This window comes from Mercenaria mercenaria, chromosome 17, assembly GCF_021730395.1.
Source record: "Mercenaria mercenaria strain notata chromosome 17, MADL_Memer_1, whole genome shotgun sequence".
In the NCBI taxonomy this organism is placed as follows: domain Eukaryota; kingdom Metazoa; phylum Mollusca; class Bivalvia; order Venerida; family Veneridae; genus Mercenaria; species Mercenaria mercenaria.
Genome location: NC_069377.1, coordinates 31,801,004 through 31,873,092, shown reverse-complemented (window position 1 = coordinate 31,873,092; position 72,089 = coordinate 31,801,004). Strand labels below are relative to the sequence as shown.

Below are 72,089 nucleotides of genomic sequence, written 5' to 3'. Positions count from 1 at the left end.
TTTGTCTGGCATCTCGCTCAGTCGGGCTCTTAAAAGTTAGGTTCCTCAGACTAGTACTTAAGTACATTGTTGCTGGTATATTTATACCTGCTATTGACCCTGTATTATGTCTTTTATTTTATACAATCTGGTGTTTTGTCATTTATGTTAGAGACTTTCTCGGTCGGTAATTATATATAACTCCACTAACCTGGCTTACCTGACAAATGGTATACATCTTAAACCTAAACCTATAAGTCGACTGGTTCAAGTGTCTACTGCACTGTCTTCAGCAAAACCCTCAGTTTGGTATAAAAGCACCTTCAAATTCACCATCGCATCTGAGATTGATGTTCTGATTCTAAAATCTCACGCTTTCCTACCAAGAGAGAAGGGACAAAACTAATGTTGTATAAACGTTGTACTTGGAGGAGTCGCCTTTCTTAGTTTACCGAGGCATACTGTTACTGCCCGCAACCAGACCCTACTTTATTTATGCAAGAGTATTTTATTAGTATTTAACAGTAATGATGCATATCGGTATAAATGCGTTTAAAAACGAGTATAAATATTGATAGGTACCAAATTAGAAATCAGTATAAAGAAGTGAAAGTTGGCATTCATAAATCAGAGAGAAAAGTATTGATATAACCGAACCTTTGACTCAGGGTTATTATATTTTCAAGTCATTTGGGACCATGCAGTCCATTCATGTCTTCATGTATTATATGATCCCCACCCCGCACGCCGCAGAAAAGCTGGAAATTTAGCCTTAAAACGGTGCATTCTGGTTTTGGTCGATATTAGCCAAAATTCCCTCCATTTAAGCGGTGCTTGGGGGCGTTACGCCCTGTCTATTGGATAGTGGTTAATGTTTGGTGAATATCTAAAGCTCCGTCATATTCTTGTCTGCAACGGTTTCCAGTGCAAAAGACAACCTGAAGAATACATTTTAATGGCCATGAGAGCAGTGCTATCGTTAATGTTTGCTAGCTTGACCATTCAAACAAAAGCTAAGTCTGAACCGATCAAACGAATTGATTCACTATATATAACAGCTCTGGCGCCAGCAAGCTTGTTCGACCTTTCAAACAGTTTTGTCCCCGGTGTCTTGTGTCTGTTTGTTAGTTCTGTGTTTGTTTGTGCTATTGAATTCATTTATTTTGTGTTGATGTATATATCAACCAAAGTATTCGTGTATACATATACATGTACAACTGTTCTTATTTGTATCAGCACAACTACAAAAAGGAAGGACAGAAGTCCTACAAGAAAGACAACATTCAAAGAACGTAGCCGGCCATGCAGATAAACTGCGCCCATAAGTAGTTTTTCATACGTCCACGAAAAGTCTTGAACCAGCTTGACTGCGACTACAGTATTTAAATTCTTTGATTTGATTCATAAAGAAAGCAACAATGTGAGTTACAAACTATCAAAATAGAGCCCGACTTCGCCAACGTCTGCTGCCCTGAAACAAAAGGATTTGACATAGATTCATGATGCACAGGATCGCATCGGCCGGGCATTTGCAAGCACTGCTCGGAAACATCTGATGCAGTTTTAGGCCAGAGTTGAGAAAAAACAATGTCTTGGAATATAAGGACAAATATGTGCTTTTGAAAAATCTCGACAGCCGTTTATATTTATGTGCAGCTAGGAAATGTCAGTGTCAGAAGAAACTCTGAGTGCTGCTTGGGAACACCAGGAAATGGGGGTAATATATATGGCTCAAAGAAGTTACCTTAGATAATCATGCCTGTTCAAAGGATTCTAAAAAGCACGAGTGTGATACTAAGCCTCGAAGGCAAAGTGATAGATGAGGAAGAGATGTTTTTTTGGATCCCCACCCCGCACGCCGTAGAAAAGCTGGAAATTTAGCCTTAAAACGGTGCGTTCTGGTTTTGGTCGATATTAGCATGAAATAAAGTCTTTGCCCTCGACACATAGGTCGATCAATGAAATGTCTAAAATAGTGAATTGCGTAGGGATGGGAAAGTTGCCGTCTCCGGGAATAGCGCTCAAGAAAGTTGCATTGCGTGACAATTTATTTCAAGATTAAGTATAATAAATAAAAACAGAGCTTTGAATGTTTAGATTTCTGATTCAAATTTCTCAAAAACAAAACTAAATCACCAAAATATTAATTGAAACTTTGACACAGACTTTCACCTTTAAATGAGATTGAAATACTTTGTAGAGATTCGCATTGGTTAAACTGTAATTATTTCTCTGCCCTTCAAACATAAGGGACGCTTGGTTTATCTTTCTTTGTGGTTACATGTTACAACGTCTAGCGACTTGTTCTTCCTTTCGCCCACATTCGAGCATGACCAAAACTTGGACCCTCTCTTTGACATTTAGCCTCGGCATTATCAAAAATTGATTGTCAGAAAATCTCTGAAAATATAGTCGTATTTCGACCAACACATGCATCTGTGTGAAATTTGCTCAATAAAACCACATGGCTACACGTGGAAATCAGCAGCAAACACATAAATTTAACAATGGGCTGAAAAAATCCTACGAGTTTCGGTAGGTTGTATTTGTCGGTCAGAGTACATGTACATTTCTGACATTGCCCAACAAATTTAAACTCCGTAACTAAAATAACGCCAACGTTCGATAAGACGTTTCTTTATCTTGTCAGCGTAGAAAAAATATTCAGAATTACAGCTGAAATAAATTACACACCTAGGCTACTTTCCAAAAAGAGTAGTCAATCAAATGAAATATTAAGTACGTATTACGGTGTTCCGTTTGGACAATCGTGACTTTTCATTTAATACTAAACTCCAATGCACGATGGTACGATGACGAAAACGCGATGGTGCCATGATGAAACAACGATGGTACGACGGTAAAAATGCGATGGCACGATGATGAAATCGCGATGGTGCGATGGTACGATGGTGAAATGTCGATGTAATATCGCGTTTTCATCATCGTACCATCGCGTTTTCACCATCGTACCATCGTGGCTTTGCGTTTTCGCCATCGTACCATTGCGTTTTCACCATCGTGCCATCGCGTTATCACCATCGTACCATCACGGTTTCACCATCGTGCCATTGCGTTTTCACCATCGTACCATCGCGTTTTCACCATCGCGCCATCGCGTTATCACCATCGTACCATCGCGTTTTCATCATCGTGCCATTGCGTTATCACCATCGTACCATCGCGGTTTTACCATCGTGCCATCGCGTTATCACCACCGTACCATCGCGGTTTCACCATCGTACTATCGCGTTATCACCATTGTACCATCGCTTTCCGGTTAGAAATGCGTAGTTCCGTGCACTTGTATTTTTGTCAACAATAGATAATTGTATCTGAGAAATAGAAAACGATAACGAAAACGTTATCGGAAAAGTCCATTATGTCTTTATTGGTAAATCAGGGTCTTGTGTACATACTATTCCTGCGTTACACGGAGAAACGGTAATGAATGGAATAATGTTCTTGCAAGTTATCTTACTTTCGAAACTTCCAAAATGTATAAATATCAAATCGAAAAACTCGCTTCAGTATAATTTTGTTCCTTGTTTGAAAAATAGTGTTTACTCAATGGCGATAAATCAATGGTTATACAACAAAGATACTCTTGAAGGCTCAGACATTCAAGATAAAAGACGCGTACACACAACTTCTATACCGTACCAAGACTGCAGAAGATTGAAGTATGCAGACAGATGTTACACTGTGCAAGCAACGCCTCACTTATTATATAATAAACATAAAAGGAAGCTTTGAAGATTACTTGATCATGTGACATATACACTGGACGCACTTCCGTTTCATCAAGAATCATACATTTTGTTCTTATACAAAGTTTAATTACATAAAATAACAACTGTTTATGTTCAAAATAAACAACCTCGATTTAGCATACGGAAATGTTTCTGCAATACATTCAAAAATATGTTTAGTAAAAAAAAATAAAGAACTTAATCCAAACAACATTTAATTGGTGACAAAGACACGGCGTTGAAACAGGCTAGTAGGCAGTCTCGAGTGATATCTTATATAAATGCATGAAGACGAACCAACAATAATCGCTTTTATTGCAACTTTCAACATTTCCAAACTGTTACTTTTTACTGTTTGCAGTGAAGCTTTAATTTTGTTGATTTAACATTACCATTTTATATGATCTTAACGGAGTGTATTTATCAAAACTCAAAAGTTTGGTCGTTATGCATAAGAGGCATTATTCCTGCTGAAAACCATATGAGCATCACTACGCGCGGTTGTTTATTTTGAGCGCATTTAGGTATGTGCATTTACCACCACAGGCATTTATATGTCTAAAGTCCAATTTATGTGATAGCAAATCTGAAAATGAAATTAACGTTTTACACTTTTAAGGTAATTGCCAGTTATTCAGACATTGAAATTAACAGTTGTTTTGTATTCAATTTGTTATTTTATACATTTAATCTGAAGTGGTTGCGTTCTTTCAATGTGGCCTTCCCTACTTGCATTTTGTCCTTGTTGTTTAAGATTCACCTGTGTGAAGCCATGTAAGCTAGCTTAACTTTCCTGTCGAGGACAAAGCAAGAATGATGTTATAGTAATTTTTGAAGATAACAATAAGGAACAAAACAATGACAAATATTAATTAGTTGAAGCCACGTACAAAAAACGCACCAACCTTCAAACCGCGGTCCAGTAGCTAAATCTCACTCTCAATTCCGACGGTGATATCCTTGGTAAACACGAAAGCAGGTTTTATATCTAAAATACAAATATGCTTTTAAACAATAATATGAAATCAGATCTTAATAGATTATGTATACATTTTCTTAATACCTTTACAGAAGAGGAGCAAAGGGCCGAACGAAACATGTTATCATGGCTTTTTTTTAAATGCTCAGGAAAAGTGTCACATTTGTAAAACTTCATGGCGGGATATTTTTCTCTTAAAACTCACAAGAATGCAGTATTTAGCGTTTAAATATCAAAATGTTCTCTGGGCCAGGAACACCGTTCTCCCACCTGTACGACTGGGGAGGGGTGTGAAGCGGGATGTCCTCTCTAATACTTTTCTCCAAATTTGAAAACGCTCCTACAGTCATGGTATTCCTATATGTGCATGTATAATACTGCGTAATTCCAGCTGATTCAGCAGCGCACCTAACATGCCCCTCTACAAAAAAGGTGAACAAATATTTTTCATAGCCTTAAATTCAAACCCAATTATTTTGGTAAAAAGGATTCGGCTCGCTTCGCTAGCAAAACATGCCGTCGTGTAATAAGCTGAAGCTCAGGAGAAACTGGAAGACAGACATGCTCTTCTAAAACAGTTTTGCTTCTTCTATCCATGCACATTGATTTTATTTTTATTAGAAAAGATAAATGCATTTTATGAAATTAATTTTACATATTAATAGCAGGTTTTGTTTAAAATAATATAGGTGAACTCATAAAAATCATTTTGCTTGAATTTATGGAACATATTATTAAGAAAGACCCGTGATTTCCATGTGATTTCACATTTTACTACTTCAAACACAAAGTACGAAATCATGAATTTCAAGCTGAAACTCATGAAATATAAAATAATGCACTTCACCATTACACAATTTCTGAAATTTTTCAAAACGTGAAATCGTGAAGTGTGATATTGTCTAGTTCTAATTTCACACTGTAAGATTACACATTCTACGAACTGTTAGAAATCATGAAGTCATAAAGTCTGAAATCGTGCAGTTTATAGTTACAAACGGAATTACGTTTTTCAACTAAAAAAACAATGTGAAGTCGTGACGTGTTAAAGCGCAAAGTTAATGACTTTATACTTTACGATTGCTTAAAATCTTTCACGACATCACGATTTCAAAATATTCAACTAAATTCGTGAAATATGAAAAAACAACAACATTGAAGAATTCACATTTTAAGATCACACATTTCACTACTTATTTCACACATTTCACTACTGTTTTTGAAATCTTAAAATGTGAAATCGGGTAGTTATATATTTCATAATTCACATAGCACTTTTCTGTTAAAACCTGAGAAATAGTGAAGTTTGAAAGCAGAACTTTACTATTTACACTTCATGGTTTCAGTTTTTGGGTAATTTTAGAAATCGTTCACTATGAAATCTTGAAGTTCATAATTTCATACTATCATACTAAACGAGTTCAAGCATCAAGTTGTGAAGTGTGAAGTCATGAAGACACAAAATCTGAACATGACTTTTACAATCATAAGTTCAAAATGTCAAATTTTAAACATAAATAACAATATCAAACACTTTGGCTTTTGGCATTTGATGAAAATGCGCCTCGTGAGATCCAATCAGGCAAATATCCACTCGAGCCGAATACAGCATCCCAGATCGAGCAACTGCTATAATAGCCCTATTATATTGTATCGACTAACGCAGTTTCTCGCAAATTTCCTTGTTCGCTATCAATATCGTAACCACCTGGCTAGTTTCTGGTGTATATTACATGTGGCTTTTCCTGTTGGACTTCCGTTTTGAACAGTAATCTCAGTATATAGACAATGTCCCAAACTGTTTTTTTCGAAACTCACTGGCACCATTTAAGAAGTCAATTTAGAAAGGGTTTGGTAAGTGTTTCACTTCAGTATCTATCCTTTAACATCTCCAACCCCCACCATAAAAAGTTGGCATATCGAAAAATGTATACTTATATCAGCGTGAACTTAAACCCAACTAAAAACAAAGTGATTATTGTTGCAAATTGTACAATTTGAAAATCCCACAGCTTTTGGTCATTGTTTTATTTAGTAAGATCCCAATTTTATTTGCAGATTCAGCTGAAAGTACGCTTGCGATGAGTTGATGGTTATATTCTCTGAAACAATGTTGTCTGAGTAACTTGTTAGTATGGAGACTCACCTCATCCAGAGAGCAAATTACTGCTAAATATGATATACCGTGCTCCTATACTGGTACTATATGCTATGTCCATTTTTCCACCTTGTCCGACTTACATATACTTCCTTTAAGCCCAAATCTATAATGCACATTATTTACACTTTTTTCCTACCATTACAAAACGGAATTGAAATGTTACTTGCAATACTAGTTTTCCTTCACCAGGTAAAACCTAGGCGTTTGTATACGTCCAGTATTTGCGAGCTGTCTAACTTGTTATACATCTTGAACACACAAGTCGACTGGTTTAAGCATTGACTGCACTGCTTTCAGCGAAACGTTCAAATGGTATTAATGTTTATTCACCATCGCATTTCAATTTTTCTACCATAAAAAGAGAAGGGACAAAACCCATGTTGTATTTATAAACGTTGTATGCGGAGGAGTTGTTTGTCATAGTTTACTGAGGCCACAACCACAGCCTAAATCTTATTCATGCAATGAATATTTTATGAGTATTTAACGGTAATGATAAATGACGGTAAAACAAAGTTTTTATTTATATGAGTATAAATATTGATAAATACTAAAGCAGAGTACTGAATTTCAGCATTCATATAAATTGATTTAACCAAACCATTTACTTAATGCAATTATATTTTCTAGTAATTTGGAATTACGCACTCCTAATAGAATTCTGTTTAAGGCGGAGATCAGGGGCATCACTCGAAGGCAAATTGGTAAAAATAGTTTGAAAAGGCATACTACTCTTGCCTGATATTTTTGTTGGATTCCCACACGCTCTAGAAAACGTTTAGCTCCGCACGCTTCGCTGAATAGGGAGAGCACGGATCGAGTTCTTGGGTAAATATTAGCCCTATAATTTACATGTAAGAATTCTGTATGCTTAACTTTGTGTTAATAATTTGCATATATTTCAATACTGTATATATCCCTCTATATGATGTTGTAGGGCCTTGGTTTAATGTGGCTGCGTTGTTGGAATTTTCCTATTGTAACTTAGAAGAAGTAACAGTCGCCCACATAAAGCATGCAATTATTATTGACAGAAGAAAAATTGTTGCGTGTATATTGCAAACAGGTAACCCAGGCTTTCATTTATATATTTTCCTTCACATGTTGAGTTACTAATATTCAGTTACATTGCTTTAAAGGCACTGACATCCAGATTTTGGCTTAAAATAGCCTTTTCTGAAGGTTGAAGTTTGTCATATTATGAACATTAAAGTCAGAGTCTTTGTTTTATGTGTTTCCATAATACATAGTCTGTTAGTGTTTATATTTTGAAGCTTTCTTAAGTATTGTAGCATTAATTTCCAGATATCTGTTTTTCTTCTTCTTGTTTTGTTTTCGAACGATCTGGAGGCCAGTGCCTTTAAAATAGTGCATATGATTTGTCTGCTATTCTATAAAAACAATATGGTATTTGAATACGCCGCATTCAATAAAACATCTGAAACATAACATTTTGTTGACATTAAAGTTTGAAAACGATAGTGTAGCATATATTGAATGATTGCATTTTATTTTTTACATTGCTTATTACCACTTCCTGGTAATAGATAAATTCATCATAAGCAGTGATAAGGGTATTGTTATATATCTATGAAAGTTTTAAAAAGATGTATCGGAGTTGATTCAATACACGTCAGTCTAATGAATTGCGAGACAATTTATTTCAAATTCATTATACAGTATACAGGTTAATGAGGATTCAGAATGATCTTGACTATATTTCCTAAAACAAAGTTGCGAGAAATATATATTATAATCTAAGGTAACATAGTGCTTTCTACTTTATGTTAGAATAATTATGATAGCAATTGTTCATTTAACTAATTTTAAATTAATTAATTAATTATCAATTTTCATAATTACAAGTTTAGAAAATCACTACTTTCAATGTTGCGAATGAATTTGTTCTGTCAAAACAATAAAACGTGGTAATAACGAGAATTAATCTAATAACACTGTTTGGTATGTTAATCAAATATTCACATTATGAAAAACATATGAGTTAACAATATCTGCTGATAAGAAAACATCATTAAGAACATCAACTTAATAAGGTGAAGGCAAACTTAAAACCCTTATCTTATAGCACGCGTACACATTTGTAAGACGTATAAATTAACTGTTATCAAATTACTTTCAAATTGGCGCTCAAACATTCACCTTAAACTAAGATTGATATAAAAGCCTTATCGAGAATCACAGATGTTAAACGATGATTATTTTTCTTTTACGCTTCGTTTCTTCAAACAATAGGGATTTTGTAATTTATAGCAATGCAGGAATCCCTCGATTCAACTTATTTTGTCGTGCAATAATCTGATTTTATAGTATTATTATAAATTTGTATTAGATATATATTTTAATGTTACATTTTCTTTATCTTATTTTAACAAATATATTTGATAAAATATGATTAACACACATATCATTATATATTTACTGTTTTATGTTTATATAAAACGCTTCTTCAAAAGATAATAAGTTCAGGGTGTATGTAACACGTCTTCTTAATTCGTAAAGATGAAATTGTAGAACTGAAGTATTGTATCTTCCGGTGAAATGTGTGCAGTACAATGTCGGTAATAAACACTTGAAATCATCAAGGCAACTTTCATGAAAAACGAAATTCAAATATGGTAAATCAAATTGAATTTTAAGCACTTTTTGACTACACTTGTTGCATCTGGATCGATATCGTTGTGATAGATTATGAGCTTAATGACGATAAACAGCATCTGTAGAAACTAAGTGTTTTCCTTAAGCTGACACTATGTTTTGGGTGCATGTGTTTTCAACGTAGACAGAAGTACAAATAAAATATAAATTTAATTTTAACGAGCTCTTGGGTATATACTGCGTTTGCGTTACGTGGATAACCATCAAAGAGATTTTGTGCTTCTATGTTACTGAGTTAACAAATAAATTTATTTTGGAGTATTACAATGGACAGTTTCGAGTGTTATGTTTCCATTATCGTTGTATTTATGGTTATTTAGTCAACAACACAGTCGTTTTACTTGTATTTATTGTTATTAGATTCACCCAGTATAAAGAATCCCCCTAAGAGAGAAATGATTTGTGACTTGACACTCAGACAACTTGAGTTCAGTCCTTGCTACTTACATTATATCTTCTTATATCAGATTAATTTGGTCGAAAGAATTACTTCCTATAATGGACCGAAAAAGCGCCAGCGGAAATATATGTAGTTCATAGCGATGAAAATGTTTTTTAATTTAATATGAATATTCTGTCTGAAATACAGCCTGAATTTTATTTACGAAACAATTGAATATAAAACTATATTTAACTTCCATCGGATACGGACAAAATATTTAATTTTTAGTTGCAACATTCTATACATCGAAAAGTCTGTAATTCCATTTGAACCAAATATAACTTTGCAAATCGAGGTACGGTTATACATCTAACAAATTGTTCTTATGAAGTATTCTTTCCTACTCCATCATGTCTTTGTAAATTTTGGAAATTCTTGCGATGACGTCATTCCGTCCGTATAATACACATGATATTTGACTGACAAAAGAATTAGGTAAGTTAGTTACCTTATTGCAGTTTTCCTTTGTGTTAATTTATACATATTTCACTGAATCATTATATCATTGCTAATAAACTGTTAGTTAAGAGTGACGTAAAACCCTATGGCTTGATTAACAATGTTTGCCTGTATCTTTAATGTCATGCCTCATTTGAAAAAGGTGATGTGTGCAGAAGATGCTCTAATACATATTTCATTAGGAAAAGAACATTTCAATAATCAAACAATCCAATATGTGCCTTTATATAATTTAACAAGCTATCCTATCCGCCAACCCCACCCCACAAAAATAAAACAGCACCCCCACTCAAAAAACAACAACAACAAAACAATAACAAAAACAAACAAAAAGAAAAACGTTGTGCGTTTACAAAACGTGGCTATTCAAACTGGATCATAGTTTTTTTCTGATAAAGATGCTTTTACTAGATATAAAAATGTTTATTATATGTTTACATCATGAAGATCCCAAACATAAAAAAAAACAATTCAAAACGGAGGGTGTTACATATTGTAAATCATTCTATATCATAAAGTGCTTTGAAGCACATTCCTACAATATATGGAGGCATCTTAAGAACATTACTTGTCATTTACGATCATTCTCCAATAATATCAAAGTGGCCGTAGATACAAAAAATTACCATCAAAGGTTTACTTAAGACTGATGAATTACAGGGAAAGAATATCAAATAAATGGTTATTATTAAGGGCTTGAAATGTCAGTTTTTGATTTCGTGTCTACTGTATATAATAGATATATGTGAGCTTCTGTGCACGATAGTAATATTTTTCACCAAGTCAACAAAAGAAAGAGTTAAGTTAAAGAGGCTTTGATCTTCATTAAAGCAAACACAAATTTTCTGTTATGTCGTGTCTATTAAATGGTATTACCAACATGGACAGAGATTAAATAACATCCATGATCAAAGAACGAACTCCTCCCCCATCCCCAACTACTTCTGAAATATCCTGACAAGATACAGAAAAAATTAAAAGATATAGACAACGAAGACGAAAACAAAATGAACAAAAATAAAAAACAAGATAGGACACCGCCTGGAACGGTCAATGGCTAAAACACCACTAGGTATATGAAACCGGTTAATCGTGCACCAACTATAACAACTGTTACTGTATACTCTAAAAGTTGATCGTGGTCATATTCAATCGGAAGCAGATATTGAGTATTTACGACATTTATTACTCACAAAATGTGCTGGCGTAATTATATCCTAATCTTTTCAGAGTGTTAAATTATCCTGTCTCCATTTCGATGCTTAATAATGAAATAATGCTAAAATAATGAACAAACTGCAACATGAACACAAACAAAACGTTATTGCATTTGTGTTGTCATGCCGTTGCTTTTCAGTTATCACGTAAAATTAAGTTTTAAATCACTTACCAGTTTGATCTCTCTAGTGTTGTTTTGCACCCACCGTTCAAGTGGGAGTAAGGCTAGCATTTTTCGTCGTGCCAAAGTATTTGTTTTTATATGAGAGCCAACTTTATTCAGAACTCGATTGCCAGAAATGTTTTTAGAGTAAACCAAAGACATTGTCTTTTGTTATACTTTATAATTAAAAAAAAAACTAACAAGCAAGATAAAAGTATACATTCTGCTTATGTGGATAAAGTAGTTTTTAAAACGTTTCACTTTATGAATTTTTCATATAGAAGTGTGGAAAACCACAGGCCGCCCAACGGACCATAAACGAAAATGCTGCAGGCTTAGAAGCCATCTAACAAACAGTATAGCTTCAAATTTAAACCACGGTAATATTCAATAGCAAATATGATTCAAATCTGCAATTGCTGTGTGTTTGTGTGCGTGCGAGTGTACGCGTATGTGTCTTTGTGTAGTTAATACCTTAAACGGTATGTGACGGATGTTGGACACATTTAGTCGAGTTCAAGGCACGCTCCCTCAGAAAACTTTAGAAATGTTGAACAGCGCTGGTGCATTTTGACGTATATTCATGATTTAAATCTTATGCAAGACAACTGATTTTATCATTCAGTACAATTAAGAGTTTTATTATTTTGGCTATTGGTGTAAATCTATTCCAGTTTGAATTCTTGTGTAACTAAGACATGCAAATAATTAGACAGCAAGTCTGTTTTTCTAGTTCCCATCGACTTCAACTCATTATAATTACTACTGTTATCATGTTATTCTACTATGTTAATAAATGTATGTTCACCTGGTGTTTGTCATTGAAAGGGCTGTAGCATGTAGGCTTTGCCCATTGAATGAGCTGGCGTATACACACCATTATAATTTGTGTGTACACCATGGGCATAGGAGTATGGGAAGGGGAACCCCATACCACATGTGGGGTACGGGGCCTCAAGGAAAGTATCATATTTTGAACGCTAAATCCTACACTCTCGTAAGGCTTGAGAGAAAGAAATCTATCATAAACTGAAGTTTTACCAGTGTTTTGAGCTGTCTTAACTAAAAGACCGAGGACCCTCCTACGAAAAATTTTGAAATTTGGGAACCCCAAACGCCTGAATTATATATGTCATTTGAAATTTCACTATGAGATAAAGCACAAATCTCCAACTTTCGACAAGGACGTTTTCACTCAATGCATTGATATAATGTCACATTTATCAAAAAAGCAATTTAAGTTACTGTTGATGTTCGTTCATGGCGGCATAACAATTTATAAGGAGATTCACTGATGCACCTCATGTTCAAACAATGTTGCGGACTGCGTTGTGAATTTATAGTACATTTGCAAACACATAAAATCATTTGTAAATCTGAGATATATTATGAGAAATACACAAGTATTTCCTACGTGTTGTCATGCCTTCTGTACAAATGTCTCCTCATACTTTATTGCTGTTTGAAAGAATCTTCGTTTTTTGCCAGTACAATTGTGAACAAAACTCATTGAATAATAATTATTCTAGTGTGCAACAATTCAACAAAACATCTCAGAGATAAAGGTGTGTAGACAGAACACTTCGAAAAGTAAATAATTCGTTTTGTGTTTTAGTGTACTTATAAGCATATCCGTGCAATAAATAAAACCTTCTTTGGTTTTTACAGCATTTTATTGATATAATTACATTTTTTTTTTGCAGTTTTACAAATGTACAAACATAGTGGATAGATAAGAAAGCTATAAGCTTTTGTGGAAACTCTCTCCCTAAAAACCTTCTTTAAAAGAGCACTGCAAGTTATATGTGACCGTTCACAATGATATCTGAGCGACCATAAATAACTAAAACCTTTGTCAATGACACGAGTTTGGTGAATTGTGCGAAACATTTTTTTCACGATTCAAATTTTAAAATAAAAGTATCATAAATGCTTAGACCGCTTATTCAGAATTTTCTTAATAATTCTACGCATCAATAAACCTAAGTCGCTAAAAGATGCATCTTAAGCCTTATCATGCTGAACACGATTGATTCTGCCTTTGCGAACACTGTAGATCATGATCAGCTTGCACATCCGTGCTGATCTACTCTGTTCGCCATTCAGTCAGTGCCTTTTTTGGTAAGCACCCCATTAACAGTTAATGGTACCGTCCAAATTGAAAGACGGAGAAGTTCATTATAGAAATTTAGCAGGGTAAGGTTTTTTTAGCAGTTTTATGAACATTAGCTAACATTATAAGGCGATGGCAAGTCTTAGAGTAAAAGACCCTTAAGTCGAAGGTCATATGTTATTGTATATATGTTGTATGTAAATCTGCCATCGGGACATCTCCACAAATTTTAGTCATGACTAAAATAATATACCTAAATAAGTACATCATATACATATAGACTTCGTCTTAGTCTGTCAAAATTAAGACAGAACAAAGACCGTTATTTAAATGAGCAAATAAACGTATTCATGTCTTCAAGTACAATTCGATGTTATCAGCCAGTCGGCTTATGTCTACCCGTTTTATATAAAACGCCCGAATCTATAGTTTGGATGCATTACAAGGAAGACAGACACAAAAATGGTATTTACTTTTTGTATTTAATTTTCTTATCAGATTGAACAAATTTTGTTTATTGTAGCGTTAAAATATCTTTTTTTTATAATTATATCAATTTAGATACAATTATATAATACATTGATAATGTTCATTAGGTTTTCGATGCTATTATTTTGTTATATGTACATATGTGTCTAAATTAATTACGAGTAATGTGTTCTTAAAATTTGAAAGTTTCCTTAAGAATATTTCATTCATAAACAAATGATATAACTTTGTTTATTTACTTAGTTTAGTTTGTTAACTTCACTTTCGTCAATGAAAGTTTATAAATATAAATTTATTCTTTCATAGTAGAAGTACAGTGGTCAATAGAATAGTAATAGTGATGTAAAGATAAGAGCAGCATCATTGTAAAGTTTTAATTGGTGAGAAAACATAAAAACCAGAAGCAAAGAAATAAGGAAATGTAAATCCACTTACTAGAACATTATTGTGATATTAATTCAATGTGATTGCTATCGACTTCGAAGTGCTTGACGTTTTCTGGCATTATTACTGATTTGATTCAGGATCACTGTAGAACAACCATAATTCACAGATGTTATGATGCACTTCTAAAAGAGTATCCTTCTTTTCTGTGTCTCTAAAGTAACCGCTCCGACTCCCTTAACCGTCGACACTACTTTGATATACATAGCAACCAAATTGCATTCATAATACTCGTTTTAATTCATATCTGCTTTGAATGGTCCCGTTGTAATCAGCAGTGTTATCCGGAAACTGTGCACTGCATGGTTAAAGTCGACAAAACCGATGGATCGTCTTCTCAAAAATGATTTAGATATGCATAAATGTTTCATCTGTGTAAAATGTGGTGTAAAGGTATTACATATGTGGGGTTTATTAGGTCTGTCCCCACACTGAGGGATAACCGCTTTCTGTACCGCTATGACAGAGTTTACTTGAATCTGTAAAAAAGTAAACACATCGAAGTGATATAATTCATTTCACTTGCAGGACTGTTTCTCCATTGGATCTATATGTTTGGCCATTGTGTTTATCACAATACACGGGGCAACGCAGGTAAATTCTTAGCCCATCTTTTTTGAAAATTATTCATTAAACTATATACGTCAACTGTAGGACGTGCTGCAAATTTCTCATTTAAGTAATCGCGCATTTTTATTTGTTTTGTTAAGTTTAACGGCGCACCGTCACAACTATAGGTCATATGACGACTTTCCAGCTTTGATGGTGGAGGAAGACCCAAGATGCTCCTCCGTGCATTACTAGTATTTCATCACGAGAATGTAGCTGGGTAGAACCATTTACTTTCTGTTAGCCAGCTAGATGGCTTCATCACATGAACAATTCAACGCCCCGAGAGAGGCTCGAACCCATATCGATGAGGGGCAAGTGATTTGAAATCAGCCACCTTAACTGCTCGGCCACGGAGGCCCCCAATGGATATAGAGGACATCTTTGAGGTAATGTGCACGACAGTAATATTTTTCACCAAGTCAACACTAAATGCAAAAAAAAAAAAAAAAAAAAAAAGAATAAGAAAATAAAATGTGTTTCAAAATATCAGTAAATACATATGGAAGGTTGATTCTATTACGGGGGCTTGGAACAATAAGTGAACAAATGATCCGACTCAAATATTTCTCAGATATTTAGGTTGATATATATCCTTCCCTCGGTTTCAATGAAAGGAAATAACTATGCCCCAACCATACTTTAATTTATACAGTCGTTTTGCTCGCAATAATTATTTTATTGTTTTTGCTTCTTTGGCTGACAAACATAGCTTTCATTTTTATTTCAAACAGTACGTCCAATTTTCCGACTTTTTGCACAGTTATATGTTTAACCATTTCAGAATATTTACCGGTAGTTACTTTGAATGCCCTATTGATTCATATATGCTTTCATGAATATATAAAATTATCTATTGTTTATAGAAAATGTAAAACTCTTTTAAGACTCAAAGCTCAATTCAAATTGTCTTATTTTCATAATTTAAACTTTGTCCTTATTAGCAGACAGTCTGTCCCAAGTTTAAAAGTATATGAACAATCTTGTCAAAATTTCCTAGTACATAAATGATTATGACCCAAAACTGCAAGACCCTAACACCATGATTTTCTAATTATCACTCCTTAGTGCTTATGTAACAATTTATACACGTTGTGGTTCTTAAGAACTGTTTCATGTTTCTTAAAAGAAAATACTTCTTATTTCAGTAAATGATTCATTCGTAATGTGTATGTGAAATAGTTAGGTCATAAATACTTGTTATTAAAATATATTTGTATACTTTGCAGCCTTGTTTAAAAAATGTGCCGACAATGCAGCATGCACAGCAGCCGGAGGCGATCCTAATGCCGTTTGTTCAATGGACACAAATGCAGGAGGAGATGTTGACAAAAATTGTATCTGTACAGGGGCATTTAAAAACAATGGAAATGATGATGGGTGTGACGCAAAAGGTAACCAGTCTATGGTTTGATGTAACTAATTTACAGTTTTTTGTTAGACTATACGTGAAGTCTCTTTAAAAGTTGATTGTTTCCTTCGGTTTAAACATTTCCCATTCTGAAAAATATGCACAGTATAAGTTTCAAACGAACGAACAAATTTACGTTGTGCAATTTTCACTGTTTTCATTGTTCTCGGTGCTTCCGAGGGATCTACTTCCCAGATTATATTTACTGAATGGGTTTCTTATGGTTTTATTAAAAGATTTTATGACTCAACTGTTTTAGACACGCTGTATGTTCAGTGTTCAACCCTTTTACATATGGACGCTACACTTTCCTCTTTATGTCTGACGGAATAAATCCCACTGGAACTGAACTATTTTAATATGTTTCACCAGGTCCTTAAGGGTGTTTCCCTTGTTGTATTCTGTAAAGGCATTGTGTACTTGCGTTTTTAGTTTTAAGATACATTTACAAGAACATCTTAGAGTTTGCGTTTTATATAAATCGCCTTCTGTTGCCATTGCGTAGGTTAGGAATTCACCTGGCGAGGATAACTTTTATTTACACTGTCCTTTGACTTTGGAACAAGGTGATGGTAAGAATGAGTGGTGTGTGTATCAGTCGTGTGCACGTCCGCGTGCTGTGAGTTGTGACTTTTAGGAGGCTGCGTTTCTCTGTTAGTCTGATTATTTTTTCGTGACTTTTACCCATGTTTACCCGTTGATTTCTCAAAACTGTATCACTATCTCGAACTTATATCACAATTCTTACATTTTAGGAAATTGCATTCGATATATTAATCGTATAATGGTTTCATTTTCTAAATAAGTAACCTTCTGCTCGTCGTTCTTTTTCATTTTCATTTATATATTGTATAAATGGTGAATATGCAAACCTAACTGAAATTAAATAATGATAGTTTCAACTACAGTAACAAAATTCTGAGATACACTTTAAAAACTGTAACATAACACTTTAACATAACGGTTAATTATCCTTTTTATCTATTGATTAATTTCAGCGCTACGTGTGTTCTGACTTAAGTGTAGGAAATCGAAAATATGAATAACTTGAAATTAAATAACCTTCTTCTTGCGAATGCCGAAACAATATATAACGCATTTAATACCTTAATATTTAATATCAAACTCTATGCTGATGAAGCGATTTATTTTTACACTTTCCAAAATCGAGTATCTTTTATTTTTATTTAATTAGCTGTTATTTGAAACTGTCCCTCCTTTCATAAAAAAAAGGATAACGCTGCTGGTCTAAATTATCGTATTGTTTCAATTTTAAATAATATTCTAAAGGTTAAGAAAGATAAGTGGTTTATGACCAAGTTGAATGCTTTCTTAATGAAAATGGATTATATTTTGAATTTCAATTTAATGCAAGAGGTTGTCAACTTCAAGGTCTAGTTTGTTTTAGTTCTGCTCGTTTGTTAGGACTACACTAAGGACCACCTTAACAGGTGACCTTGTGTTGTTTTTCATTGAATTGCACTCCAGTGGATCTTTAAAATGTCCATGTGCACATACGTCTCCAAATTGTATGTTGCTACTTATCACATGTACAGATGTTGGGTAATGCTCAATCCAGGACTAAAGTGCATAGAAAGTAGCATGTATTTCCATTTAGTCCATGAAAAGACTCAATCGAGCCTGCAACATTTTTATTTTGTCGTGTTGGACGTCTGTGGAGTTTACACTTATTCTATTTCACAGTGCGCTAGTAGCTGAAGTAATGTGGACAAACCTTCAAATTTTAAATCGCAACTTGTTTACAAGAACAAACCAACATCACATCATACGAAATCCCCACCGAAGTGTTTACATTTGTTACATTTGTCAATGCATTGGTGTGTATATGTTAATCACGAGCACATCTGTACATACATATTGAATTTTTACTCTGAGTTCTACAACTACGTGAGATGTGAAAAGTCATTCTGGCAGTTGTTATGTCAGTAGTAGACAAACACATTCACGACTCGTAACAAATTTGAACTCAACATTGCTTGAGGATTTCTTAATTACGTTAATTTACCATACTGTTGAAATCTAGTGTTACTGTTCAGATGGTAACCCCTTTTTTCAAATCTCTAAATTTACCTTAAAAAGATATATGCTTTCTCAAAACAAAAATCAGAGGAATGTACAAACTTGAGATATACTATGTTCGTATCTCCATTTTAATTCATTGCTATTAACTAAAGTCAGTGAAAACTTTACATTCGCCCTATTTACTGAACAACGATAGTTATCCTATAAATTATGGTAGAAATTTAATCTGAAGCTATTAATCAATATTTGGTGAGCCTACCTTTGATTGTGATCAATCAATTGATTTGTTCGAAACTGAATTTTAGATTTATTCTTATTCTTATTATTAAACTTCAGTTGCCTCTGAGTAATGTAATTATATTAAGAATAGACTCACCTATCATAAAAGATTAGATGAAGCAAAATTAATTACAGAAATACATGAACGTCACAAAAAATACAGAAATAGTTATATTAAATGACGTATTTACAAGGTTTGAAACCCTCTCTAATAAATGTAAATTTCATTTTCTGTACAAACAGCTACACAGTCTAAATATCACTCTCAATATGATTTGTTTTGCATTTGAACGTTTTAGGACTATCTGATACATGCGACGCAGATTCTGGCTGTGCAGGTGTGACAAACGCCGAATGTACAGCTGGTCAGTGTTCTTGCGCTGCGGGATATAAAGGAGACGGGACAAGCTGTGTTAAAGGTTAGCTGGTCAGATTTTCGGCACATATATGATGATGGCAATACGTCTTATAAGTATGCGAGTTATATATACTCTTTTTAACAGAAAATGAAACATTTACAGGAAATATAGCGACCCTATTTAGTCTTTGTGGCTATTCAGTTATCACATTGTAAGGTGATGACTACAAAGCTATTTTTGAAAATATTCGAAAGTCTAGATGGCACTATTATTTAAGTAATAATTCATATGTCAGAGACTGCAAAAGCAATACATTTGCATTGAAATACACTTTATTATATTAAACAAATTAGCTGCATGGACGAAAATTAATCTCTGAGCAGCATCATGTCTGCTTAAAAAGCTCACCCGTTGACTGCAAACTGTCCAGCATGTGTGATTTTATCAATATAGGTTTCCTGTTATAACATTTGTAGAATCCAGACGGGTTCCAAAGATCTGACACAAAATGAAAATACGCTAACACTATCGTAAAAACTAAACAATGAATATAGTGTCCATCAATGTCATTAAATTTCAATGAAATGCACAGGAGTGTCAGTGTTGTTTAATCGCGTTGACGTCATTTTACTTTTGAAATATCCGTTCTGTAGCCGTAATTCGTTTATGCTTTGCCACGGAACGCACATATATAAAAAGTTGTTGGGAGGCACATGAGCGCGAGCATCTGTTAACACACGTTTACTCTCCAGTAAAAAAACCCCCGAAAAGTGACAAGAACAGCGTTTATGCTAGAATATATATAAGGCATTGAAATATACGTAATTAACTTGGTTGTTACAATGTCGAATGTTTTTTTGCACTTGATGTCGATGCACTGTAAATATTGTAAATATGTATTGTGATACCATAAATATCCAAGTAGATTTCATAGTTTAATGTATGGTTAACAGTTTTAGATGTTGCATGCAACGATGATGCGGACTGCAGTGCACAAGTACCGAATTCCGAATGTTCAAGTTCAACATGTTCCTGTATAACCAATTACAAAGAAGAAAATAATATCTGTGTAAAAGGTTGGATTGATTTCAAAAATATGATTGAAGTAGTTCGAGTAGAGGGTTACAAGCTTTATGCTTTAAATTATAGAATATATGTATAAATGAAAGTATATATGAAACCAAACTTCAGTTCATAGTTTGATTATTTCCTCTGTAGCTACAACATTGCGCATATCAGACAGATTTTGTGAACATTTTGGTGAACTTTTGACTCCATACACTATAATTTTAGAAGAAATAAATCGTTTAAACTAACCAAAATATTAAAAAAATATTTTTCCTGTTGTTATTTCATTTACAGATATGGTACCTCTGTCACACATTCTTAAATTCTCTCCGTATGTAAGCTTAATGTTTACAGCAATATATTTTAGAATTCTTTGCAAGGACTTTAATAACACTGTTACATTATAATATTGTGGTTTTGTTATCTAATGGTTCAGGTTGCACAGTAGCGAATGAATGCACTGGAACTGATGCCAATTCTGACTGCACAGCAACTTCGTGTTCTTGTATCGCAGGCTATAAATTAAAAAGCAGCAGTTGTACAAAGGGTAAGTAAAGTATTTATTTCTTTTGTTGAATAGGTTCTTTAAATTTTAGTTATGTCTACACTAAGTAGAAACGTTTAACAAATGAAAGAACAAAAAGAAAAACAACAACAACAAGAAAACATTAACACAAAAGGACATATTATTTATCGATGTAAAACTAGCAACTTGAATGTATCAACCTGAACAGAAATATTGTTGTTAATGGCTTGCCTTTAAAGAGTGACACATTTTCTTGTGAAAGACAAAAGGCCAATTTAGAGAATTTTGATTATATAATGCTACCTAGAATGCAAGCAGATATGTGAATTGCTTACTTGTTATGCAGTTCAGCAGTTTTTAACCAACCTGAAAGAAAAGGTCACAATAGTCTATCTAGCCCGCCCGCTTAGCTCAGTAGGGAGAGCGTGGGTCTACGGATCGAGGAGTCGCGAGTTCGATTCCCGGGCTGGGCGTATGTTCTCCGTGACGATTTGATAAAAGACGTTCTGTCTGAAATCATTCGTCCTCCACCCCTGATAATTCATGTGGAGAAGTTGGCAGTTACTTGCGGAGAACAGGTCTCTACTGGTACAGAATCCAGGAACACTGGTTAGGTTAACTGCCCGCCCACTACATGACTGAAATACTGTTGAAAAACGGCGTTAAACCCAATACAAAAAAAATGCAATAATCTATCTTTTTTCATTGTTGAATACATGTATATTCAGTATGGAAAAGAGTGAAAATAATTTTTGTCTTAAGGTATTGACCCGTAACAGAGTACCTCCTTTTTGAAGAGTATTTAATTTCTACCATAAACCTACTTTGACTGCAATTTTCAGGGGGGCGTAGGTTCAAGCCCCACTGGGACCAAACTTTTCTTCCATATTTTCCATATTTCTAGTAAGTTTTTACTTCTTTCAAGACTTATTATGGATGTATTGTACAAAAGTGGAAAATTTTCATTTTCTAAGCGATTTCTTGCTGTTAAAAGTAAATTTACCTCTGAATCAGGAGGGGTAGAGTTAGACATCTTTAAAAATACTGAGTAACGTGCGATAAAAGTTCTCTATTTTGCCTTCATTCTTTAGATTACATATTGTGGAAGAAATGCAGGTAGGTTTTACTTCTGCCGCAAGGTAAGTTTTGAATGAAGTGAGCAAAATTCAAAACAGACCCAAAGGATTCGACCTAAATTTTTCAATGTTGGAGTTAGAATTCTGTTCTTTTATCAAAATTAATGCTGTAATGAATTCTCTGCAAACGTTTTTTGAAATTTGTCTGTACGTGAGCTTGAGGAAAAACCATAAATTATACAAAATTTACAAAAAAAAACGGCACTTGTTTAAAATTTGCAACACAGTGCGAAACATGGTCAACTTTAAGAATATACCAAGCAAATGCCATTTTTTTAAACATTACTATTAGGGATCCGATACCTTAATATGCACATTTGCAATCCGTAGTTTTCTATTCAGTGAAAACCCTTAGTAGCTGAGTGAGATGCGTTTTCTATGCGTTATTAATATTTGTTTCAGCAGTGAATAATAATTTTCTATGTTCTCTTATGCATGATTTTGTTTTTCAAAATAAATCATTATAATAAAAATATACAGTCTTATATTTACAATAGATCTTTCCTAAAAACAATTACTTCTAAAAATTGCAGCCATGTACAAGTTAATATCCACAAAGTTTGAGTGGTTCTCTCTATCGTTACAGTTTTAACAGGCTCGTGTACAATTGATCTTGATTGCTCAAAAACAGTTGCACATAGCACTTGTTCTTCTTCAAAATGTGCATGTACAGGAGGTTTCAAAGAAAACAACAATGAATGTTTAAAAGGTATTTTGTCTGATTCTTATTTAATTTTTCGTGACGAACCTTGTTTTATTCCTGATCTGTCTCAGATGCAAAGAGAACATGTTGTATTTGAAGGAATATATTCTCAAAACCTATCGATTAATTTCAAATTTCAAAGCGTTTATCTTGGCACAGATTCATCAATGCTCTGAAGTTAAGACTTGAAATCTCTTACAAAAGTTAATTTTTAAGGTAGCGGACTGGTAATGACAATCCGCCAATTAAGCATTCGCCGTATGCGATTTTGGCATTCACAAGGTTTACGGAACACCATGTGCGCGTTGAGCTATAAACTTAAGCTTAAATTCCAAAGAATGCTTAAATGCCAAAGGAAATACGTTATCGCATGGAAATTGCTTAGTGGCATAACGGATCAAATACCTAGAAGTACTTACAATTTTAAAGTTTTGAACGTTAAAAGAATATTTCTTGCAAATCGTAGTAATGTATACAAATTTTAAAATTCAGCAGCTTGTCAGACTAAGTCGATATTTCAGATTTAAATTGTCGCCTAGGTAAAAACAAAATAAAAATTCGAAAGAAAGCCGGTTTAACCATCATTTGATTTTGTTTCATGATCAGTATATATTGCTTTTTAAAGTCTGAATTTTCTTTAACAGTTCTAACACAATCATGTTCGACAAACGCTGATTGTACAGGGGCAGTTCAAAATTCAGAATGTTCCTCAAAAACATGTTCCTGTGTGGCAGGTTACAAGGCAAAAAACAATCTTTGCGCCAAAAGTAAGTAACCTAATTCTTCAATTGGGTTATTATTAGCGAGCAACAAAGGTTTTGCTTGAGCAAATCAGTCAATCTGAAACACGTTTTTTATTACAAATTTTCAAATTCAACAGTGTCAGACTTTGTCGATATTTCATATTTAAATTGGAGCTTAGGTAAAAACAAATACAAATTCAAAAAGAAAACCGGTTAGTCCATTAATTATTTGTTTTGATAAATGATCAGTAGATTGCCTTTTAAAGTCTGAGTTTTCTTCAACAGTTCTAACAGCATCATGTTCGACAAACACTGATTGCACAGGGACAGTTCCAAATTCAGAATGTTCCTCAAAAACATGTTCCTGTGTGGCAGGTTACAAGAAAGAAAATAATCTTTGCGCCAAAAGTAAGAGACCGGACCTAATTCTTCAATTGTGTTATTATCAACGAGAAACGGAGGCTTTGTTTGAGCAAATCAGTCAATCTGAAACACTTTTTTAATATGTAAATAGATGTTTTAAGAAATTGCCGTCTTGCCGTTGTTTATTTATGTAACATGTAAGATTGAAGATAAAGCATTTTCGGCTACTCCAAATTTGTTATTTTATTTTGTTGTAAAACAGTAATAGAACAGAAATATGATAGCTTTGCTTTACAACATCTAGATCATTAAGCGTACAATACACCTATACTTAATTCATTTTTAAAAGTTATTAATTTTCGTGTGTAGTGTCAGTGCTAGAGACTCCCTGTTCCAGTGGAGGCACGGACTGCACAGCTGACAACTCAGAATGTGATGATGCTAATCCATCACCAAGATGTAAATGTTCAAACGGTTATAAACTGAGTACTGCTGACAACACTGTTTGTAAAGCAGATAAATAGAACGTGCTTTTACATCCTCATTGTTGAACTCTGATAGTTTACAATGAGACGTCAGTCGTAAATATTTCTACGTTTTATATCGTTTGTATGACGTCATTCGTGATGTCACTTTCGAATCTGCTGTCTCGTTATAAAGTTTATATAGGACGATATTTCAGTTTTACTCAGGGTATTTTTTATCTTTTATATAATAATACTAATAAGTGTAGATGCATATGCAATAAAATACTATTATTGCATATGCATCTACACTTATTATTAAATAAATGACAAAATATACCCTGAGTAAAATTGAAATATCGTCGTATATAAACTTTAAAACGAGACAGCAGATTCGAAAGTGACATCACGAATGACGGGAATATATCGGGAATGATGCACTAGTTCTTTCGCGAATTTATCGATACAAAAACAATTAACCTACAATTTTGAACTTCATATTATATATCTTCATCTTTCAATGAAATGATAATATTCCTGTCACCTCTGAAGCCAAGAGTAAGCTGTATTAAGAAATCGTTTATCAGTTTTATCATTGAAAAATATACGTAAAAATATAACTTGATTTGATTTGTTTACCTTGTATTTTCTGTACTGGGAACGAGCTGTACAATTGCTACCGACTGCACGAGTCATGTTCAAAATTCAGAGTGCCCAGCTGTTGGTGTATGTTCCTGTATAAATAATTACATCAAAGATGGCAATGTTTGTGCTAAAGGTCAGTACAAAACTATGTGCTCAAGATTCAAGATTTGTTAGAAAGACGTCGTACATCATCAGATACAAGAATAGCAACAACGATTAATCGAACTTTGTATACGATTATCAAATTAAATGCAAATCATTGAATATTAAAAAATAACTGAAAAATAGTATTTTATGATAGTATTTTACGAACAATACGTTATTAACGACTTACACACAAGCAAGGATATAACATAGTAAATGATATAAATGGGAACATTCTAAGAACACGGTTTCCCCGAAATGAAACCATATTGCAGTACTTGTAGGGAAGTGCAAAAGATTGACATTTTACACAGTCTTGCAAAATATACGCCTTTCACAGAAAAATTATTTAGACTTTTGAAAAAAAAAACAACATACTGGTTGGACACTATTAGCTATCTTTAATGGCCATATCTCTAGAGATACATATCTGAACAAGTTCGTTTTCAAGCTGGGCCTATATATTATATGCTATATAATTCCCGTATAAAAAAGTTGAGATCAAAGAAAATAACTGCAGTAATTGTGCAGACACTCACTCATTTTTTGCAGTTTTGAGCAATTAAAGGGTCAAAACACAACAATAAAAATGGCTGTCCGAGCGGCTGATTATCATATTTGGCCGAAACATCATGTCCATAAACATCCTGACTCAGTTAGTGAATACTGGATACAAGCTGCTCAAGTTATTGAGCGGACACTGTCAGGATTTGCAATGTCAATTAATTAAAGAGCCAGAATTCGAAGCCACTAAGAAGATCTCGCTTGTTGTTGAATTAGATGGACAAATAGGTAGACAAACTTTAAAAGACAAAAATGACCTAAAGAAAAAAACAAAATAAAACACGATAGAAAAACAAAACAAAACAAAACAAAACAAAAAATTGTTCTGCAACGCCTTGGAACGACTATAGACAAACCACCATTTGGGAATTTAAACCCGTTAATGACGCGCAGCAACCTTTACCATGGACAGGTTCTATATTGGAAGGGTAATGAAAAACTTGCTATACGTATATATAATACCTTCTGTACATAGGCAGAACTATTGTTTGGTTTAATATTGTTAGATTAATTATTTATATATTAGAACTAGGTCAAACCTGCTCTTCTGGTGAATGTGTAACTCATGCAGAATGCGACGAGACATGTAAGTGCTCGGATGGATACATTGACACCAACGGACTTTGTGGTAGGTTACTGATTTTAATAGTGAAGAACGTTAATTTTAACTTAAATAGTTATTCATTTACAGCATTGTATTTATGGAATAACTAACTGTCTGAGTCTAAAAAGGCAGCGAAGCCATTAGTATAGGCATATATTTTTGGCATGGAAATGATAAGTTTCAACGATTATCTTTTGTTTTGCATAAGGTTACGCTTAGGTTTTAAGATGTTCAAGATAATTATCTTACTCACCTGAAAAAAAAAAAAAAAAACAAACAAACTAATTTTCTTATTCACATTATGCGAAAAAATACAGATTAAAAGAGGTCGGTCGTACTTACATGTACACTGACGAAACTGATTTAAATGTAATTTTGACCTTTTCTAATGTATCTACATCAAATTATTCCTATTGCAGCTGTTCCGTCTTCTACAATCACAGCCAAGCTGTCAACCAGTGTAACTGTGATGTCAATTCTAAGTATTGCAGTTCTTAATATTTTATGAGAATGCGTACGTGTAATTTTGTTCAATCTTTCATCTATAGTATAGAGTATAATCCTTACACAATCAATTGGTATTATTTAATCCAGTAACATTGAGTATCAGAGAAACAGTTCTGTTAATCTTTTATTCGAGAAATAAATGTAAATACAGATGCCACTAAAAATTAACAAAAGCATGTAAAATCGCTTATAATTATAATTTTGTTTTATATCACATTTCTATTTTCAGATCTTTAGCCAGACGTAATTATTAACCAGAGAAAACTCAGTTGATTCTTCTGACGTTCTATTTTTAAATATACATACATTAACATGAGATTCTTCTTAATTGGATTTTACACACGTGCAAATGTACGTTAATTTGTTTGAAGTCCATATATATTTTCCTAAGAGTTTTGATTTAATGACTGTAGGTATTTGTTCTCTTAATATTGAAATAGATCTACGTTTCCTCCGACTGTATTAAGCGAAACTGTCATACAGAAATATTTAGGATGTATATGTGTTTGTAACTAACAGAACATGGGCACGCCGATTGATTTTAATCAATCAAAAATGTTGAAGAACAGACTTGCAACATTTTAGTACATGAAGAACTCGAATTTCTTGAAACTGATGTATAGCCAGAAATCTGCACTTGAAATTTCTCCTTTACAGTTTGATTTTTTTATTTGGTTTTTGTGGCTCCATAAATCGAGCAATATGTGCAGTAAAAGAACTGGCAGGTAACGGATTTTGCGTTGTACAACTTTGAAAGAATAAAAGCAAAAAACACTACCAATCAAACACAAGCTGATAATAGAGACAGCGAAATTGACGACGATGCTTATCGGAATAAAACTGCTTGGTGATTTCGTGAAGCATTTATTTTTTCGAAACATTGTTATACTACAGGACAAAAAATTCAGACTACAGAACAAATAAATCATATTATGACAGACTGTATCTTTAGTTACATGTACGAGTACATCTTTCTAGTAATCAATAGGTCTGCCGTGATGTAGTTCTTAGTTCGCCCTGGAGCTATTTCTAACCTTTAATGAGAATAACATATTTTCACCAATGCAGAACAAGTCATGTTTAAGTACTATGAAAGTACATGTTCAAATTTTACTCATTGCTGATTCACATAATTCAGATAGCTCAGAACTTTTTAAATGATTATATTTGTAAACTTGACTTTGTCTTGAACTTAAATGCCCCGTTCGGGCAACAGAAAATGACTCATACAAATACTAGTAATAGATTAATATTTGCTTCGATAAAACACATGTCAACTTTTCACGCCTTGTGTGAGTTTTCGTTAGATTTAGAGGAAAATATTAGTGTACTTAAATTGAGAAAAGTTCAGCTGTTTAAGTTCTAGATCAGCAGTTTTATTTAGGATGTGGATATGTTTCAACGAAAGGCGTAAGAGCTTAATCATGTAGCATATTTAGAAATACAATACGATTGGATGACTTGGTGTGATGTATTGGCTGGAACGGGCTTGTAGGCAGTCATGAGTAATGTCTTAAGTGATATGCATACTGTTAAGCATAGAAGAAATATTGGGCAACATATTTCAGAAATGGAATCAACAAAAATATCGGCATAAACATTTCATTAAAAATATACACAATTATTGATTCGATTAATTTTTTCCAGATTTCTGCATAATGGTTTTGGGATGTGTATGTACATGTATTATCATAGTTATCATGCATGTGAGATGTTATTCCTGTCGAAAGCCATATGAGCATGACTAAATGATATTGCTTATTTAGGATTATATATTTTTCCTAACTAACCAATGGATACAATTAACAAAATTTCGTTTTTATTGTGGACATTTGTATTGTTAAGCACATTTGTTTTGGGTTGATAAGTGTACGAATTTTGTTGATACCGGTGTAAGTAGTTCGGAATGACACTAAAGTCTGGGGTTTCTATTAAAAATAAAAGATTCACTATGTAGATTTTTAATTGATTATTAAGAAGCTAATTCTAAAAAGCTTTGTTTATTGTGTATAAAGATGTTACCGAATATTGAGTGGAGTTACGATATTAAAGACTTCGGAAACAAAGACGATAGAATTGGGAAACTAATAAAATAATAATTGTTGAATATTTTTGACTGATTAATGCTGCAAAGGTTTGATTTGCTAGACAAAGTATATTTTATACAATTCTAGAATGTCTTTCCGGTAAAATGTCATGTGTAAGAAATATGTAATAAACTAGAGTGCTTATTCAATGATTCGAATGTTACTTCAATCAGTTCATTCCTGGCATTGTAATATGTTTTGTAACAACTGCATGCATGTAAAGATATTTTAGTAAATACAAAACAGAGTATCAATAAATACTTTTCTAATAAACAGCTGAACTGTATTTAAGTTGTTGTTTTTGTTTTCATTTTTAGAATTTCTTAATAGCCCAATATTTTCATACTAATCAGGCAACATCATTTAAAGGATAAATTTCCTTTATTATTCGGAGTTTAAGGCAACATGCTTTTACGAACATACACCGGCGGAGAAAATACATTACCTCTCGGTAAAGTTCAAAGACTAAATACCCATGAAAGTAACGCCAAGTGCACTGGCAAGCGAAAAATATACAAGTACATTTTATCAAAAGGGAAACATTTTATAGGAAAAACCACGTGTGAGTACGAAGTGAAACCGAACAGTAGTATATGTTAACGGTAATGGGCCCGTAATGACAATCGTAACTTTCTGTGCAATTTCGTATTCTCCGTATCCCATCTCAGTATCCTTTGTTCAGAACAGAAAATTGTTTTTCATAGCAACCGGAGAATGACGTAGCCGCATACGGAGAATACGTAAACTAACGGAAGATACCGATTGTCTATACGGGTCTACTACCTGAATGTATACATGATTATATGTACTTTAAATACACAGAAAGGACAAACAAAAATAATAGAAATAGTGGGCACCGCGTCTGAACTGTCAGTGACAAAACGACCAGTTTAAACCATTTAAATGCGCAGAAAATCTCACTTAGGTCTGTTCAAGCAAGTGGTCCCCACAATTAAACAATGTGTCTTGCGGAGGACCAAGAACGCTATCCCGCTCGCCGATCAGATCACACTTAAATGTTACGATTTTATGTCATTTTTTGTCCGATCAGTACATTTTATATGCATTAAAGTATATTTATTATATAATCAGCAACATTGCACAAGCAGTCGCCATAACAAAACCATCTATCGCGCACAAGACCATGATCACTGGCTCTAAGGTCAAGGTCACACTCGGAGCTGTCTATTTTGGGTCTTTCCATCTATCTAGTGATTTCAATATTATTTGGCATAAAGGTTCCCCATAATGCGGCGACATGTTGCAGAGAAGTCCAGACCTAGTTTAAACGTCAATGACACAATTGGAGTTAAAGAATTTATAGTTCTTTTCTTTTTCCGGTCTTTATCGTTACTTACATCCAAATCACATCTTGTGCAGCTTTGTTAGAACATCTGTTGTCCATGATTGTCCAAGACTAATATTCTGAATCGGGATTGTTATTGCAAATGATAAAATCGTACAATTTTACAGGTTTTGGCCATGTTTAATTAGTCAAATCCATATTTTATTCAAAATTTAGTTGAAATTACGCTCGAAAACGGGTTGGTGGTCATACTCTTTGAAACAATGTTTTTGGAACTTGCCTAATCCAGATTATGAATAACTGCAAAATATAACAAGCTCCTGAACACGTACGTTGTGCTTGGTCATTGATTAGATACTGTATAGCAGGATATACACACAGTGCCAAATGTTCGCGTTTTTGGAGAGTTTGAAATCACGGTGTCTTAATTTCGCGGAAACTATTTCGGCAGCGATTTAATTGGTTGTAAACAGCGAAAAAGGAGATCACTCTTACTAGACATGCTAATAATGATTAACACGCGAAAAAGTATGTCATTGTCGTCTGAATAGAGACGCATATAGCGTATAATAATAATTCAACACTTGTGCAAAATTTTGTCCGGTAATGCATTGAAATAAAATATCACCATTGTTTTTTTAATATCTAATCATGTAACGAAGCACATGGTAAATGGCATCTTATGACGTACTCATCAAAATCCTCGTGTTTATATTTAATTGAGCAATCACAATGAAAACGAGTAAGAATACAAGTATCTCCCCACGTCTGCTAAGCATAATTTGACTGATTTATAATCATGTATCAATACACTGACAAGTTGTACTCGTACAATTTCCATGTTTCCACATTTGGTTCTTGTGTTCTTGGCGTTAGGCCCTACTTGTATTCTAGATTACGAAAATGTTGGATATTATGAGATAATGTTTGTCAGGTGAAGTAACAATGTAAGTGTAGTAGTGGTAGTTTCGGTGTAATGGTGAACACAACCATTTCAATGTTTCATCTATTTATTTGTAGGACAGTTCCAGTATAGTACACGAAGAAAAACCTAAAACATAAATCAATAAAATCAGGAACATAAAAACAATACGAATTGCAATGCAACAATAGCACACGTGAAAAATACTGATTTCACAAAATACATCTCTCGCGGTCATTAAGTTGTCACTAAATTCCAAAAGAACAAAGCTTACTAGAAACGTCTAGCAAATGTACACTGAGATACTCAAGAGCAATATGTCCAAAGGTAAGGAAGTTTTGACAAAGTACAAAGGTAGCAAGGTGTCCAAAGGTAAGGACGTTTTGCCAAAGTACAAAAGTAGTTCTTAAGGAACATGCGTTATTTAGCAAATGATTCTAAAGAATGATGTATAGAGGGCTGTACAAATGTAAGTTCGCGCCAAAAGTTGTTATTCATGCAAAAGCATAACTGACCAATGAAAACGTCTCCTATCTTACAAAACAAGTTCATATGCACGAGTGGACACATGACTTGACATGATAATACAAACACGGGGTACAATACAACGTAACAAAGAGTACATACATGATACAACGGACTACGGAGTACTAATACTACTCCTTTAAGAATATATAAGAAAAAAATGAGTAAAGTTTGTAAGAGTGGTCTCCCTCTGTGAAATGTATTATATTCGCGTAACAAAAAATCACCGTGTTTAGATTTCGCGCTGTCAATGTTGACTGCGAATATAGAGAAAATTAAACCTCCGCGAATATAACCACTATAGGGTAGCTTCTTTTCTATCTTGTCTGACTTAAAGTTTCATGTACTGTATATTTAACTGTTTTAATGTATTAACGCACTCTTGTTCATACAACTACGAAACGGAGCAGAAATGTTACAGGCAAGACGCGTTTTTTTAAACATGACATAACCCAGGATTTATGTAAGTCCAATATTTGTGAACTAGCTGACTTGTTACAGGTTATACATCTTAAACCGACAAGTTTACTTGTTCAGACATTGCAACTCAGAAACATTTTCTGTCTCTCCGTTGATTTGATAAAACAAGTCTTGACTTAAGGGACAAAACTCATATTGTATAAACGTTATATGTAGTAGAGTTGCCTACCTTTTACTTATAAATGAGTAGAGAACTGACAAGTACAATATACTGCTACTTCCTACAATACATAGCCTATTTTAAGTTATGGATGCCAGATTATTTTTTATGTTAGTTTAATATTTAATGATACAGAAATGAAAAAGTTTTTAAGCAAATGTAGATAATTGACATAATTTAAAATTGAAGTTATTTTCGTTACAAATCGAAAAGTACTTTAAATATCTGGATTCATATGAACTGATTTAACCAAATCGTAGACTCATAGTTGCTATATTTTCAGATCATTTGCGATAAAGCAGTTCAATCCATCTACATGTATAAAAGAATTCCACTATTTTAAAATGAATCATAAGGCATGGATTTGCGTTCTTTGATATTACTTAATCCTTTCCATTTTACAGCCTTACAAATACATTTCATGACCATAACAATAGTGGCAGCGTTAGAGTTTTTTATAGTTCGACCATTCCAAAAAAGATATTCGGCTAAAGTGAATCAGAATCTATCCAGTGAATTGATCCGCTCAGAAAGATTTTGGCGCAAGTAAACTTTAGTTCAAACTTCCAATCGTTGGTTTTGTCAATGACCGTTTGAAGGCGGTGTCCCTGTGTTCCTTTTTCATTTACGTTTATGTCTGTTTGTTAGTTTTATGTGTGTGTATTGATGTATACATGTGTTTAAGCAAAGTTTACGTATATACATTTACATGTACTCCTATTCCCATGTGCGGTACAGTCCCGGCGACAAATCATTTGAGTGTGACATTCCCTGTATGACACGAGTTCTTGTTTTTATCAGAACAATGGCAAAAACAAGGGAAAAAATCCAACAGGGAAAGCCACATTCACAGAACGCAGCCATCCATACAGATAAACGGTACAATCGCTCTATAAGTCCACTAAGGACAAGTCTTGAACCAGCTTCACCTATTATTTGCTCGTGTTATGAAATTGTACTGAAAGAGGCTGCAGTATTTAAATCCGTTACAAACTGTGGAAATAGAGTCCTACGTCCATAAGAACTGACCGGAAACGCAAGGATTTGACATAGAGGCATGGGGCACTGGGTCGTCGGAGTCGGGCATAGGCATGTGATGCTTGAAAACATCTAATGCAGGATTACGCATTGTTGAAAGAAAATATCCTCTTGAAGTTGCTTTAGAAAAAAAACGCCAGAGTCGTTTATAAATATCTGTGTGCTGCATGGCAAAGTCAGGGCCGATCGTAGGTCTCGGAAACCAGACTGTAGTATGTATTACTCAGAAACAACACCGTAGATAAACAGACCTGTACGCAAGTTTCTGAAAGGCGTGAGTGCGTTAGCAAAGAGTAGAAGGGCATAACAATGCCGCCAGGGATGTTTGTGGGATCCAATCCCTATCCGCACGCGCGCCTTAGAAAACATTGAAATTGAGATTTGAAATCTTGCACTTTGGTAATTTTCCGGGTAGATATTAGTCCAATATATATATATCAGTCTTCTGTTCCCTCGACTCATTCTCCATAATAATGAATAACACTGTATTTATTATTGTCTTATATTTAGATAAAAAATATATACCTTATATTTTAACATAGCAGACCAAACTAGACCTTTTGCCAGCTGACCATTATATACTGAAAACACTCAAAAACTCAAGTGTAATAGGATTACACACGAGTTGGTTATGCACAGTCTCAAATTTCCCCTGGTGAATGTCCGAATACATGTATTAAAATCGCATCCAGGTTTTAGGGTTTTCGTTCACAGGTTTAATGTGGCTTTTAGTTTAATGGATTAATGTGGGATTCTTTGAATCTTCCTACTAGATCTTGCGATAACAACCGTCTATACAATTTAATTAAGCAATAAGCATAAATAAAACAGTCTTTTGAATGCTTGAATTTCTGATTCAGAAGTATCCGTATCAAAAAACAATACTAAGTCACCAAAAATGTTAATGAAGCACTTGGTCATAAACTCTGATAACAATAATACGGCGAAGACAAGATTAGGACTATTATCTCAAAGGTCAGGGTAATATTCAGAGGACAAAGATACGTTATTTTTAAAAAAGATATAAGATTATCAAACTTTTGCACAGACGATCACCTTGAAATGAAATTAAAGCACGGACTTAATAAAGATTCGCACCTGTCAATCATGTCCCCCTTTCCGTTCCGTTGCCTTACAAACATAAGGTTCTTTGTAATTTCTTGCAAAACAAGGATTCCTTAGTTTATCTTATATAATGCAGTAACACGCCTTTTCAATTTGTAAAGATAACTCCAAATCAAAAACTTACAGAATTGCAAGCATTTTATAAACTCATGGTACATTGTAATATTATTGTGCAACAGCTTAAATAAATTACACTACCCTGCCACTTTTTAAATACGAGACTCAGTATAATTAAGCACGTATTGACTAAAACTCTTACAGTTGGATCAATATCTCCATAATGGTTGAGCATTCTCATAAACCCGAAAGTTTAATCTGGTTAAACACGGGTTTCCTACAGTACTTTTGTGTGCCTGTATTTTCTGCGTAGACGAAAGTGCAAAATTAATAAACGTGAAGTACTTTGATACATACTGTTTGCGTTACACGGACACTAAAGAGATCGCGTGCTTCGATACAACTGTTTCAACAAATAAATTTATTTTTGAGTATTACAACTGACAGTTTCGAAAGCCTAATTTCCATTGTCGTTTTGATTAATCGTTAATCCACCAATATCTCTGTCATCTAAATGTATTGTTATTTCATTCGCCCAATATATCGACCCTCCGGAGAGAAATGATTATTGGATTGACAACTGATAAAACAGTGTAACTGCACTCCTTGTGCTATCACACGAAAACTGTAAAAAAACTGTAAGAAGATCCTTTTGAAGAAAAGAATGAAACAAAGCAAAACAATGGAAGACCCAGAGTCTAATAAAAAACACAATACCCCAACGCCCATAAGAATCAGCTAATTCTATCACAAAGATATTCTGTCTTCTGCAAAGACATTGAACACATGCGTTTTTTTTATTTCTTAAAGATTGCTTTTTATATAATTGCAGGATTATTTTTGTGTTTTACATATATACATTCCTTATGTTGTCATTGCATGTGCTAGGTATTCACCTGGCGAGTTTTAAGCTCCCCGTTGGTGTTTTGCCACTGACTTGTCCAAGGCGATGCCACTATGTTCCTTCATTTGTTCGTGTTGTCCTCGTGTGTCTGCTTTGAGTGTTTATGTGTCGGTTGCGTGCACATCCGCGCGCTGAATTATGGTTTAGGGAGGTTGCATGTTTTTGCACGTGGCTTTCCCTGTTGGATATTTATGTACTCCATGATCCCAAAAGGACCAGAATATATAACAACAGATAACATCCAGCTAAAATGCTTGTAGCTCGAAGAAATGTATACAAATATGTGCTTATAAGTAATTATACTTTAAGATCCCTATAAAAAAGCGTTCCCTGGCGGACATTTGACCCCATATATATTTTCTTTTTCTGCTATGACGTGTATATGGCACGCTAATTGTCCAATAGTTACCTGAACCCAGGTTCGCGATCGTAAAACTAGGATTAACGGTCGATAAACTAGGTTTTTCGAACGTAAAACCAGGTTTTGCGGTAACCAACCTATATTTTCGAGCGAAAACATAACATAACGGGCGTAAACCATAGTTTACGCTCGTGAACCCAGGTTTACGTTCGATAAACTAGGTTTCTCGATTGAACCGAGGTGGGCCGATAGTCTAGTGGTAACACGCTTGGCTGTCAATCCAGAGGTCCGGGGTTCGAATCCCGGTCCAGGTACTGGAAATTTCTGAGATGCTCTTGAGTGTCTCCCACCTAACTAGAGGCCTGTACTGGTTCTTCCCAGGAAAGACGGCTTCGCGTGTATCGGTGCTATACACCGGGCACGTTAAAGAACCAGACTGACTATTCGAAAAGAGCTAGGCTAAGTTAGCCGGACACGTCTGTATCTGAAAAGTTCTCCCTGTCTTTTCTGGGGGCTTTATCTCACTCTGTCCCTCTGGTCAGATCGCTCTGTGTCTGTACTAGTAGAGGATGATTTCGCGCCCTGTGTGGCTGCAGTTGCTGTAAAGCGCCTTTGAACGTGTTTATCATGAAAAGGGTGCTATATAAATCTGGTATAATAATAATAATAATAATAATAATAACTATGAATTTCGGTCGTTATCCTAAGTTCACGAGCGTGAACCTATATTAACGGGCGTAAACGTGGGTCATGCGTAAACCATAGTTTACGAACGTGAACCTATGTTATCGGCCGTAAACTTGGGTTTACATGGGTTTGCGACCGTAAACATAGGTTCACACTCTGAACCTAGGATAATGACCGAAAATCATAGTTTTGTTCGAGAAACCTAGTTTATCGAACGTAAACCTAGGTTCACGATTGTTAACTGTGGTTCATGCGCGTAAACCCAAGTTCACGGTCGTAAACATAAGTTCTCGCTCGTAAACATAGGTTTACGTCCGTAAGCTATGGTTCACGGCAGGTCAATTATCCAATAATTACGTTCTTAGTAAAAGAAATAGTATTATCGAATACTAACCTATATTTTAGAGCAAAAACAAAGGATAAACCCATGAACCCATGTTAACATCCGATAAACAAGGTTTTTCGATTGAGCAAGAACCTATGTTTAAGGGCGGGCGTAAAGTTCAACCATAGTTTACGAACATGAACCCATGTTCTCGCTCGTATACCCAAGTTCACGGTCGTAAACACAGGTTCACATCCGTAAACATAGGTTCACGTTCGTAAACCTAAGCTCAAGGCCGTAAACTATGGTTCACGGTCGTAAACATAGGTTCACGGCCGTAAATCCATGTTCACGTCCGAAATTCATAGTTGATTTTATAATCTTAATATCTCGACTGGAAACCATGGTTTATGTTTGATATACTAGGTTTCTCAACTGAATACGAATTTCGGTCGTTATCCTATGTTTACGGCTGTTATCCTATGTTTACGCTTGCGAACCCCGTTTCACGCTCGTAAACCATAGTTAACGAACGTGAACCTATGTTTACGACAGTGAACATGGGTTTATAAGCGTGAACCTATGTTTACGAGCGCAAACTATGGTTTACGGCCTTATCCTATGATTTCGCTCGAAAATATAGGTTAGTGTTCAAAAAACGTGGTTTTACTTTCGAAAAACCTGGTTTATCGATCGATAATCTTATTTTTTTTTACCATGAACCTGAGTTCACTTAATTATTGGACAATTAGCGTGCCATTCGTGTATCCATATAAAACATGACTTGTTTAATTGACCAAAGACAAAGGTTGCTTGCTAATCATATTACAGTTTTCCTCCATGTTAATTTATATATTTCTTTCTTATGCGCAATATGTATCATCGTTTTTTAATAAATATGACCCTATGGCTTGACCTTTCATGCCCTGTCTAATTGCAATTACTGCTATCTTGATTTTTAAAGTAACTTTCTTGGTGCACATTTCATTAAAACAGAATATTTCAATATTAAAAAACTCAATACGTGCATTTTTAACAGTTTTCTATCAAAAAAGCAAAAACCGTCTATTCTGTGCATAAACATCAAATAAGCGCATTCACATTATGTAACATTTATCTATAAAAAATAGGTCAAACATTCTTTTTCAGGGTTTCCTTCATGACTGCATAGCAAGTTACAAATGTGTACAATTTATAAAGATATCCTAGGAACATAACTTGTTTTTTATGTCCATCCTCTAAAATAATGAAGTGGCTTTAAATACCAAAACTACGATCAGAAGTACAATTAAACTTGATAAATTGCATGAAAAAGAAAAACAAAATAAACAAACAACCGCCCCCCCACCAAAAAAAAAAAAAAAAAAAAAAACAGCAACAACATTTATCATGATAGTGTACTTAAAATGTACGCTTTCGATTCCTTAAGTATTCTACTTGTGTTTGCCGTGTAAAAGGTAAAGGTGTAGTTTCTTGTTTAACGTGGGTAGTTGTGGAAAGTCCCGGCCTGGAATGGATGGAACAACTTATATCCAGCCGGGCAAACGGCAGGTGTCATATTTGCATCGCAGCGTCTAGTCCAGGACAATATTGCTGAAAACCTTACCAATTTAAGTAAATCACCCAATACTGAACACTACTCGGGATATCAGCCGCGACCGGAAATCAAACCCGGACCGCTGGTTTTATAGTCCAACCTGCGAACCACTGCGCTTTTGACTCCCTATACAGAGGATATGTGTTTGCTTCAGTGCATGTCTGAAATATCTTTCACCGAGTCGACACCAGATGCAGAAAAATGTTCACAATGGAAAGAGCCTTTGATCTTTTATGAGCCAATAAAAGTTCTTTCATGTCGTGTCTTTTGTTTTCACAAGGACATTAATTCAATAAGAGCAGTCATGATCAAAGAACGAACTTCGCACCTCGACCCACACTGAAACTATCTTGATAAAGTGTCACAAAATAGAAACATATAGACTAGGAAGGCAAAATAGAGACAATAGAGCACCGTCAAGGAAGGGTCAGTGACGAAAAAAGGTAATATATATGTATCCGGTTTATGGCTCGCAAACGTTCAAGGTTACGTTTAGATTGAACGTGCCCATGACCTAACGGAAGTCAATTTTGAGAATTTACGACAATATTTATTACGCACCAAATGTACAGGTATATTAATATTCTAACCTTTTCAGACAGTTGAATTAATTTGTGTCCATAACGATGCTAAATGTTGAAATAATGCTAAATTCTTAGCAATTTGCAACATAAACACTACAAAACGTCATTGCATTTGTGTTGTCCTGCCGTTCCGTGTCGGTAACCATGCAAAATTAATAGTTTTTATCTGAAAGTACCAGACTTTTGGCAATCCTTCTTAACTAAATTAACATAAAACATCCTTTATTTTTTTGTTTTTTTTTGTATTTTTAATAGTTTTTATCTGAAAGTACCAGACTTTTGGCAATCCTTCTTAACTAAATTAACATAAAACATCCTTTATTTTTATTGGTTTTCTTGAATCTTTCCCTATGGCAAATAACAAGCACGTAATAACATTTACTGCAGATTTGCCACCCACCGTTCCAGTGGGAGGCGGGACTGGCAATTTTCTTCGCGCTAAAGTTTTTTTGTTTGTTTGAAAGCCAGATTTTTTTCAGAACTGATTGCCAGAAATGTTTTCACAGTAAACCGAAGACAATACGTTTTGTTCAACCTTTATCAAAAAGAATTAAGCACGGTAAAGATATATATTCTGCTTAAGTACATGAACTAGCTTTTCAAGTGTTTACATTAAATGATAAGAAGCCATCTGACAAAATTTACAGCTTTCAATTTAAACTACTGTAATCTACGATATCAAAAAGGTATAAAATGTAATGACAGTGTGTTTGTGTGTTTTTGAGCGTGCATACGTGCGTGCGTGTGTGCACGTGTGTGTCTCTGTGTGGTTCATAACTTACACCACTGAGCAACCTCGAATGTTCATGGACACATTAAGTAGGGTTCGTCTGGAAAACTTTTGAAAAGTAGAACAGCTCTGGTGCATTTTGACTTATATAAGGAAATATAATTTTCCATTTTGAAATTGATAATATGATGCTTGTGAAAATCATGGACAGGCCAACGCATAAGCTTTACTAATAACTGTCATATACACAATTGTATGGCTAAACTGACGTAAATTCATACAATTATATTTGATATAAGAGTAAGTCCACCTATTATAAGTTGATTTTAATGGAAATTGGTTTAGGCAAAACAAACAAATCTATCTAGACCTAATGCAAGTGTACAGTCTTTTTTTTTAAAGATATTTGGCTATTGGTATTAAAATTTCAACTATTAGACAGCAGGTCTGTCCTCCGGTTTCTCCTTGACTTCAGCTTATTATAATTATTACTCTTACCGTGCTGTGCGAACAAAGCGAGCAGGAAATTTCTACCAAAATGACATAAGGTCTGAATTCTAGGTAATATAAATGGATGTTCACCTGATTTTTATTGGTGAAACGGTAGTAGAGCGTTTGTTAAGTCACAGGGCTTTATCAAGTAATATTCGCTTGCATCTTTGAAGGTCAGTCATTTAAAAAAAAGTGTGTCTATATGTTTTGCTTAAAATGATTTCAATGTACATTTTTCATTTAAAAAGAAAATTTCAATAATTAAAAATAACGCATAAGTGCCTTTAATTTAATACAGTTTGACAGTTCTATATTAGAAAAAGACCGAATAGTACACTCCTTTGAAATACAAAAACGACAATGCATTCTTATAATTCGTGCATTCATATGATTTAACATTTTTCTATCAGCAAAAGCAAATCCAGTTACTTTTTAGTTTGCATAACAATTTAAAAGGAGTTTTGCTGGTAAAATTTACATGATAATATACGTCATGTGCAAACAATGTTGTGAACTGCGCTGTAAATGTATTTTACATTTACAAACAAAGAAATCATCTGTAGAATTATCTGAAAAAAACTCCATTGATTATGATAAAAGAACATCTAAATAATTTTTTCTGACGCTATGTTTACTGAAAGCCCGTTTCTCCCATATACCATTGTTGTTTATAAAACTTAGTAGTTGTGTGAACTATAGAGTTGTGAACAAGACGTTATAAGCAGAGAGACATTGTAAATTGTTTCACTTCTGTCAACGAAATCTCACACACAAGACAGTATGTTGATAGAACATTGGAGGAAAACATGAACCCAGTAATAAAGCATTTTGTTTTCTTACATCTTTGCAATAAGTTAAAGCCTTTTAAATATTGCATGTTATATGCAACCGTTTTTGTAATATATTAGTTGTCATAGAGTACCAACAAAAGAGAAAAAACGCTGAGATAGGACAGCTGAGCTTGATAAAAATTTAAAACATTTAGCTGAATTATATAAAACATTTTGAATGCTTGGATTTCTTATGCGGAATGTTTTTAACTTTTTTTCTCAAATCAAAAGTAATCCACTGTATATTAGTTTGTTATAAATATTAACAGTAATTATGCGAAAACAAAGTTAAGACTTTTATGTCAAAGGTCACTTTTAGAGGTTAAGGATACAAGCGTCAACTTGTATCATCGACAACTTCTCATGAAATAAACTTTGCGAAGACAGCCTTTATATGGGATTCGTATACCAATATACATAGCGATTCACATAAGTTATATGATGATAGTTTCCCTTTTCATATCATAAAGAGTTTTTGTATTGCCGAATTTGTCATCCTCTCCACATTTCTTCTTCTTCTGAGTTGCAACTTTTCTTCAAAAGGTGATTTTCTTCTAATGACGGGACGACATTTCTATCACCTGGCAGAGCTAACTTTACTTGGTGGGGGCTATGAGTGAGGTATGGTGCCTACCGTAAACATGTTTAAGCTTCCCAGTGAAGTTCTTGCCACTGACCGTTCCAGTGCGGAACCACACCTTTAAATTATTTTCATATCCATAACCACACGTGTTCTTGGTGAGAGGCGACTTCTATTGAATTTTTTTGCATGGTTTTTAAAGGGACAAACCCATACAATTTAAGCAGAAAATAGATTCTCTCAAAAGTCCATGAAAAGTGAGTACGCGTTAAGTGACCAGTGTTACAAACTTATTTAGATATTCTTATAAATTACTAAAACTAATGTGCAGATGGTAATAAACCGTTGCATTGCTTTTGAAATACTGTAGAACATTTCTTCTTGCACTTTTCCAATATCTAACCTTTGTTTTCATGTCCTTTTTTGTTTTTCAGTGTCATATTTACAGTCTATGCCAACATGGTGGAAAATTTTATACCAAACTCTGGGCGAGTAGCTTTAAATTTGCATTTAACTGAAGATCTTAGAAGAGTAATCAATGTGTTAAATGTATGTAAATTATCTTTGATGTTTATTGTGGAGTACAGGTAAAGTGTTTCTCTGCTTCTATGCTACTGAGTAAACAAAATAAAGGTATTTTGGAGTATCTTAGTAGACAGATTCAAGAGCTTAGTTTCTGTTCTTGTAATGTCGACAATATTTGTCATGTTAACATTTTTATTGGAAGAACATCCATCCAATATAAAAGACCCTCAGAAGAGAAATGTTTTTTTTTTTAATTTGTACTGCGTAGATATTTTCTTTTTAAAAAGGAAAAGTGAATATACATTGTTAGACTTTTCCTGAGCCCGCTTGTTATGCACTCAATATAGTCGTCAAATGGTTCTGCGGTGAATCGGCGTTAACGTCCCTATCCCGAAGGTCAATGTCACTCTTGATGGTCAACGATCATGTCTCGGATACTTACGCGCAAACCTCTCCCAATATCCTAGCATGAGAAAAATATGTCTACCGAATAAAACAAATGCTTCGCCAAGCGGGGCAATATACGCCAGAAGGGTTATACAAGAGGAAGACGAAAGCAAAATTTAACGAAAAATCATAATTTTAAGACTTATTTTGGTGGGAGGTTTGTGAAAGAATTGGTGGGGTGGGGGGGGGGGGGGGGGGGGAAAGCAGGGGAAGGGTGTGTGCTGTGGTTGTGATAGGATACTTAAGGGCAAAAATCTAAATAAATACAATTTTCCTGTTTTGGTGGTTGAGGGAGGGGGAAGGGGAGGGAAGTGGTTTGGCATTTGATTTGAGTTTTGACATTTTAGCTCAATTTTTGTCTCTGACCTTAAACCTGCAAACCAGGTTCATGCCGTCAGCACACCGTCTCATAAGTACCTACATACATGCCATAGTTAATTCGGTATGCTCCGGACACGAACTACGACAGAGACAGATTTGACATTTTAGCTCAATTTGTGACCTTTTTTTACCATCGACCTACAGACCTTGTTCATATGCTTTGCACATTGTCTAATTGCAGCCTACCTACATGTCAAGTTTAAAGTCAATACCTTTAATTGTTATGCAGTTATGCTCCAGAATATTGATATGTATATATATGTTGTATCTCAAAGGTATGGTTTTGTACGCTCTGACATGTCATTAGATCTAGAAGTGTGATTTTAAATTTTGATATTGAGACCGTTTGTCACGCGCAAAATCCAAGTCCATATCTAGAAGATCAATGTCATACTTCATGCAATGTAACCAAAAACAACTTCAAGAAGGCACTTCCTTTTTTTAAACATTATGTGTAGTCAACTACATCAAAGTGCACAGACTGGAAACAGTAATTAAAATTTCAATTTCTGAGTTATTTTAGCAAAAAAATAAAATGTTCTGGGTAAAAATATTTGGACAAAAATGGAGACACCTTCACTACAGCATTATTGTTAACTTAGGCTTCTATGTACGTTTTATCGCCTGCAAACCATTGCACTTTTTCCTCTAGGCATGAAAAATCATGCATAATTTCTACCTTGGTCAGTAATTTGAAGAGAAATATATTTAAAGATCAGTCAATGAAAATACGACGTGCCAACAAACAAACAAAATTTCACAAGGTAAACTTTAATTTGTTGAGAAAGCTATTGCTGAAAAGAGAACAATTTCAGCTACCAATGTAGTACGTCTAAGTGTAGGAAAATATCCAGAATTATGAGAAAATCAAGGAAGACATTTTTAGGTCTGAAGATTGCATGACTGTGTTAAGCTGTTTAGCAGGTAACATAGACAGATTACGTTTCGATTGCATGTATATAATGTGGACAGGATTATGATTGACAAACGGTGTCCGTTCTCTTTATAAACAGATTGTTTCCCGTGAGTAAAGAGGGCTTAAGGTAAGTCCCTATACACTTGGATGTCAGATATTTTCCTGGCTGTATCATTAACTTGCATCAAGAAAACTTTATACTTGGCAGAAATATTTGACTCATTGAGATAGTAAACCCGGACTCCTATCTCAAAAGACAAGTATAATATGATTCATCTTGTCTAAATCATTCAGGCAATAGGTTTACCATGCATGGAGTTATCATAATTTAATTTGTAGAGATGTTTTCCTGGCGGCCTGTTATGCGCAAGACTTATCTCAAAGTGTAACAGTCAAGGTTACATTTCCTGGTCAAAGTTCAGGTACGGAATAAAACTGACATGCATTGAACATGATTATCAAATGGGAATGTTTTAACAAATAACAGGTTCGACATTGTTACCCTCATCAAAATTGAATTTTATATGCGTTATGCTTTTGTGTTCAAAAATATAATTAAATGAACATTAATAAACAACCCAACATATTTTATTGTTAGTGCATTGTCTTATATATTAAAGCCAAACATAGGCGACCTGTCCTAGATTTATACAAGAAAGCATTTAAACTGTCGTGCATCTTTTTTTATCTATTCATCTTAAAATGCGAATTTATTAAAATGTTTCGTGTTTTATCAAACTGAACGATCTTTTATAAATGTGTTTACATTCCACTCAAAATGTTTATATTTTTATTGATATTTTCTGGTACTAATTTGTAAGGGTGAATTTCGGAAATTTTGGGATGAAAATACAGTAAAAGTCATTGATTGTAATAATTGAAAATGTTTACTTTTTGGTATTTTCAATCTTTATCTTTATACTTGGAGAATTCAAGTGTTAATTGCTTTATGATTGCCTTTTACAAGATATAAGTGACTGTCCAAGTTAAATTATGTAGAAGTTATTCATCATTTCAAAAAATATTGTTCATGCAATCAGCTTATGACAACGAATATAAACGAAAACAATAGCAAAATCAATTTTGTGAAATTGTAGACAAAATCAAGCAATGTGTTGTTCACTTTTCGCAACGTATAGATAACAACTTTTCACGTACGTGTGTAAAATGCCTACTACAATGTTTAGATTGTGTCTATAAAATAAAGAAGATGGGATTGAAAGTCATTACTGTACATCAAAGGCATATTTGTAGGCATATAGAAGTTTTGCGTAGCAATTGAATTTACCACCAACAATAATTATGTTGCATTTTTTCTGTCATTAAAGCTTTTTTTTTACAATGAGGTAAATATAACTATTAAGTAAATGTGTGCATGCTGTAGTTATATGGACAATCAGTTATTCTGATAAGCAAAGTGTTATGGCGATTCTCTTCAACCAACCAGAGGCCGTATTTACTTTTGACGACTAGAGAGTCCTTTAAAACGTCATGTAGTCATGATACACTACACTGTGTATGAGATAGACAGGAAATGGTAAGTTGTTAAATTTAATTCAGCTTGTATATTTCATCTGCTTTTTACGGTATATATTGAAAAATAAGGTTAAAAGTGAAAATGTAATATTACAATATAATCTTTTTAACTCTTTAGAACAGTATATCATTTGAAGATTAACATGTGTTTCCTTAATGGGGATGACCGAAAGACAACTATGTAGGTATTAATCTGGACAGGCTATCGCCAAATATTTAGGTCTGAACATTAAACAAAACGCCCAAAATTTCACTGAACATGCTAAGCTAAAGGGTGTTTTAAAATTTATCACCTAATAGCTAATATTAGAAATTGATGATACGTTTAAAATTTGACAACAAAAAAGAAATGATTAATATAAAAAAATATTTTGAACGCACGCCATTGTCATATTAGAATTAATCTTACGCGAGGAAAATATAAATTATAAAGAACAAATGGTTTATTGATGACTTCAGGACTCAGTACTACGTCCTCGATCTATTAATTGTTATAAATAATACACATAATTATATGATTAAAGAAATTTGTTGAAATAAGAACAGAAACTACATAGTTGTACTGTAAAGAGATAACTATCGTCACTCAAGAAAGGAACAGTTTTGTGGAGAGTAATCATTTGTATACAGCAGAAGCAATTGTAGTTCCGCTTTTCTGCTAATAAAAAATGAATAAGTTTAAATACAGGTCTATATTTTTTAACTTTGAAGAAAAACGACCTTCTTCAATCTGTTCTCTTTTCAGGATTGGTTCACCAATATATCTCTGATTTTGATATTTCTGTTGGTGACGATCCCCGGATATTGTGCAGGTATTAAAATGCCTTTGGTGTCTCAGTTAATTAAATGTAACTCTTGAAATAGTGAAGATAATTACTTCAAATTTTCAGATTTGAAAGGCCAAAGGATGGTTCTCATGAATATTTTGTTATCCCAGTTTTGATTTTTATGTCACTAATACAGGTTTTCTCATGGAACGGTCCATATAAAAAATATTTTAATGGTTGGTTGGTCCTCTTTGACTTAAGATAGTCCCGCCTCAGTTCATATAGACTATGTAGGAAGCGGGACAAAAATGACTTTGTCAAATATAACAGATGAAATAAGATTTTTCCCCTCAAATTATCGAAAGAACGGTTCCCTAAAATGTAGATAAATTATTCAATTTGTGTTATTTGTTATTTGTTTTAAAGTTATAAGTTGTTTGCTTGGTCATTTTTGCATTTAAGTGAGTACAGTGAGCATTTCTTCCAATATTCCGGCAATTTCCGCTGTTAAACATAGGTACCCGGAAGCTGTTACGGAAAATATTATCGTCTGCTAGCATCTGATTTGCATGGGCTTTGTCGGTACAAATTGTTACATCTCAAAGTCTATGGACTGTAGGCAGTTTCACATTTACAAAAAAATAGAGATTGTAATTAGACCAATAAAAATGAATTAATTGTTGAATTCTGTTTTTAAGGCCGTATCTTTTGAAACGTTTAACATCCGTTAAAACAGTCACTTTGGGAATGTGTTTTTTTATAAATTATAAATCACATAATGAAATCAAATGTTTCTAGCAGCAGTTGTAGAAACAGCATGTCCAAATGGTAACACTGACTGCAAAGCTGACAACTCGGAATGTGATTTAGCTGATACGCCAAAGTGTAAATGTTCAAACGGCTTCAAACAGAACCCTAAAGACGACACCAAGTGCATTGCAGGTAAATATAACCTTTGAAAGTTAACTGTAAATTAAGGTTGATAAATATTATTATTTGAGACACAATGATGTTTAGTGGTGCAATTTTTATCATTTACAATGATGACAGTGCTTCATAAATTTCATGTCTTCTCTTTACTACAAATAAACTCAACAAATATATACATTTCGCCTTGTAGCGATGCACCCTGGCTACGAGAGGCCGTTTATTCCGATACACATTATACAAATATACAGTGTTATACAAATGATACTATAACTCATTGTGGCTCTCTCAATTTTCCACCTCACCGGAAAACACGACGTCCAGGAAAAAACAGAGAATTTAGCTCTGAAAACCTGTGTCCAAAAAAACCCAACAAGTTCAGTGCCTTCCTCAGTGGTGTGTGTGGACTTCACACATATATTGTAAAATTAATTTGACCTGTCAAAAACTGCTCCCGACCCCCACCAAATTCTGTTCATGCCTGTATAAGAATAACATGAACGCCAGAAACATGCCCCGACAGGACAACTAAATAGTACAATACAACAGTATTTAAAAATGTTATACAGTTTTTAAACAATTGCTAACATGAGCATATTGAAATCTAAAGCTTTTTTCATGTATGTAAATCACAGATGAAATTTTAATCTTAAAATTTCTAACTTTCCGTATTAAACGTACTACTGAGGTGCACGCTAGAACTGACCAATTTTACATCAACATATCACATACCCGATACAAATGATTTCTATTGGACAAATTTTAGACAAAACAATGAACCATTGGCTACCCTTTCAATACCTCTTACTGAAGCGGTTTAATGAACCGTAACTTGCAGACATAACTTTTCCGCTATACTATGTAACGCGGAAAAGGTAAAAGTATCAACATGTACAAATGGCATAACAGATTAGTTAAAGTATATAATTCTCTTCCGAATACTGGAAACGTGGTACACTATACCCTTATTATGTCATCGCCAACAGCTTTAAACTGTTTTCTATAAAAGATCACCAAAAATATTTTATTAACTATCATAACAACAGTCGTTCAGAGCCGCATGACGGACGTAAAAAAATTCCCCGTACTTGGACTCAATGTTATTAGCGAATTTGTTATGACAAAATTATTGCCGAAGCATTGATCATACTGATAACAGATGATTTACATTAAATACATTAGATTACATTAATTAGTGTGTCCATATCCCTTTTAAAAGGTTTTAGCAGGAGCCTGTAAGACAAATGGTGATTGCCCTGGAACGGTTCCAAACCCCGAATGTTCCCCAAAAACATCTTCCTGTGTGGCAGGTTATAAGTCTGAGAACAACTTGGTTGCTTAATTTAGCAAAGACTGGTATCAGCTGTCAGAGTCTTTTAAAGTAAATCTTTCTGTTTTTAAATCCTCTTTACTAGCATTTCCAGAAGAAACACAATATCTTTTAATTCCAATCCTGTGGTGAGTGTTTTCTAAGAAAATATCAGCATCAGTAAGAAGAAAGAAATAGATATACTTAATCTCAACAGACTTTACAAGTCTATATCTATCGAGGGAGTGTCTACTTGTATACACCTCGACCCTTCCTCTTATGAATGATTTTATTTATGAAAACGTTTTACACCAGGAGTTGCCTCCATTCTATTCTAGCATATATTTACAAGTAAAAAATATATAAAATAAAACATAATATTAAAGCTACTTTCCATGGAATCGCAAGCAATCTTATCATTTGTCTATATTTTCTTTATGGTTTCAGACTATGCAAATAGCAATTATTTTAACAAAATTCCGTTTTGTTACTTTGTAATCGCTTATTTTTCTCGGAGTACCGAAACCTATTTTTAGAACGTGAAATTGAAAGTACTAGCATTTAGGAGTGACCTGTCGCTTTTATTTTCAGATTTGGGTTTTCCAGACTGTTCCATTTATTAAATAAGGGTTTGAAAGACATTTGAAGAATACGGATAAATCGGAATCTCCAAAGTCACGCGAGGAACTGAAGTGTGCCATTAGGAATAAGATTTACTCTCCTAATTCTACTTATCGTTCATTTGTAGAGAGAATTGACTGCCATTTTCCTTGCCAAACTGAATAAGGCTATTTTCCCAATGATGTAGCGTGTGTAATATGCAAACGATAAAACAATGTTTTCCTCGTGAAATTCGTGCACTCTCGTGCAAGTACACACCATGATGAATAATTCACAATCAAGGAGATATTTGAAAAACCTTTGTTAAATGCGAAAATAGCAAAATGATAAAAGTAATGCAATTCAAATACATATTTAACATTATCATCATTTTAAAGTGTATGTCTGCAATATATAAAATGAAAAAAAAAATAAAATGAAAAAAAAATATTGATCTCCGTTGGAATTCGAACTCACAAAAGTTAGAATCTAGAACCGTCACGCTTACCACTGCACCACGGCGTCTAATTAGAGGCAGTCATTTAAATATTTATTATACAAATAAGATATAAAAAGGTAGGGTACCCCTTTACTGAAGTGGTATATTCCAGTAACATTTCAAATCTATTAATAAAAGCCAAAGGTCACACCTAAATGCTAGTTATTGCTTTGCTATTGTTATAACTGCTAAGTGTCATCGACGACAGTTAGTAGTTTACCATTGAAATCTTTGAAAGTACGCCGAATTTAACAATTATAAATGTTTCACTATTTAAACCAGAATTATTTCACCACGTACAAGTAGAATTATTTTTTTCTATAATAACGAAATTTAATTAGACTGTGGAAAGCAGCTTTAAATGTCATGTCGAAAAAAATTGTTGATTTGTCACATGTGCGTTCCAATTGATAACAAACACCGTGAGACGTTATTCCGGTTATTATATATTGAAACTTTACAGTCTTGTACCATTCATTTCAATCCTACCGCTACTATAATTCTTACAAACTTGTGACCCGTTCTTGAGGAACTTTCCGACTTGAAATAGAGAATTAGGGATGGAAGGAAAAATGCCCTTTCATATATGACTTTGTCAAATTTCCAAGCAGAACATTATTAGCTGTTAGAGCCAGATTTTATTAAATTTATAGTTTGGAAAATAGCAAATAAGATGATCTAACAAGGATAGCCTGACCAAATGCTAAATGTTTTAACATAGGGCATATATAATTTGGTATTTTGTTTTAACGGTTAGCATTAAATTTCGATAATAAAAATTCAAACAACACCAAATTGTAGAAAGAAGGTCTTGTTTCACGTGAAAATTGAATAAATTACTCTACCAAACAGTTGTCAGTTTATTATATATATATATAATTCCGGAAAAGGACTGCATCAATGGGCCAAACTTTCGGACATTTCAATGCCTTTAAAAACTCATCATTTTAAAGACCTGTTAATATTCGTTTTCATGCATTTGAAATAATGTCCAAGTGCAGAAATTTCACATAACTAGGTGGAACGTACTTTTCAGCAATTGTATATTTCCATTTCATTACAAATGGCATTCATTTATAAAGGGGAACAACTTTTTGAGAAAAGTTTAAATATCCGTCGTACGGAAATGTAATGAACAGGTAGACTGTTGATGAGATGTTCTTCGTGTATCAAATATTTCTATGCTTTATGATTATATTCTTAAACACCGTAAAAGCATTAACAATGAAACATCATCGGTTCAGGTGATATTGACATCTGTTTTCAAATGATTGTGTAGTTCATTTTTTCGGTCTTGTTTGAACGTGGAAAATGATTCATGAACAAAAAGCATTTTTACATGAATATTTCTAAATAAATTCAATTTATGAACTTACTTAATACATATAAAGGCTTATAGGTAATTCATTTCATTACAGTTTTAACAGGTGCTTGTTCGACGAATACAGATTGCATTGGAACTGTTACAAATTCTGAATGCTCTTCATCAACATGTTCCTGTGTAGCAGGTTACAAGGCTGAAAGCAATTTATGTAAAAAAGGTGGGTTGTTTAGCTTTCATCAGGGATAAATAGCGTCACTCCTCACTACACATTGTCTCTTTTTAATGTTGTTAGATAATTTATGATATGCCTAAATTAATTTTGTTAGACATACGCTTGCATTTTACAAGTTAAATAAAACAGGCCGAAAAAATATCCGTATTATACCTATCGTGTTGTATGTTACCGGACTACTTTCATTAAATATGCATTACCTTACACAGTTCTATAAATAGCGCACTAAAAGCTACTCTCAGTTCTAGTTTTACATCGATAGACTGTTAAAACACTGAATATTTCGTTTGATAACAAAACGACAAACGAAAACGTAGAGGCCATTTTAAGAGTACCTAGTTCTCGGACTTTGTATTCGGCTTTCATGGATTTTGTCAGGTCGTATGTAATGGACAGATAGATGTTTGGTAAAATGTTGTTCTTTTTTCACATATTTCTGTGTTTTATGATTATACTCCCAAACGCCATAAAACCATGAACAATTCTTGAAACATCATCTGTTCAGGGGATTTTGACATCTGATTTCTGATGTGTAGTTCACTTTTCCGATCTTGTTTGCAACATGGAAAATAATTCATGAGCAAAAATATTTTTAAATGAATATTTGAAAACAAATGCAATATAAGGACTTACTACATACATATCATTTAATTCATTTCATTACAGTTTTAACAGGTGCTTGTTCGACGGATGCTGATTGCACTGGAACTGTTACAAATTCTGAATGCTCTTCATCAACATGTTCCTGTGTGGCAGGTTACAAGGCCGAGAGCAATCTATGTGCAAAAGGTGGGTTGTTTAGTTTTCATCAGGGATAACTAGCGTCACTCCTAACTACACATTGTCTCTTTTTAATATTGTTAGAAAAATTATTATATACCAAAATAAATTTTGTTAGACATACGCCTGTATTTTACAAGTAAATTAGAACAGGCAGAAAATAAATCGCATTGTACCTATTGTATGGCTTAGACCGCAGCTATTTTGCTATATGTGCTATATAGACACTGGACACTATTACAATTTTGCATGCATTACGAATCCCCTAAATACCTGCACTCAACAAAACTACTCAAGAGACAAAATTCCAGCCACAATAAACATTGGGTTGACCGGCTCTTTTTTCCACCATTTTGAACCAAATCACATGCATATGAATAATACCCTAGATGGCCGCAAACAAGCAATAATGGCCCTGTCAAAAAGTCATGTTTTGCATATTCTGACATTCTCATTTTGTCAAATTGTACGTGCACCCACTATTTCATATCTTCTCTATTCAATTATGCCACTAAAACACTCACCAATATTCACCATCAAACAGAGAAACTATTTCCGCGTAACCTCTTTCTTATTGTGGGACAAATAGCTTTGATCTTTTGCATATGTATTGTATGTTGCCGAACTACTTTAATTTAATATGCATGCCCTGAGCTTTAAAACATGATTTATTCTTGAAAATACATATATTCAGGGGTTTGGTAACTCAGTTTTCAAATGTTTAGTTCATTTTTATGTTCTTTCTTGAAACATGGAAAATAATTCATGAAAAAACGTGTTAGATAATTTTGTTGAAATAAGCAATGTGATCAATTTCTTAATAGACATCACGATTTATAATCTATTAATTTCTTCAAAGTTTTATCAGGTACTTGCTCGACGAATGCTGATTGTTCTGGGACTGTTGCAAATTCCGAATGCATCTCCTCTTCATGTTCCTGTGTGGCAGGTTACAAGGCAGAGAACAACTTGTGTACCAAAGGTTGGATGTGTCATTTTCATCAGGGAAGACGAACTTCACTCGTATTCACACCTTGTTTCTTTTAATATTAACTGATTTTATTAATAAATATGTTTAACTTATGAAATTACTCAATGCATTACACCATATTTAAAAAGGACAAAAGATGCAATAAAATTGTATAAAATAGCGATCAAATGTTTCCTAAATTTCTTTTAACAGTATAGACCCAAAGAGCTATAAAAATAAAATGATCGGCAACTTGAAAGGCATATAGAGCAAATCTCGCTAACATCCCGTGACAACTGAATGGGATCTCGTTTACCGGAAGCGATGCGTTCTCCACGCGCCATTTTGTATGCACAGTAAATTATTCATTGGCAAATTAATTATCACCGTATGACTACGCTTTTTTTATGGTAATAAAACGTGTATTTTGTGTCTTAAGATTATTTCACATTAAACTAAGGTTGTTTTAGAAGTTAACATGTATTTTAAATATAGTTTTAAAGGTACAAAGTGTAACTCCATGCTCGCCGATGTTTGTTGTGACTAAGATAACGCCGATTCACGCTCTGACACGAGATCACGCGAGATTACAGCCAGTTGCCATTCTGTGTATTTTATACTTCTTTGATAGACCTAAATGATACAAATCAATGAATTATTTTTCTGTTTCTGATTACATGTTATTTAGCCTATATAAAACGAAGCTTCATACCACAATTCAATATCAATGTATAAATAGTACACAGTCCCCAGCCCCCCTCCCCACAGATGCTGTTCGTGGTATTAAGTGTGTCATTTGTGAGTGAAGCGGTTAGAATAGTCTCCATAAAGGCCGTAAATTCATACTTTGGACCGGCTTTAGATGAGGAAGGCAATGGAGTTAATGTTTTAAGTAGATTTAGATACAATTACGAACACAAGTATTTATAAGTAAACAGAAGGTACTTGTTGCAAATGCTATAATTATATGTATAGTAAAATCTGTGTTTCTGAAAACAAAAACAAATGCGGTACAGCTAAAAGTGTTATGTGGTTATGTTATTGCATTCATTGAAAGCCGGGAGTTGAACAGCACTCAACATTTATACATGTTATACTTATCAAAACAATTTAAATACATTCGAAGATGTACTCATTCGACGATGTTCAATAAACTTTCAATGATACACTAGTGTGCAATTCCATGAAAAGCAGTATCGCCCTTTGTAAAAGTAAATAACCTCGGGAAATGAATAAAACAATAGCGAAGGGCCCTTTAGATATTTTACTGTAAAAGTGTGATATAATCAAATTAAAACTGCAAAATTACCATGGAAGAATGATTGTCATGGTGTTTATTTGCCCACATTTAACATCGAAAACTTAATTTATGAAAGATAAATGTCACAATTTTGTTTTCAACAGTTCTCGAAAGTACGTGTACTACCTCTGATGACTGCACTAGTACAGTTTCAGACTCAGAATGTTCTGACGGAAAGTGTCAGTGTAAAGCAGATTTCATCGATGAAAGTCATATTTGTAAGAACGGCAAGTACTATTAACTATAAATGAAACTTTACTGTGCCAATTTCCGACGTTTTATAGAATGATAATATATTAAGATATTGTCATGTTTTGAATATGAGGTACTGAGTATGTTAGGATATTTTATCATGGCCCCTAAAATCATGAAATATACATTAGCACAGCCCTTATAAAGGTTAACATACATTTGGATATCAAAATATTCACTTTGCTACTAATCATAAATTATTCACTGATGTGTACTTACATTTGTTATTATTTAAAATCGTGAATAATGAACATAAGGACAGAAAGTAAATTTATCTTACTGTTTTATTCTTGATATATTCACAGCCTACGCAGATATTTATCATTAATCTAAATTTTTATTTAAAATAGGCCTTGGGAAAACATGCACGGATGCCAATGATTGTGTGACGAATGCTGAATGTGCCAATACGTGCAAGTGCTCGCCAGGATTCATAAACACAGCTGGTCTTTGTGGTATTATACCTAATAAATTATTAAGCTAAAGAAATAATAATTGTAATTTATATGAAATATGTATTGGTGTATTTCTTTGTTCCTTCATTGTATTCCTTCAATAAACCTTTTTTTATTTGCAAACAAATTTATCTTAGTAAAAACTCAAACAATCGGTTTATACAAATATAAAGAACAAATGTTTACAAGGAGGTCCCGAACTGTTATAAATTCACCTTCTTTCTCGAGATTTTCAATGACAGAAAAAAAGCTCAGTCTCATAAACATTTATTTTTGATTTGACGAGGCAGGTTGGACATCATTTGTTTCCACGGATCAGTTCAATAACACTTCACATCAATCTATTCCTATCGACCATTTTGTTCTAGGTTAATCATTTAAAGATTTAGGCAATACTTTTATCTTGCGCCAAATTGGTACATGTTTGTATCGGCTTGTGTAGGATAATAATCAAATTATGAAGGATAAACTTTGCCAGTATTGCATTCGTAGTGATATTGTTTTGTTTCCATTCACACGTTACTCGTTGTTACAGATCTTGTAAATGAAATGCAGTTTGACTAGGTGAAAATAAATTACTCTTACAATCTGGATTATATGCAACAACAGTGCCTTTTCGCATATTTCAGTAAAAATTTCAATTGATTTGTATCCGCTGTATGACCAGAATGTAATTTTATGATTTTTTTCTTAATTTGTATAAAATGCTGAATGTTTACATTTATACTGTTGATACTACCAATGATTACATAAATAATAAATTTGGACAAGACAAACGAAATATAATTTCAACCGAGTGTCATTGCAGAATTTTTTTTGTATATTACTTCGTCTGCATGTGCCATTTCCATTTTGATAGCTGCTAAACCGTTAGCGTAAGGATGACATCATAAGATATTTAGGAATGTTAACTTTCCAATTTACTTCTTTCATTCATACATATATCATAAAGTACACAGAGTTTATTGTCAAATATTTCCAGCTCCTGAGTCTTCTGCTACATCGACCTGGACGACGACCAGTTTGATTGGAACTTTTCTGCTGATAGTAGTGCTCAGACTGGTCTAGTAGTTTTCAAAGGCATGTAAAAGACTGATATGATATTTTAAGCATTATCATTTAATATTGACGCGATATAATTAGCAATAAATACATTTTCTGTATACTTGTTGATACAAAAGAATATGTGAAATGAAAATATACATATAACTGTCTGATAAAAATGGATTCATGAATACAGCTACATATATAGTTACATGTTATATTTTCAGGTTGAAAGGGTGGAAAAAAGGAAAAACTACTGACTTAAAGATTTCTACAGTTACTTTTATTTTTTAAATTTCCTTTAATTTTTGACTAGTACATATTAAGCGGTATATTACTACCAACAAATTGTAGATTACAGGTTTGTCTTAAATATATTGCATGCTCTAAAATTTTAAACTTAGAAATGGTCAAAATATGTAAAAAGTCATAAATATCTATTTATCTTGCAGTTTAGATTTAGTATTTACTTTTTACAGTCTTTGTCTAGAATAAGAAATAATTTGTAGTTATAATGAGATTTGAAAATCACTTTCTTTATATGTGAAATAAATGCCCAGTTTTGGTTATAAAATATAGGTAAAAATAATATTTTATACATATCTGATTAATTGCCTAGGTCAAAGTGTGTTGCTATCAGACACAATACCAATGGTATTAGTGTTTAGAAAAATAAAAGACTATTGATTAAAATTTAAGCTTAAATTGCTAAAACGCATAGGAAATATTGGAGTTTTAACCTTCATTATAGTAGAAGATATTTCAGTACATTGTTTTGGATTATTCGTAAGTTTTTTTTTCTATTATCAAACACTTCATTTGAAAACTAATAACTTTTTTTTTCAAAACAAATATATGTTTGGTAAAAAAATAGCGAACTGTAGAAATAGAATTTAATGTACTGAAATATAACTTTAAACTGAGGCCAATCAGCAACCTCCACAGAGACAATGTAGTTTGTGTAGCTCTCTTTTCTCTTTTGTTGATTATAACGAAATTACATAGGAACATTTTTATTTTGGAGTACTACAGAATTATGTACTTTTATATTGTTTCAGGTGTTGTAAATTTTGATTCCTGTCTTGTATGTTTACAGTGTAAGCAGATGTCATTGTCCACATTAATTAATTAATTAATTAATATCATAGTATGCGAATAGTAAGAGTAAAGTACAAAAGACAAGCTCTCAGAAATGAATACGAAAGCAATAATGTTCTTGCAAGTGATCTTACTTTCAAACTTCCAAAATATATAAATATTAAAAAAGGAACACTCGTTTCAGTATATTACGTTTTATGTTCGGACAATCCTTTTTATATGTTAACTCAGTGGCGCAGTCAATGGTAATACAATAAAGATACTTTTGAAGGCTCAGACATTCAAGATAAAAAAACGTACACAAACTCGATGACTAATTAATAAAAACTGTCATACGTAAAATCTATACCGTGCCAAGACTACAGAAGATTGAAGCTATGCAGACAGATGTCACACAGTGCAAGCAATGCATCACTTAAACAGAAAAGAAGCTTTGAAGATTCCTTGATCACGTGACAATACACTGGCCGCATTTTCAACGTTTTTGTTTTGTTTCATAACGCATCACACATTTCTTTATTAGACAGAGTTTGATTACATAAAATAACAACTGTTTATGTTCAAAATAAACAACCTCGATTTAGCATGCGGAAATGTTTCAACAATACATTAAAAAATATGGTTAATAAAAAAATCAAAATCTTAATCCAACAACAGTTGATTGGTGACAATGTTATGTTGCGCTGAAATAGGCTAGTAGGCAGTCCCGAGTAATATCTTTATATAAATGCATGACGAGGAACCAAACATAATCGCTTTTATTGCAACTTTCAATATCATCAAAATGTTAAGAGCATTTTCTGACACCAAACGTTTTTTGTATTGTTTACAGTGAAAATTTAATTTTGTTGAATTTAAATACATCAGAAACTTTGATTCAACATTACCATTTCATATGATCATAACGGAGTATATTTATCAAAACTAAATGGTTTAGCCGTTTTGCATAAGAGGTATTATTCCTGCCGAAAACCATATGAGTATGACTACACGCGGTTGTTTATTTTGAGCGCATTTAGGTATGTGTATTTACCATCACAGGCAATTACATGTCTGAAGTCTAACTTATGTGATAGCAAATCGGAAAATGGAACTAACGTTTAACACAGTTAAGGGAAGGGCTGGTTAATAAATTCGGTATTACTTAAAGTCCAACCCTTTTGGCATTTTCATACGTTTGTATTAGATATGTGTATATTATGATTGTAATGAAGATATGCAATAAATATGATTAAACTTAAATAATTTGTTAAGGTAATTGCCAGTTATTTAGACATTGAAATAAACAATTGTTTCGTATTCAATTTGTTATTTTATACATTTAATATGAAGTGGTTGTGTTCTTTCAATGTGGCCTTTCCTTCTTGCACGTTGTCCTTGTTGTTTAAGATTCATCAGTGTGGAGCCATGTAAGCTAGCTTAACTTACCTGACGGGGTCAAAGGAAAGATGATATTAATTCGTTAATGTAACAATGTGGAACAAAACAAGGATAAGTATTAATTCGTTTATGCCACATACGAAAACGCACCAAACGTCCAGTAGTTAAATCTTACTCTCAATTCCGACGTGATATCCTAGGAAATACGTAAGCAAGTTTTGTACCCAAAACAAAGTTTTACATGCTTTTTAACTATAATATCTTATCAGATCGTAATGCATCATGTACACATTTTCTTACTGCCTTAACAAGAGAGAAGCAAACTCAAGGGTCAAACGGAACATGTAATCATGGCTTTTTAAATTGCTCGGGACAGCGGCACATTTATAAAAATTTATGGCGGGATATTTTTCTCTAAAAAACAACAAGAATGCAGTATTTAGCGTTTAAATATCAAACTTTTCTGGACCAAAACCACCGTTCTCTCACCTGTACGATTGGAGTGGTGTGTGCGTGTACGTGTGTGTTTGTGTGTGTGTGTGGGGGGGGGGGGGGGGGGGGGTCCTCTCTAAATTTTGAAAACGCTCCTACAGTCGTTGTATTCCTATATGTGTATGTATAATATTGCGTAATTCTTGCTGACACAGCAGCGCACCTAACATGCCCCTCTACAAAAAGGTAAACAAACATTTTTATAGCCTTAAATTTAAACCACAGATCATTTAGTTAAACAAAGGATACGGCTCGCTTCGCTCGCAATACATGCCGTCAGGTCTGTTCAGGGGAAACTAGAAGATAGACATGCTGGCTGGAGATACACGATTTACACAATATTTGAATTTGATCAGATTTAAACCAACAGTTAATTAAAACTTATAAAACTATGAATTTTACTAAAACAGTTGCTTCTTTTTTTCCTTACCGATACAATTGATTTTGTTTTTTATTAGTAAAGATTTATGCATTCAGTTTTCATTTAAGATAATATAGGAGAACTCATATCAAATATTTTCCTTGATTTTATGGAACAGATTACTAAGAAAGACCAAGTGGTGTCTATGTGATTTCATATTTTAGCACTTCGAACTTGATGTAGGAATGAATTTCAGGAGTCTTTTATTTTTCAAACTGAAGTATAAAAACTGCACTTCACCATAACACAATTTCAGAAGAACTTTCTCAAAACGTGAAATCGTGAAGTGTGAAATTGTGAAGTTCTAATTTAACACTCTAAGATTACGAATTTTATGAACTTTCAGAAATCATAAAGTTGTAAAAGTCTAAAATCGTGCAGTTCCATGGATTTACGTTTATTTAAGTTAAAAAACGTGAAGTCATGACTTCATACTTCACGATTTCTAAAAATTCAGGCACGACGCCACGATTTCTGAAATTCTAACTAATTTCGTTAAATGTGAAATAATAATCTTGAAGAATTCACATTTCAAGATCACACATTTAACTTTTTAGAAATCTTAAAGTGTGACTTTGGGCAGTTATCTATTTCATAATTCACATAGTACGTTTCGTAAACCTTGAGAAAACGTGAAGCTTGAAATTAGAACTTTACTATTTACACTTCTCGATATCACATTTTGAGAAATTTTAGAAATCTTTAAGTTTGAAATCCTGAAGTTCATAAGTTCACACTAAACGAGTTTAGGTTTCAGGTAGTGAAGTGTAAAGTCATGAAGACAATAAGTCTGAGCAACATGAGTTTTACAATCATAAGTTCAAAATTTCAAATTTAAAACATTAATAGTAAATTCTAACACTTATTAGTATGCTTATGGTATTTGATAATTGTCAGACTTAGAAAGATTTAATTAAGTATTCATTATATTAAAATTTTATTGGGATCATATCAGACAAAAGATATGCATTTAGCATTTTTATTGTGCTTATTACTTACTACAAAAGTATGCAAAAAACTCACAAAGTCCAACATAATATATAGATAGATAAATAAATAAATTTGTAAAATCTGGCTACAACAAAACTCCAAGACCCCCTTCAAATTATTTCGGACCTTAATTCAGTGACCGTACTGTCAGTTCTTCCCATTCTTTGATTTTTTTTTAAAGTCAATGCACCGATAATACGGAGCACTCTGGACATGACATTGTCCCACTACACAGATTATAGTCAGCTAGAGAAAAAGGATTCACCTACACTACCAAAATTAAGGCTCGTACGAGGGGCGTTCAATAAATACCCGGAAAAATACTCACAATTCTTCATGTATCATCAAAAATAAATGAAAATGTAACAAAATGTAGACTAGGGAATACTGAGTTGATATGTCAAATTAGATTGTCTTTGGATAAATTATAAGTAAATGCGAGTCCTCATGGCAACGTCATATGACGTCATCCGGCCCAATTTTGTCTTTTTTTCTATTTTACATGTGCTAAAACATTATTTGCCACTTACCTATTTTTCAAGCTACCTTTTCTTAAACTGGGTGAATATTATTATGAAAAGTAAGCGTTACGCAAATTACGTCAAATTATAAATGTGACATCATTAAAATATTTGGCAGGCATACTGAGTTGGTTGTCGCTTGAAAATCAGTGTTGAACGGAGATGTGAGATAACATTTTGTGTTCTGAATAGAAAATGGAGGAATGAGACAAATGCTATGCTGAAAAAGGTTTAAGGGACAATGCCCTGAAGAAAACAAAATTTTATTAGTGAGGCGTGACGTTTAAAGGTGGTCAGGAGAATATTGCTGACGACTTGTGTTACAGACAATAAAAATAACGCTCACATTTAATAAATTAAATAGCTCCTTGATAGGGCATCAGATCAGTGTCCAAGTTCTTCAGTATAACAGGAACATCATATGGACAGTATTTATTTATTCTTAGAAAGGTGTAAAATGCGTTTAATGGTAATAAATATTGAATCAATGGTAATCACGAGTTGTATTGATTAATCGAGTGTGATATGACTGCATTATAATGATGTTGGGCCGCTTTTGAGATGATGGCGTTGCCTAGGAGACGACAAATAAATAATGTGCTTGTTCTGAAATAGGTATTTGCATTCAGTATGTTCATATCCGTCAAATTTTCAAATTTTAGCAAAATGAGACCAGAAATAAAGAAATGAGGGCACTTTTTCGGGTATTTATTGAACACCCTCGTATGTTGTAGAGAATGTGAAGAGTTTCTGCCTTTGTATAAGAGGGCCTGGGTTTGAGTCCCTGACCGAGCGTAAATAGTTGTTTCTGTTACAACTGTAACTGAAGGGTATTAAACTATTCCAGAGGTGCTATATCCTTAGGACGGCCAGCACATATTTATGCAATCTCGACAGGCATATATATGTTTTTGACAACACAGAAAATGATGTCACTCGACCTTCAGCTTTTTCCGGAAGTAAAGAAAATGAAAGTAGAAATGCTAAACTTGAAAACGAAAGCCGCATTTTGATTCGTAAGTAGTCAGCGGTCACGCGCAGGGGTCACCCCGTCTAAATGTATGCGAGTGGACTTCTTCTTTTTGCTATTGGGGAGTCAATTTTCAGCACTTTCTAACGAATTGAAATTACCTGGGCTTTAGTACGGCATGTCAGCTTTTCATCTACGGAAAGATATTTGAGCTCGCGAAAAACACAAATCCCACAGGGATCCGCAACGGACCACGGGTACATAGATAATTTTGGAACTTCATCAAATCGCTCAAAAGGCCGTGTTTGATGTTGTCTGAGAGTGTCAGTATACGCCTCGGATGTAAGATATAACCGTATTTGAGAGCTGCAGACCTAGACATTTCAGAAATATTTTCAAAATAAATTTCGTGTAATAAATGTTGTCTCTACGGACGCGTGAAAGGGCCATCAGATGCTAATACGTTTTACTACGTTAAGGCTGCGGAAAGGATATCTTAGCGAACAGTATATTGTAATCAGTATCACGGTTGAATTTAAAATGAATTACACCATTAGCTAGTAGAAAAGATCCTTTTTATTATTAAGATTATTTTCTTGGATGTATCTGCTGTAAATGTCTCAGAAGAATTACATTTCCTTGATCTGAAAATATTCGATATGAAAATATTAACTGTTCATTACTTTACACTTTTGGTTAACATATTATGTAATATAAATATATCTGTTTGTGAAAAATATATGGACATTTGATTGCATTTTATAGCTTTTAAACTGGAAACTCATGTTTCGAACAAAAAAAAAACTATATCAACCTGAGGTGGTCAAAATATTGGAATGTAAACAAATGTGTTTCTTTGAATCCAGAAAGTTTATAATAGCAAAATGTAAATATTGCAATTTAATCTTTACCAGGTTTAAAACAATCCTTGCCGGAATTATATTACTGTAATTTATCAATGAGTACATCATCAATCAAAGAATAGAAATTCGAAGCGAAACATATGCAAAATCTCCTTCTTTCAGAGTGTTCAATTTCTTTTTGTCGATCGCATTTTTCATTTTGGCAATGAAGTATTGTCTTTTAAGCTGTGGGCATATAATTACCTGGTTAAGGCGAAGATTTCTCAGATGAACATTAATTTAGTTAGTTTTTAATGTTATATATATCGGAAATTTAACGAATCATCTAGAGAAAGATCTATGTTTCCGCAGATTTTCATATAAACCACCAATGAGATGGCTTTTTTTAAAAAGAACAAAAAACCTTTCTTCTTAAAACACCATTTTTTTGTATTTCAATGTTCTAGTTGTAGCTTTTCAGTAAATTATATTCTAGAGGAGTGTAATTATAAATCAATCTTGCTATCAATGCGTTTAACATGCGTCCCACCCCACCATAAAAAAATTGGAATATCGAAAAATGTATACTTGTATCGGCGTGAACTTAAACCTAACTAAACATTTGAAGTGATCAAAGTTGAAACCGTATAATTTTAAAATCGCACAGCTTTTGGTCATTGTTTTATTTAGTAAGATCCAAATTTTATTTGCAGATTCAGCTGAAATGCGATTAGTTGATGGTTATAATTTCTGAAACAATATATGTTGTTTGAGTAACTTGTTAGTATTGAGACTTGCCCCATTCAGATAGCAAATTACTGCTAAATATGATATACCGTGATCCTGTACTGGTACTATACTAGTATGCTATTTCCATTATTTTCCACCTTGTCCGACCTCCATATACTTCCTATTAAGGTACATTATTTAAACTTTTTCCTACCATTACAAATCAGAACCGGACTGTTACTTGCAAGACTATTTTTGTACACCAGGTAAAACCTTGGCGTTTTATACGTCCAGTATTTGCGAGCTGTAAAACTTGTTATACATCTTGAAGAAACAAGTCGACTGGTTCAAGCATCGACTGCATTGCCTTCAGCAAAAGGCACAGTTGGTATTAATACATATTCAAAATCACCATCGCATTTCAGATTGATATTTTGGCTCTAACGTCTCACACTTTTCTATCATAAGAAAGAAGGGACAAAACTCATGTTGTTTAAACGTTTTACGTGGAGGAGTTGCTTGTACAGTTTAACGGGGCATGCTGTTACTACTCACAACCACAGACTTTATCTTATTCATGCAATGAATATTTCACGAGTATTTAACGGTAATGATAAATGACAGTAAATCTAAGCTTTTCTTTATGACTATAAATATTGATAGATACTAGAATAAGAAATCAGTACAGAGTACTGAATTTCAGAATTCATATAAATTGATTTAATCAAACCGCTTACTAAATGCTATTATATTTTCCAGTCATTTGGGATTACACAGTCCATTTATATCTTCATGCATAATAGAATTATATTTAAGGCGGAGCTGAAGGGCGTCACTTGAAGGCAAAGTGGTAGAAAAGGTTTGTAAGGGCATACTCCTTCTGCCAGATATGTTTGTTGGATTCCCACACTCACTAGAAAACGTTTAGCCCGCCCGCCTAGCTAAATAGGGAGAGCGCAGATCTACGGATCGCGGGGTCGTGAATTTGATCATCGGGAGGGCCGGATGTTCTTCGTGACAATTTTGATAAAATACATTGTGTATGAAAGCATTCGTCCAACACTGATTCATGTGGGAAAGTTGGCAGTCACCTGCGGAGAACAGGTTTCTACTGGTACAAAATACAGGACCACTGCCTGCCGTTACATAACTGTAATACTGTTGAAAATGGCATTAAACACAAAACAAACAAGGAAAACGTGAAAACGTTGAAGATTATACTTCAAATCGTTTAATCAAATCGGATGAGTTCTTGGTTGAATATTAGCCCTATAATTCACATGTAAGGTTTCTGTATGTTTAACTTTGCGTTAATAGTATACTTTACACATTCATCTATATGATGTTGTAGGGCCTTGGTTTAATTGTTTAATGTGGCTGCGTTATTGGAATTTTCCTGTTGTAACATTGAAGTAACGGTCGCCCACATAAAACATAGAACTATTATTGACGGGAGAGGTAACCCAGGCGTTCATCTATATATTCTCTTTCACATGTTGAGCTACTAGAATTCAGTTACATCGCTTTAAAGACACTGATCTCCAGGTTTTGGCTTAAAATTACATTTTATAAAAATTAAAGTTTGGTCATACTTTGAACATTAGAATATGAGTTTTTGTTTTTAAACTAATCTTAAAATCAAGAAAAAATTATGCCCGCGTCGGGCATTGGGTACGGGCCGCCGCGCCAAAAATCGTTTTCCGCCTTCTTTACCAGAACTGCCACGGAGGATTATGTGTTTAGCGCGTAAAATATAAATATTTATAATTAAGGTAGAGCGTTACAAACACTTTTCGATTTTTAGTGTTAAAATTAGTGAAAACAATTAATTATCATGTGATTCCATAACACATAGTCTGTCAGTGATTAGATTTTGAAGTTTCTTAAAAATTGTAGCATTAATTTCCTGATATCTACTTTTTCTTCTTTTTTTTGTCGATCGATCTGGAGGCCAGCGCCTTTAACAAAGGCATATGACTCCCTAAAGTTTGTTGACAGAAAATTTTAAAAACAATAACGTAGCATAATTAAATGATTTCATTTAATTTCTTAAATTGCTCATTATCACTTCCTGGTAATAATTTAATCCATCATAAGCAGTGATAAGAGCATTGTTATTTATTTATGAAAGTTTTAAAAACTGTATCGGAGTTACTAAAATGAACTTCTAATGAACCGCATGACTATTTATTTCAAGATTAATTATACAGCATACAGTATTATTGGTTAATTAATTAATTAATTAATTAATTATTAATTTGTATAATTTCATGTTTAGAAAAGTACTACTTTCAATGTTGTGAATGAATTTATAGTCAGAACAATAAAATGAGGTAGTAAAAGGAATTAATTTAATAACTCTTTCTGCTAGTATGTTCATTAAATATTCAAACCTGAAAACCATGTGAGTTAAACAATAACTGAAAATATTAACTTACAAGACATTAATATAATTTGTGTACAATATAAAACATGCGGCTCCCGTACTTTACCAACAAAAATCACACAAAAAATATTAAGAACGTTACCTTTGAGAAGGTGAAGGCAAAATTAAAACCCTTATCTTAATAGCACGCGGACACATTAGAGGTTAAAGATACCTACATTACTTTTGCAAGATGTATAGAATAATTGTCTAATTGGCGCACAAACGTTCACGTTATACTAAGATTGATATAAAAAGCTTTATAGGGATTCACAACTGTTAAACTATGTTTATTTCCCCTTTACGTACAATTCCTTCAAACATAAGGGTCTTTGTAATTTTTAGCAATGCAGGGATCCCTCGGTTCAGTTTATTTTGTCGTGCAATAATCTGATTTTAAAGTATTATTTTATATTTGTAATATATATATTTTAATGTTACATTTATTTTATTAGATATGCTTTATTGTATGTGATTTATTAAATACATTTTACTACATAATTTCAACATATATATTTCAGTTTTTTATTAACATGTATTATTATATATTTATTATATCTATTTTTATCAAATATATTTGATAAAATATGATGTTGCAAACATATCATTATATATTTACTTATTTTATGTTTTATATAAATCTCTTCTTTAAAAGATGATAAGATCAGCGTAAATGTAAATTAATTCGTAAAGTTTAAGTATTGTATCTTCTGGTGGTTGGAAATGTGTGCAGTACAAAGTCGGTAATTACACTTGAGACCACTTTCATTGAAACGAAATTCAAATATGGTAAATCAAATGGAATTTTAAAAGCACTTTTTGACTACACTTGTTGCACCTGGACCGATATCGTTGTGATAGATTATGAGCTTAATGACGATAAACAACATATGTAGAAACTCCATGTTTTTCTTAAGCCAACACCATGTTTTGGGTGCATGTGTTTTCAACGTAGAGAGAAGTACAAATTAAATATAAATTCAATTGTAACGAGCTCTCGGGTACATACTGTGTTTGCATTACGTGGATTACCATCAAAGAGATTTTGTGCGTCTATGATACTTAGTAAACAAATAAATTTATTTTGGAGTATTACAATAGACAGTTTCGAGAGTTATGTTTCCATTATCGTTGTAATTATGGTTATTTTGTTAACAACACTGTCGTTTTACTTGTATTTATTGTTATAAGATTCGCCCAGTATAAAGACTCCCCCTGCCCCCTTGAAGAGAAACGATTTGTGACTTGACCCGCTACTTTCATTATACCTTTTTATATAAGATTTATTGGTCGAAGGAATCACTGCCTTTAACAGAATGAAAAAGTGCCAGCGCCAGCGTAAATGAATGTAGTTCATAGCGATATAAATATTAATTGATACCTTTGAATATTCTGTCTGAAATACAGCTGGTATTTTATTAACGAATGTAAAACATTTAACTTCCGTCGGATACGGAAAAAGTATTTAATTTTAGTTGCGAAGTTAGAGCATGTATCAAAATGTCTGTACGATCCAGGCCTGGCAAATTTCATTTAAACCGAATACAACATTGCAAATTAAGGTACGGTTATATTTCTATGGTCCTTATAAAGTATTTTTTCCTACTGTGTCATGTCTTAGTATATTTTGGTAGTTTTTGCGAAGACGTCAGTCCGTCCGTATAATACACATGATTTTTGACCGACAAAGGACATATAGTCAGTACATTGTAAGTGTATTAGATGACGTTGAACTATCTGCAAATTACTTCAAGATTTTTTTGAAGAGACTTCTCGAGAAAAGACCAAGATATATTAGATGAATTGCCGAATAACCTACTTTTAGTGCATAACCAGCAAATACGGGCCGGGACTCAAACATTCAATTCCTCAAAATTTTCCAACACATGATTTCCTATCAAATATCACATTCAAAATACAATATATTTCCATTTTTTTACAAAACGAACTTAGACAAATCAACAAACGAAAAGATAAAAAGAAATATTTCACAAGGAAATTCCAGCAAGAACTAAATTGCAGTAGATGATAACAAACATTTTCATCTTTGAAAAAACAATTCTTTTGTATAAGTGATAATGTTTAAATTAAAAGGGTAAGCGACTATTTCTGATGATCCGTTTGAACGGTGAAATGGTGTATTCTATATCTCTTTATATATTGACTTTCAATTAACAGCTTACATACATCGTACTTCCGGTGTGGTAAGATGGCGGGTGAAAATTTAAGCTAAGCGCGAACTTGATTTGGAAAAGCAAATATCTTGGGAATATTGTGCATATATCTGTAAATATTTGGATATCTATGATTATATAACATGGCGGCTTCAAGTGGACAGTGTTCAAGCACTCCTGCAGTGTGTAGTGAGACATTTGTAACACAAAACAGATTTTACCCTCTTCAGTCGAGGGTGGGGTGCGATCAGACACCTATAAATAAAGACACTCGTCTCAAAAGAGTATTAGAGTCATCAAAGAATAGCAGCACAGTAAGTGTAAATTCAGATATGAGCTCGTTTTCGGCATTACCGATAGACGATAAACTTTCAATTATGTTTGCAAAATTGGAAAACTGGACAAAAATGATGAATTATGCATGCACATGACCTACAAAGTGAACTATACGATAAGTCGAGTTGATTGTGTAGAACGCTCTATTGAAGAGCAATCATTATTTATGAAACAATTAGCATACCATAGTGTTGATCTTGAGGCTAGATCAAGGAGGAATAACCTAATATTTTTCGGTTTAGCAGACACAAGGGATGAAAATACATATGACCTGCTAAGATGTTTTTGAATGACTATTTAGATCTAGAGCTTGATGATATGTGTGTACATCGGGTCCATCGCCTAGGATCTATTGTTAAAGCAAGAAGTTACAGCCAGACTCCACGGAGACCTATTATTGTGGCATTCAGGGACTACGGCGACACAGAAACTATTATGCAAAAGGCTTATAAAGTGTTTGGCACTCGATACGGAATTGATCGTGATTATCCGATCGAAATTTCACAAGCGAGAAAAAGACTCTGGGAATACCAAAAATCAAATGCATCGCCTCGCGATAAAGTACAAATTCTGTATCCGGCAAAGTTACTGATTAACGGTAAAGTTGTCGCGGATGAATTTCCAGAATGGCATGAAATATTAAATATGAACAGACTCGAGAAATTCAAACGCGCAACACAAATCCCAAAAAGCGTGTATTCGGTGTCTACCGATATTGACATTTCAAAATCGCCTGAAGAAATGCCTAACTCTAGTTCAGGTATAAACAATAACAAAAACACGTGTTGGCCAACCAATCCGCCGATTTCGAGCGAGCATATTTCCAATGATGACTTCCCATCTTTCCCCGCGCTCAACAGTTCGGCAAACGTTAGGATTGATAACCTGAATATCGCTCAACAGGTGAGCCATGTCAAAAGGTCAACTGTTAACCCCACAAATGCAGACGAAATTTCTCGACAGGTAAATCAGCCAGGTGTAACGGTAGCGAATGGACACTAGGACGACGGGGAGAGACGATCTTTAGCATTTGCATTGCTTAATATACAGTGCTTAATCTCAAAAAACATAAATAAACTGGAACATGGTGAATTAATAGATCTATTTAAAAACAACGACTTTATTTTCTTATGTGAAACTTGGTCTGACGATTTAATGGACATGTCTTATTCTGGTTTCAAATTATACAGCATTCATAGACATTTAAAAACGTTAAATACAAAGAGAAACTCAGGCGGAATATGTTGTTATATAAAAGACATGTATACAAAATTTGTTACTGTATACAAGAGTGAAAGTGATGATATCCTATGGTTAATTTTTTCTAAAGAATTGTTATGTACACAAACTGATTTATATGTATGCTTGTGTTATGTTGTTCCGGAAGGTAGCAGCCGGGAAAATGTCATAGAAATAGGTGTATATGATCGAATTTTAGCAGATATGGTGAAAATTTCTAACGAAACTGAAGGTGCTTGCACATTTCTTTTGTTAGGTGATTTAAACAGTAGAGTAGGTAGTTTAAACGATTTTGTTGAAAATGATGATTTTGATCAAAATGTATATATTCTTCCAGACGATTATATTTGTGATAAAAATGATTACCCCCGAATAACTCAAGATAAATGTATAAATAGAAATGGTAGGATCCTTATAGATTTTTGTAAAGAAAGTGGTTTGCGAATTATGAATGGCCGGGTAGGCGATGACGCTGCCGTCGGCGATTATACATATGTCGGGCGTAACGGTCGCAGTGTCGTGGATTTCGTCATTTGTAGTCAGACAATTATGGACAAAGTTGAGTCATTTAAAGTACATGAACCAAATTTACTGTCGGATCATTGCGCAATAACATTTAGTTTAAGTATTTTAGGATCGATAGAAGAAACTCCGAGGGCAGACAATTCTGATAGGATTAAATTTACGTACAGGTGGGATGGTAGTAAATTAAATGAGTATAAGAATAAATTAAATGCAAATAAATTTAAATCATCAATTGACGTGTTAACTGGTGGTATGAATAATACGAACAGTACATCAGATATTGACAGTAATATATTACAGTTTTCTAATATTATGGACGACGTTTGTTCACCATTATTTAGAAAAGAAACTAAAAATAATATACAGAAATCATCAGATAATTCCAATTATGTAGAACATAAACCCTGGTTTGACGACGAGTGTGCATTAAAGAGAGGACAGTTCTATTTTGATTTGAATAAGTTTAGATTAAATAAAACAGAGAGTAATCGAGTAAATCTTATTAAATCTAGATCAGAATATAAAAAAGTCATCAGACAGAAAAAATTTAATGATCGTAAACAAAATACAAATAAACTCATAGAAGCTAGAGTATCAAATGCAAAGTCATATTGGAAACTGTTAAAAGAGTGTACAAAAAGTGTTTCAAAACCAAACATTAGTATGGACAATTTTGCTGTATATTTTAAGTCAATTAATAATCCCGAAGATCATTTTTTCCAGGCAGATGAAGATATTTTGTACTTCAACGAGCGCTTTCTAGATGGGGAAATGCAGGTTATGTTCGCGGAGCTAGATTCGGAAATCACTATGTATGAAATACGCAAAGCTATCAAACAATTACGCCCAAATACAAGTGGAGGCCCGGACTTATTTCTGAATGAATTTTTCATACATGGGGCGGATGCTTTAATACATTATTTTCATAAATTATTTAATACCTGTTTGAACATTGGTTATTTTCCAGAAAAATGGTCTGAAGGGTTTATAATTCCAATTCCAAAAGGGGGTGACGAAAATGATCCCGCAAATTACAGAGGCATTACACTACTTAGCACTTTAGGAAAATTATTTACACGTATTTTAAATGAAAGGTTGAATTGCTGGGCTGAGAAATATTTTGTTTATATTGAGGCTCAAGCTGGTTTTCGAAAAGGGATGGGCACGACTGATAATATATTTATACTAAATTCTTTAATAAGTCTATGTATTAATAAGGGCGATAAACTTTTTTGCGCTTTTGTAGACTTCCAGAAGGCATTTGATTTTGTTGTAAGGGATATCTTATGGTATAAACTAATTAAATACGGTGTGAGGGGAAATATATTGAAGGTTATAAAATCTATGTACAACAACGTTAAGTCAAAGATCAAGAGTTTTGACTCATTAAGCGAAAGTTTTGTATGTACATTAGGGGTCAGACAGGGTGAGAGCCTGTCCCCTTTCCTCTTTAGCATGTACCTTAATGATATTGAGGAAGTATTTTTATTAAAAGGCATTGAAGGCATTGACATCGGAACTATAAAGATTTGTTTACTTCTATACGCAGATGATATCGTTCTATTTTCCAAAAGCGCGGAAGGGTTACAAAAGTCTTTAGATGTTTTAGCTGAGTATTGTGATAGATGGAAGTTAACAGTGAATGCAAAGAAAACAAAAATCATGGTTTTTAGAAATGGGGGTAGACTTAGCAGAAATATAAGATTTATATACAAAAATAAAGAATTGGAAATTGTAAGCAAATTTAAGTATTTAGGAGTGTTATTTAGCTCATACGGGTCATTTAATGAGACAGATAAGATGCTAGCAGGCCAAGCACTAAAAGCCATTTTTAAAATGAATAAATACTT

General features: G+C 33.6%; 2 protein-coding genes and 1 long non-coding RNA gene across 3 annotated transcripts; all 3 read left to right on the top strand.

Moving 5' to 3' along the window:
* Positions 1 to 15,321: 15,321 nt before the first annotated feature.
* On the top strand, positions 15,322 to 24,781 carry LOC128550274 (stabilin-1-like). Its single transcript, XM_053528995.1, has 7 exons — positions 15,322 to 15,469; positions 16,714 to 16,878; positions 19,517 to 19,636; positions 20,530 to 20,652; positions 21,081 to 23,015; positions 23,654 to 23,776; positions 24,038 to 24,781. The coding sequence occupies exons 1-5, from the start codon at positions 15,427 to 15,429 to the stop codon at positions 21,197 to 21,199; spliced, it is 570 nt and encodes a 189-aa protein (XP_053384970.1). The 5' UTR covers positions 15,322 to 15,426; the 3' UTR covers positions 21,200 to 23,015; positions 23,654 to 23,776; positions 24,038 to 24,781.
* A 184-nt stretch (positions 24,782 to 24,965) lies between these two features.
* On the top strand, positions 24,966 to 29,377 carry LOC128550284 (uncharacterized). Its single transcript, XR_008368197.1, has 4 exons — positions 24,966 to 25,357; positions 26,459 to 26,560; positions 26,956 to 27,050; positions 27,273 to 29,377. It is a non-coding gene; the product is annotated as an uncharacterized LOC128550284 (long non-coding RNA).
* A 3,951-nt stretch (positions 29,378 to 33,328) lies between these two features.
* LOC128549955 (prion-like-(Q/N-rich) domain-bearing protein 25) lies at positions 33,329 to 53,680 on the top strand. Its single transcript, XM_053527750.1, has 6 exons — positions 33,329 to 33,496; positions 46,384 to 46,450; positions 47,204 to 47,347; positions 51,159 to 51,281; positions 51,963 to 52,085; positions 52,936 to 53,680. Exons 1-6 carry the CDS (start codon positions 33,329 to 33,331, stop codon positions 53,121 to 53,123), a joined length of 813 nt encoding a protein of 270 aa, XP_053383725.1. The 3' UTR covers positions 53,124 to 53,680.
* The last annotated feature ends 18,409 nt before the right edge of the window (positions 53,681 to 72,089 follow it).

Coding starts and splice junctions, on each gene's coding strand:
- LOC128550274 (XM_053528995.1), top strand. CDS start 15,427: ATGTTTGGCCATTGTGTTTATCACAATACACGGGGCAACGCAG. Junction 15,470..16,713: donor CAATACACGGGGCAACGCAG/GTAAATTCTTAG, acceptor TATACTTTGCAG/CCTTGTTTAAAAAATGTGCC. Junction 16,879..19,516: donor TGATGGGTGTGACGCAAAAG/GTAACCAGTCTA, acceptor TGAACGTTTTAG/GACTATCTGATACATGCGAC.
- LOC128549955 (XM_053527750.1), top strand. CDS start 33,329: ATGGCAAAAACAAGGGAAAAAATCCAACAGGGAAAGCCACATTCACAG. Junction 33,497..46,383: donor TTGTACTGAAAGAGGCTGCA/GTATTTAAATCC, acceptor TTCTCTTTTCAG/GATTGGTTCACCAATATATC. Junction 46,451..47,203: donor GATCCCCGGATATTGTGCAG/GTATTAAAATGC, acceptor AAATGTTTCTAG/CAGCAGTTGTAGAAACAGCA.